The following is a 71,435-nucleotide window of genomic DNA, read 5'->3' as shown; positions in this document are numbered from 1 at the left end:
AAGAGGACATCTGACACAGGGTCTTGTTACATAGCACTGGCACTGGCCTTCAATTCTGACCCTCCTCCCAAGTGCTAGAATTCTAAGCATGCACCACCATGTCTGGCTCATGAAGAAGATTCTCTAGGGTGCGTGTTTTGTGCTCTTTCCTTTTTTTTATTCTTTTCTCTTTTTGTTGTTATTGTTATTATTTGCTGTTTGTTAGTTTGTTCATTTTGTTTTATTCTCATCTTTTTATTTGCTTATTTGTTTTCTTACGAAAGTTGTTGCGTTGGAAGCATGAGAAGGTGGGGAGGATCTGGGAGGAGATGAAAGAGGGAACTATAATCAGAATATTTTGTATGAAAATAACTATTTTCAATTAAAAATATTTTTAGAGAGTGCAATGCAGATCTTTTATAATCTTTTTATTGCTCTTGTTTTGAAAGAGTTACTATCTTTTGTGTATGTGTGTGTGTGTGTGTGTGTGTGTGTGTGTGTGTTTGAGACAGGGTTTCTCTGTAACTTTTAGAGCCCGCCCTGGAACTCTCAGAACAGGCTGGCCTTGATCGTACAGAGTTCTGCCCACCTCTGCCTCCCAAGTGCTGGTATTAAAGACGTGCGCCACCACTGCCCTAGGAAAGAGTCACTGTCTTATAGCCTAGGCTGGCCTGAAATGTGCCATGTAGACAGAGCTGACCTCTGACTTCCAAATGCTGGATTACAGGCATTCACTGCCATGCCTAACGTGACTTACTTTTATAATTTCAAAAAAGTCAGCAACCTCATAAAATCTGAGTTATAAATTTTACAGAAATATATTACAGAGAATATAGCGTGTGGGTGTGGTGGCTCCTGCTGTAACCCAGGACTCCAGAGGCTGAGGCCAGGGGGCCACAAGTACTGGTCTACCTAGGAAGTTCAAAGCCAGCCCAAAATACAGACTGGGACCTTGACTCAATAAAACTAAACTAAAATCATGCAAAAAATAAAAAGAAATCCTGAAATAAAAATATGCTATGGTACTGGATAAGGAAAAGAAGAAGCTGTGTGTATTCACAGTAAGACACAGTGAGAGGTAATTTGAAAAGGAAAAAAACACAACAATGGCTTTAGTAGCCAGAGAAAACACTGTAAATTCTCCATAAAGAAATTAACGTTGGTTCTACAGTGAAGTGAGGAGTCCTGAAGAAAAGGTGTGAACACGAGCTCACACAGGAGTCACAGCAGAATGTCTTCACTCATGGCTGCAGAACCACTGCACCTTCAAAAATGTCCTCAATGTGCTCAAAGCCCGGGCTGTGAGCAGGAGCTGCAGACCTCCAGCAGTCCACTCTCCATCTCAGTTACACAGGCGCTCACCATGGTTACACAGGCAGCCACAGAGACAGATGCTGAGGGAGCTCAGGGCCCACCATGCAGGGAGCCCACAGCAGCATCAGCCATGTTTCTGACAGGACACTCACCTTTGCTAGTTGTTCGGCAAAATGTATAGCAGTCTGTGTGTGGAGTGTGACTGGTCCTGTTTTTATTCTGGAAGTTCCATTGGCTAGTGCCATGAAAATAATCAGCTATTAAAAAAGAACAAAGAAGAAAAATCTCACAAATATGCTAAGAATTACAATTTCAAATTCTACAGCTAAGGAAAATGCTACTAGAAATCAAAATGGCTTTAAAAAGAAACTAACAGAATAATTTCCACGTTTCCAGGAGTTTTAGATGGTGACAAAGAGTGAGTGTCAGCCAGAGTCTGTGACTTGATACATGTTTAGCAAGACTGACTTTTAAAATTTTATGTTTCAGAATAAAATAGAGAGCTGGACATCGTTATACTTATTAGACCCAATATTTCTACAAGCTGGCATACATGATAAATCTTTCTACTCTTCTAAAATTACATTTTAAAAGGTAAATGGAGACTGTAGAATCCTGGGGATATGGACTTAGGCAAGAAGGAAATGACTGAATATAAGGAAAACTGTGCCAAGGAAACGGTCAAAAAATCCTGAGGAAACCTCCTCTTCTTTCTCCCTTCTCCTCTTTGTTCTGGGGATCAATCACAAGACTGCAGGCACGCCGGGCAGGATCTACCACCAGCCAGCCGAGAGCACACTCCTAACAGGAGACAGACTGGAGACTCGAGAGGAAGGTACGATAGATCGGAACACACAGACAGTGAGCCATAGAAACAGCTCTGCCCGGCCTGGGCGTGGACATCTGTGATCCCAATGCTCTGGAGGCTGAGGTAGGACGGGAATGTGAGGTTAGAGAGAGACCTTGTCTCATAAGAAGAGTAGAGGTACACACTCAAGAGCACTTCCCAGTGTGAGTCTGCTCCTGAGTTTGAGGAGGGGACATAACCTAGCCGAGGTATTAACAGGCCCAGGAAAACAACGAATGAGCACATAAAAAAGGTTTGCGCAGTGGCGGATGGGGGGGGTGTCACTATTCGATTGGTACTTAACATGAGACTGAAGGAAAGACAGGTAAGAAATCACGAGCCTCAAGCACTTTAAAAATGACAAGAAGACAGCAACTAACTAGCAAAATGGCTAGAAGGAGAAAGAGCACTCCAGAACTAAGCAAAGACACACCGAGAACAAGGCAAGTGTGCTAAAGCCAGGCTGAGAAAGGCAGGGATTGAAATTTCAGGAACATAAACTCTAAAGAAAACTTTTTCAATGATTGGAATAGGACTTTCTATAATTAAATAGCATGTGAAAAAGCTATACTTAAGCCAAGTATGGTGACACTTATCTGTAATCCCAGCACTCAAGAGGCAAAGTGCATACTGAGAATTCCAAATAAGCTTGGGCTAGAAAGCAAGATCCTGTCTCAAAATAAAAGAAAAACAAAACGTTCCAGTATAGACATACCTAGATTGGATATACCTTGCATTGAGACCAAGAAAAAGAGACAGAAGTGTCTGGATTTTGATGCCACAATTAAAGAAATTTGTATTCAACATATTATGCTCAAAGCTAGCAGGGAGGATGTTTTGATGCTCAAAGTGTTACTATCATTACCTGGTCTTGCAGATACTCGTCCACAGTGCCACCATGTCTAAGATTTGCTAGTAGCATTTCAGCAGCTTCAATTCCAACCTTGTCTGCATTCACACCTAAAACACCAGGTGTAATAATGAAGAAAATAACAAATTACTCCAAGTCATCAAGTTTAACTGAACTAAATAAGGCGATACACACTTGCAAGCCTTCACAGGATTGCTCCAGGGTCAAGGCCAGCCTGGGCTACAGAGTGAAATTCTACCCCAGAGTTTAAATGGTACATCCCAGTTGGCACTGAGGTAACTTTTTTAAGGCTCTGAGTGTTAATTAACCAATACACTTTTAAGGAAGCGTCTATGTTATCTAATCTTCTGAAACTTGAGAAATGCCAATGTGTCAATGAACAAGTGGATGAAACAAAGGTTGTTTGGTACCTGCTTAAAAATACTAATTATGGAATTATTGTGGATTGTAGGCTGGTTTTTCTTTGCATTATGTCTAAAAGCCACTTATAAGTGAGTACATATTTTTGTTTTTCTGGGTCTGGGTTACTTCACTCAATATGAAATTTTCTAGATTCATCCATTTGCCTGCAAATTTGAAGATGCCATTATTTTTTTCTGCCATGTAGTACTCCATTGTATAAATGTACCACACCTTCTTTATCCATTCTTTGGTTGAGGGGTATTGAGGTTGTTTCCAGGTTCTGGCAATGGCAAACAATTCTGCTATGTGCTGTGGTACAATGGTTTGTACTCTGTCAATTGTATTTTAATAAAATGCTGATTGGCCAGTAGCTAGACAGGAAGTATAGGCGAGACAACCAGGCAGGAAGTAGAGACAGAGTGACAAGAACAAGAGAATTCTGGGAAGAGGAAAGCTTGGTCTGCAGTTATGACCCAGGCACAGAAGAAGCAAGATGTGACTGCCTCGCTGAAAAAGGTACTGAGCCACATGACTAACATAGACAAAAATAATGGGCTAATATAAGTTATAAGAATTAGTTAATAAGAAGCCTGAGATTCTGGGCCAATCAGTTTATAACTAATATAGACCTCTGTGTGATTTTGGGGGGGGGGGCCTTAACAACGGCAGGAACCGGGCAGGACAGAAACCTCCAGACAACAGCTATGAACATAGTTGAGCACATGTCCTTGTGGTATGATTGAGCATCCTTTGGGTATATACTCAAAAGTGGCACTGCTGGGTCTTAAGGTAGGTTGTTTCCTAATTTTCTGAGAAATCTCCATACTTGTATCCAATGGGGCTGTACCAGTTTGCATTCCCACAAGTCATGAAGGAGTGTTCCCTTTACCCCACAACCTCTCCAGCATAAGTTGTCATCAGTGTTTTTGATCTTGGTCATTTTTACAGGTGTAAGATGGAATCTCAGAGTTGTTTTGATTTGCATTTCTCTGGTGGCTAAGGAAATTGAGCATTTCCTTAAGTGTCTTTCAGCCATTTTAGATTCATCTGTTGAGAATCCTGTTTAGATCTGTATCCCATTTTTTTTTTTTACTGAATTATTTGTTCTTTTGATGGCCAATTTCTTGAGTTCTTTGTATTTTGAAGATCATGCCTCTGTCTAATGTGTCTTAGTGAAGAACTTTTCCCATTCTGTGGGCTGCCATTTTGTCTTATTGACTGTTTCCTTTGCTTTACAGAAGCTTCTCAGTTTCAGGAGGGCCCATTTATTAATTGTTGCTCTCAGTGTCTGTGCTACTAGGGTTATATTTAGGAAGTGGTCTTCTTTGTCAATGCATTCAAGCATACTTCCCACTTTCTCTTCTATGAGAAAGTGGTTGGTTTTACATTGAGGTCTTTGATCCATTTGTACTTGAGTTTTGTGCATGGTGACAGATATGGGTCTATTTTCATTCTTCTATATGTTGATATCCTATTATGCCAGCACCATTTGTTGAATATGCTTTCTTTTTTCCATTTTATATTTTTTGCTTTTTTGTCAAAAATCAGGTGTTCTCATTAAAAGTGGCTTTTAGACATATAACAAAAAAAAAAAAAAACCAGCCTACAACTCACAATCCCAGAGATTTTGGACAACAAAGAGAACCCTAAGAGAGACTTACATAGATCTAATCTACAAGCGAAGTAGAAAAAGATAAGATCTCCTGAGTAAATTGGGAGCATGGGGACCATGGAAGAGGGTAGAAGAAGAAGGGGGATGAAGAGAGAGGAGCAGAGAAAAATATATAGCTCAATAAAAACAAATTTTAAAAAAGTGAACATTTTGAAAACAAATTCTTTGGGCTGCTGTTAAAAATGTGTTCTTCTCTACTGCTGTTCTTTGAAATGTTCTGTAGATGTCAGTCCAGCCCAATTATTTATATATAGTTGCTTCACTGCTTACTTTTGTTTTGATGACCTGTCTATCGGTAATAATCATGTATTGAAATCACCTGAAGTATTGTTGAGTTCTATCTATTATATCATATTTAGTAATGTTTGTTTCATAAAATTCTGTGACAAGAATATGTGTTTAGACCCTCTTGTTGGGTTTTTTACTTTATCAATATGTAATGACCTTCATTGTCACTTTCACTAATTAACTTTAAAATATATTTTGTGGAATATCAAAAAAATAGTAATTATGGAGCCAGTGAGATGGTTCAGTAGTAGAGGCTACTACTTGTGGGTTTTCAAGTTCCAAAACCCACATGGTGAAAATGGAGAACTGGCCCCTGAAAGACTCCTCGGGTCTCCGATGTGCTCCATGGTATGCACCACTTATGAACACTACTCAGGGCTGGCTAGGGATGTGGCTCGATGCATGTGTGAGGCCCTAGCTTACCCAGAATTGTGAAAAACAAGTACAAAACCAAAATAACAGATTGGAGAAGGATACATAGTCAAGAGCAGTGGATGCTCTTCCAGAGAACCCAGGTTTAATTCCCAGCACCCATATGATAGCTCACAATGGTAATTCTAATTCCAGGGGTTCCAACACCCTCTTCCGACCTCCCTGGGTATCAGACACGAAAGTGGTGCTCAGACATAGATGTAGGCAAAACATTCATACACATACACACATATATAAAATTATTTTCTAAAATAATTATAAGGCCAGTTTTTTTTGTTTTTGTTTTTGCAAGGAACTTTGCAATCATTTATTTCTTCCTTCTTGTGTTGCGGTAATACAGCCTTCCATAAAGACTAGGAAACAAAGGTGTAGAAAGGTATCTAAGGCCAGTTTATAACAAAGCTATAACCCAGAGCTATTCCTCAGCTTCCAATCTGAAACTCGTGATTTGCACAAGTTACAATTAGTCACAGAAAATCTCATCGGAATTGAAGGATTTTCAGTATCATCTAATAAAAGAACAGGTGACATTCTCAGAGCATTTAAAGTTTAGTCTTTCACTGTTGAGCCCAGAAGTTAGCGAGGCTTGAGTCTGAGGGCAGTGTGGGCTTCAGGGCAAGATATCACTGCACACAACACCAAGATCTGAACAGGTTCTAACTCATCATGAGCATGTCTCTGGCTCTTCTGGTTCCTATTTTCCTACACATTCTAAGTCTTTGGTACAAAGATGAATACAAAATAAGTCTATCAGAAGTAATAAAAGTCAAATTCTATATTCTTTAAAAGAAATCTGTGGCTCCAGATAAAAATTTCTTAAAAACTCAGAATAAGACAATTTTGTTTGTATTTTGTATCTTTACATTTACTGGATCATATATATAATCAAGTACACACACACACACACACACACCTGGAGAAAACTGTCAAGAAAAAAACTGAATCATCTTTGCAAGATTCCTCCTAAAAATGTCCACAGGAAAACCCTGAATATAAGACAACCAGACAAATGCAAACTATGAGGAATTCTGTTGAGAAAAATGTTCTGAACATTTCCAAATGTCAGTATCGTGAGAATTAAAAAGAGAATTCTGTACTAAAGACAAACTAAGCTGGGCACAGTGGCACATGCCCGCAATCCCAGCACTTGGAAAGCTACAGCAGGAGAATTGCCAGGCTGGGCTACACAGTGATTAACAGGCCAATGAGGGCTGACCTTGTCTGAAGAAAACCAAATAAAGCAATAAAGTAGAATAAAAGAGACAATAATCATGATACGTCAATACTACATGAACATAAATAAATAAATTCAACATTGTTCCTAGGCAATTTGCTTAAGTTAATGCGTGGGTATGTCTGTAACAAATTCCTCAGGTGTAAGGCTAGCACTGTGAATCTGGGGGTATTGAGAAATGCATGCTGCAGTTCATGACTGAGGCATGGCACCCACAATGAACGCTGAAACAGTTCAGAAATGTACGTAAGACGTAGCTGAATATTCACAACTGGTGCACCTAGGAGACTACTTGAGGTCTGACATTTTCTCAAAATATAAAGTTGGGAGAAACGAAGAATTTGCTAACTCTGATAGTTGGCGCTATCTTTAAAATACCACTCATCATTCTCAACAGTCTACCCTGAAGAGAGAAAGACTGTGTTGGTGACAGTGGGAATTACAGACCCCTCTCCTTCATTGTACCTCGTTTGCCAAGTGATGATCCAGCAAACAAGCAGCCGGTGGATGTCTCAGCAACAATGCTACATAGGAGGAAAAGAAGATAATCACCCACACAGTAATACTCCAACTTTCACATAAATGTAACACAAGAGGCTAGTTACTGTTAAACAGGCAAAATTAAATCTGGTCACCTCACTCAGTAGTGAAACTCCTCCCAGACAGTGGCGTTGGGCAAAGTCTCTGCAGATTCTAATGTACTCACATGTAAAGAAATCCGTCCCCCTCCCCTACACGTATTCTGTCATTAACTAAGTCGTTACCAGCACAGTGTTAGAAAGCACTCTATGGTCATCTGAAATGAAAAGGTCTTCATGCAGACTTGAGCTTTGTTCCAGGGTTTTATTACACAGTACTTGCAAAGACAGCAAGCGCTTACTTTAAACTTTGTGCTTTTCTGAATAAGGTGAGTTAAAATGTAAGTATCCACAAAACACTGTGCTTTACATTCAAAAACATCAATTAAAGAATTTTTGTAACTTAAAGACGACATTACCACACTAAGTATTTGTAAATTAGTTTCATACTTAAGGCATCTTTAAAAAACTGGGAATATTTCTGTTAGCATTAGTTTCAAAGATTACTTTCTGATTAGCTTAAATATTTAAATTCAGGGGGCTGGAGAGATAGTTCAGCGGCTAAGAAAACTGCTCTTGCAGAGGACCCAAGTTCAGTACCCAGCATCACATAGGGCAGCTCACAAGTGCTAAGAACTCAGTGTCCCCTTCTGTACTCCACAGATGCCTACATCCACATGCACATACCCACATGAAGGCACACATACATGTAACTAAAATATTAAATCTAAAAACAACAACAACAACAACAATTTAAGTTCACTATAATTGTCCCTCAGTATTCACGGGGAGTTCAGGATCTACACGATACTGAAATCCAAGGATGTCCTATTCCTTTATTTAAACGATATTGTTACAGCTTACACCTGTAATCCAGCACTTGGGAGGGGAGACACCAGGACTGCTGACCATCTGAGGACAGCCTGGACTACAAAGAGAGATCTGATTCAACAAACCAAATATCAGGCTGAGCATGTGGCACACACCTGTCCTCCCCAAAGGGAGGGAGGAGGATCATGAGTTTAAGGAGATCCTTCGACATACACAAAGTTCAAAGTCAGACTACACTACGTGAGCCCTTGTTTCAAAAAACAAAAGAGAACTGAGGTAACATTGGCATCAAACTTGTAGGCACATCTTCCCAAATACTGAATCATCTTTAGATTACTTAGACTCATACTGCAAAGTACACACTTTGTACAGTCATCACACTGTACTGTTTAAGGAATGACAAGGGGAAAAAATGCCTGTACACTTAGAACAGAAACTTGTTTTTCCCAAGTACTTTTATCTGGAGTTGCTTCAATTATGATCACGAGACCCACAGATAAACGTATACAAAGTACAAAATACCTCTTAGGAAACAAAATCACAATGTCTATTTTCTTGGTGTTTTGCTTACATTTGCTTTAAGGCAGTAGCTTGATAAAGCGCCCAGGCTGCCTTCAAACACGCTGTGCGGCCTAGGTCTAAGGCTGCCCTCAAACTTGTGACTCTCAGCCCCTGTCTTGTGAGTTTGGGAAGTACAGCCAAGCTTCAGTCAAATAACCACACTAATTCACTAAACTGTCGTTTTCGGTAGAAATACCCTTACAAATACATTGTAGAACCATAAACTGAGCAACGGTCCTCCAACTCTTTGATGGGTAATGACGTCAGGAAATGTCTAAGTCCATGATCTCACATGATTCCACTCCCATTGCCAAAGGCTTGGTCCCTGGGCTCCTGCAGAGGCTGGATGTTGACATAGAGATCCCTGATCTCCTTTCTGATGCAGCGCACGGCTGCCGCCGCCATGTCTTTTGCTACCTATTTTGGAAAATCAGAAAAGGAAAATGAATTCATCACTGGTTATTTGGACAATTTGTTTTTAAACTTTTTTTTTTCTCTCTTGGTTTGTTTTTTGAGATAGGGTGTGACTGTGTTGTGTAGCTCTGGCTGTCACAATTGTCTTCAATCCTACAAAATTATAGTCAGCTTTTCCATGCACGATTTAAAAACTTCCAGAGAGAGGTCTGACTTAAGAAAAATGTAAAAGAAAAGACATCCAAATTAAGTTCTGGAACTGGAGTGATGGTTCAGCAGTTAAGAGCTGTTCTGCAGAAGCTATGAGTTCAGTTCTCAGCACCCACACGGTTGCTATCAACCAAACCTTAACTCCAGTTTCAGAGGATTTCACATCCTCTTCTGATCTCTGCAGGCACACGGCACACACGCGGTACACATTCACACATGAAGAAAAAACTCATACACATAAGAATAAAATAAATTAGGGGCTGGAACAATGTCTCAGCAGTTAAGAACACTGTCTGTTCTTCAGAAGGACCCACTTTTGATACCAAGCACCCACAAGCAACTTACCACCATCTGTCAATCCAGCCCCAAAGGGATCCAATGCCCTGTTCTGGCCTCATAAGGCACTGCATATACATGAAACATATATAACATGCAAAATACTCACACACAAAAATAATAAAAGTTCAAAAGTTGGGCAGTGGTGGACGCCTTTAATCCCAGAACTTGGGAAGCAGAGGCAGGGGATCTCTGTGAGTTTGAGGCTAGTTTAGTGTACAGAGTGAGATCCAGGACAGCCAGGACTATACAACACAGTGAAACCCTATTTTGAAAAACCAAACAAACAAATTACAACACACACATACACAAAACAACAACAAATCTTAAAAACAAAAAACTATAGCACAAATTCTAATTGGTCTTAATAGTGTGTGCCACCACTGCCTGGCCTCTATTGCTTAGTTCTGCACTCTGAATTTCAGGCAAGTTTTATTTGTTATAGCATAAAAAAATATCACCACAAAAAATAAAACAAAACAAAAAAAATTCTGCCAGGCAGGATGGGGCACACCTTTAATAACACTATTTGAAAGACAGAAACAAGTAGAACTCTCTAAGTTTGAGCAAGCCTGATGTTCATGGTGAGTTCCAAGCCAGTCAGAGTTACATGGTGAACCCTATCTGAAACAAAACAGAACAAACAAAATAAATATGTTTTTTGGGCCACCTTGGTTGAGACGGCTCAGTGGGTAAAGGCACCTGCTGCCGAGCCTGTGACATGAGTCTGAGCTCCAGGGATCACGTGGGGAGGGAGTGAAATGGCTCCCGCAGGCTGGCCTGTCTCCACAAACACACCGTGGCATGCACTACCACCCTACTTCCACACGTGTGCCATGGAATGCAGCCCAATCCCTACCCACACAAAAGAAATAAAAATAATTAAAAATAAAACTTCTCAGGGTGGGCATGTAGCTCAGGGGGTAGTGTGTTGCCCAGCTCACATGAATCTTGGGATTTCCTGGGCCTGTAAGTTCAAGGCCATCATCAGCTACATCAGAACTACATGAGTTCCCGTTTTGAAAAAACAAACTAACAACATTTTAGAGGTAGAGACAGGAAGAGTGCTGAAAGTTCAAGACCATCTGGTCTACCCACTAAGTTCCAGGAAGCCTGGGCTATTCAAAAGATCCTACTTTAAACAAGAACAAAAACCTCAGAAGAAAAAAAAAATCAAGCAAAACCTCAAAGTGTCTGAGACTCTTATTTTGAAAGAAACAAAGAGTATTCTCAAAAACTTGAATGTTGTAGCACTATCAAGGTGTTCACACACTTCTAAGAGCACTAAGACAACTTACTTTTAGTGGCAAAACTCCAGCAACAAAAGCTCTCCCATAAATCTTGGTCACAGAGCCACGATCAGTCAGATTTATCGGGTCCAACTGTTTAACTGGTGACATTCGGACAACCACTTCACCGCCCCCTTTTGGGTAATAGCCCCTAGGAAAAGTAGAACAAATACCTCTCCATAACTGAGTTCATGGCCAAGTAGAGCCTGACAACACAGTGCAGCCACAGGAACGATACCAAAAGATGCGTAAGTTGTGGAAATACATGAAAAGGCCTGACTCCTATGCAGTCTCGGGTGTCCACTCCGTAGTCTGAAGATACACACGACTAGTGCCTTAGCATGTGAACACAAGGACAAAGAGAAATCATCGTCCCAGCGACGTGAGACTATTTCAGGGGCTCAACGGGTACAGGGCAGTGACGACCACTGAAGACAGCTCAGAACATTTCCTCATTATTCAAAGTGCTGTTTGAGAGCACACGCTCTGTGACACCGGCTCTACTGGTTTGTTTTCCAGGCTTAAAACCTGGCATATGACAGGCACTCAGATTAATATCTGATCAATACATAACCACTCAACACTAACAAAATTTTACCTCAGTTCTATTCATTTATTGCAGATGCTGAGAACTGCTATGCTCCAAGTAGATAGGAGATGACATAGTTTACAATCTACTAAGATTATAAGTATGGCTGCAAAGAGGTACCAACCGATGAAGAATAAGTGTGAATGCATCCAAAGACGGTTCAAATAGAAATTTTCTATTTTTAAATAAGATTTCTAGCTGAGTGTGGTGGCACATGCCTTTAATCCCAACACTCAGGAGGCAAAGGCAGGTGGATCTCTGTGAGTTGGAGGCCAGCCTGGTCTCAGCCAAAGATACACAGAGAAACACTGTCTCGAAAAAAAAAAAAAAACAAATAAAGATCTCTAATTTTTAAGTAAGCAGGGGATATAAATAACATGAATGTAAAGAGGCAAAGTGGTTTAAGACAGCAGGCAACCCACCGAGTTAGTCTGCGACAACTTGAAAGTAGGAAGGAGGGTGAAACTAGAGAGGAAAACTGGGGCGAGACCATAAAGCATTAAGCTCCAGGCTTGTTCACTTCACTCTTGTTACTGCAGAGCAGAGGACAGCCTCACAGAGACATCCCTAAAGGCCGGGCTTTCTTAGGATGACAGCTCTGACTACATAGGGGAGCAGCCTCTTCATGACTCCAGAGTGCCCAGTGCAGGTGTCCACACAGGGACTCCTCTGCCTCTTCAGGGGCACGGATAACACGCATGGATAACACAGGAGCGAATAACACACGTATGGATAACACCAGTGTGGATGGTACAGTCATGGATAACATAGGAGTGAAAAACACAGGTGTGGGTAGCATAGCGTGGCTAACACCGGTGTGGATAACACCAGTGTGGATAATACAGGCATGGACAGCAATAGCTAAGGAAATCTCCTCCGTGTAGAAATTCCCATGAAACTCTTTCTCTCAGTGAACAAACGAACACTGCGGGTATCTGATAAGGTCCCGTAGCTCTACAGTTTACCTTTAAGCCACAAAGTACAATTGCTTTCTGTAAGAAATTTATCATGAAGCTGGGCGCTGGTGGTGTACACTTTTAATCCCAGCACTCAGAAAGCAAAGGCAAGAGGATCTCTGTGAGTTTGAGGCTAGCCTAGTCTACAGAGTGAGTTTCTGGACAGCCAGAACTGTTAAACAGAGAAACCCTGTCTCAGAAGAAAAAGGAAAAAAAAAAATTTATCATGAAATACAACACACTAACAGTATCAGAGTAATAGTTCTCTAAACGTAACTTTCCCACTAATTTCGGAACTTGTAATAGATGAAAAAGATTAAGGGCCGAGGATAGAACTCACTGACAGGGCACTGGCCTGACACGCACAAGCCCTGTGTTGGATCCCCAGCACTGCTGCCGAAGGATGGGGTGGGACACTAAGGACTGAGTAACTCACCTCATTTTAACGTCACAATTAAACTTGAAACCGAATTTCTCAACGATTGGCTTGAAAACCTGAAAAAGTCAATTGTTACTTTAGCCACTGGTGTGCAGAGATTCACCAAGTTCAATTACTAAATAAAAAAGCCATGCAGTAAGCTGGTCAGTAGGTGCTACAGACACAGAGGGACAATTCTACTGCACGCACGAGAACTCCAGTGCACAGTTGTGCATTGAGCAGGACTGCGCAAGTCTACCTAAGGGCAGCTCCACACACTTGACCAGCCCTCCTGGTGGTAACAACAGTGCGCATAAAGGGACACAAGAGGGCACTGGTGAGCAGCCCTCCACTATACACTGCTTCTCAATACGCTGAATCTTTATCAGCATATTTACCCTCCATTTTTCTCATTTCATATTAGAAACATTTTTTCATAACATCCTAAGTTCTTCCCAAGCAATATTTAAATAACATAACAGTTGAGTAAAATTTATCAAACCATCCTCTAAAGCAGTGAATCTCAACCTTCCTAATACTGCACCCCTTTACTACAATTCCTTATTGTGTGGTGACCCTCAACCATAAGATTGCTACTTCATATCCATGTTTGCTACTGTTGTGAATTTTAATGTAACCATTTGATATGCAGGATATCTGATATTTGACCCCTCCCAAAGGGGTTGCAGCAACCCACAGGTTGAGAACCGCTGCTCTAAGCGTATCTTGCTTTGGATGCTATACAACGATAATCATAGTTTATACAAGGCTATACTCAAGGACCTTAACAGTCACCTTCCACAGTGGCTTACACTGAGCAGTTTCCTCTATGTGAATTACTAGGTAAAGAGGAAGTGACTTTCATTACACATCTCAGCACACCAAAAAGACGATGCCATCCATCAGAACGGCAGCGCTTCACACAAAGACGGTAATTAAGCCTGAAGCCCAGGAAAACACATGCAATCTACTTGAGAGTCGGGCTCCTTTCTCTAGGTCACCTCCATGTGTGTAGGAGGTATGGATGGCACTACATTTCTGTTTTGCTGTTTTCAAAGACAGGAGTGGTGATGCAGCCCAGGGCAGAGCACTTGCCTAACATGTGTAAAGCCCTGGGTCCCCCCCCCCACACACACACACGAACACTTCAAACCCTCAGATGGGGGAGTGGGGTAAGGGGGACTTGAACACAGAAGCCACCTAATGCTCAATGGCATGAAGAAGGAGCTTTTACAGGTAACAAAGAGGATAGACAGGGCTGAAACATATTTTGGCAGTGTCTGCACATCTTAGTAGTGAATTTGTTCGAAACTGCCAAAACATGGAAGCAACTCAAGGGGCCTTCAACTCATGAGCAGATAAACAAACTGGTTCGTACACAGAATAAAACCACTTGGCCTTTACTTCAGTTAACACTATGAGTCTCAGATTTATCATGTATATTTGGCTAGCATGCATGAAGTCATTTTCCAGCATAAACTGGCCATGGTGGGAACATGGTGGGGCTTGCAACTCTAGCCCTGCAGGTGTAGCAGAGCATTGGATACACAGCAGTTTAAGGTCAACTTGATATATAGTGATCCTGTTTGAAAAGAGGGGAAAAGCCCTAATTCTAACGATACTTAGACGGCACTGTGAAAAACGTAAAACTAAAAGGAAATGGAAAAGTGGTTGCCAGGAGTTGGGGACAGGACTCGCTACCTATAAAGGATACATATTTTTCTTTTTCAAATAAAACTATTCCACATCTTAGTTATGAAAATTGGTTCACATGTATCTATATGTACAAAATTCCTAAAACTACATTTAAAGGAACAAATTTAACTGTAAAGAATTATGCCACAATAAACCTTGAGAAAAAATTAACACAGATTGAATATCCTCACCTGAAAATGCTCATACCCAGAAGGGCTTGGAGCTTCTGACTTTCTCAGATTCTGTAGCATTTGCACATACACAATGATGGGATGCACACATGAAACTCACGTTTTACACGTGTGATACACAGACTCTGAAGGAATGAGTGAATGTCACCAGCACCTGGGCTGTGATCACTCCCATCACATGAACTTGTGCCCCAGGGGATGGGACCATGCACCACGCACTGGGGGGGCGGTTGGCTCTGGCCTTCCGCCTTGGTTCTGGGGTGAACTCGGGTCATCAGGCTTTCATAGCCAGTGCTGTTACCCAGTAAGCATCTCACCGGCTCAAATTCTGGCACACTTGGTATTTAAGTGCTACACTCAACCTGTGCCACTTTTCCCCCATAAGCATGCCAATACTAAAATAAAAACTGGTGATTTATATAATAACCGATACAATTTATATAATTATACATTTAGGTCCTTAAAGATTCAGTATGAATACTATCTTAATTTATAAAGCAAACCCTAAAGTGAACCTTAATCTGTCCCCTCTCCTGCAACAGAATTAGAAAACATGCCTGAAGAGGAATGTCCATGAAGACATTGCAGACATATTTAAGGAGAGAGTATGAGGCCGCCCCTTACCATCATGGTGTAATCGATCTGTGGGGCCATCTCAGCATTAGTTCCGCCTTTCAAACGAAGTTCCGATGGAGAGGCAGCAAACAGAACACAAGGCATTGAAACCTGCATCAAGAGGCACACACTCCTAAGGAAAAGGCAGAACACGCTTAACTGTACTGTCTCTTGATCTCTGGACAGCTGTTTGTTACTGCATACCAGTGGGACTTGTGGCTCAGACAATGAGGAAGTCAGAGCACTCCAGTGTCTAAAGGGTAGAATCCTGAATCTCAGGGAAATATTTCCAAGTAGAAAGATGATAAATAAACTGGGTCAAGGTAATAAATCAATAATAAAAGGTTTCAGCCTCTTGATTTTGAGGCTGTGGTTGAGTACCCAGCACCACCAAAAATATTAGAAAAAAAATGTGGCTGGCGAGTGTTGGGGCACACCTTTAATCCCAGTACCTGGGAGACAGAGGCAGGAGGATCTCTGTGAGTTCAAAGTCAGCCTGGTCTACAGAGCTAGTTCCAGGACAGCCAGAGCTATGCAGAGAAATCCTACCTTGAGAAACCAAAATGAATAAATGTAAGTAAATGAAAATAAAAATACAGATTTAAGTTTGAATGCAAAGTTAAACACATTACCTATGTTACTGGCTAAGGTCTATTACTTCATGTTATCATTATTAGTAATAAGTCAACAAAGAATAAAAGCTTCAAACCTTTTTCTAAAAGTATTCTTGCGAGCAGTTTAGGAAGATGCATTCAGAACAGCCAAGACTAGAAATAGCTTAACCTGCTTACACCTGGGTTGTCACCATGCATAAGACACTGATCAAATACCAAGTCACAGCATGTTCCTACCATCAGAGCTCATGTGGCAGGATGGCCTTTTCCAAGACTGGAAACAGAATGTTTCACAGAGTTTTCTCTTTACAGTCAACACGAATGTAAAGTGTTTTTTAAAAATGAAGTATTAGGTCTGATTCTTTTTAAATGAATGGTTACTGCTCTTCTTCAAAATGAAAATTATCGCAGTCCTAATAGATTGCAGTTTTAAAGGGAATTAGATAGAGCATCTGCAGTCAAAACAAACTCTTTAACATCATACAACAAAGAAACAAGTACACTAAACACAAAGTCTATTTCTGGGCCCTGACAGCTTCTCAAAGAGACCCTGCTGTCAATCTGTCCTCAGCGTTAATAACACTTCTAATGAATCTTACTCTAAAGGACATATTAAAGCCTCTACTACTGATAAGCAGTTTCGTCAATTCTCTAAACAATCATTAGCAAGTAATGTATGTAGCATTGGAAAAGAAAATACAGGCAATGCAATATATTCTCCTAAAAAGAGGAGTCTAGGAGCAAACAGCAAAGAGATATTCAGCTTACTTACAAACAGAAGTTTGTAACTGCTGAGTCCACTACTCATTTTCTCCTAAGCAACCCAACATTTAAAGTGTTTATGTTCTGCTAGACAAAATTAGATTCTGAAAACAGTAGCGGAAACCTCACTTTTAGAAGAGTAAGGAACCACAGAACCAGACACAGACAAATGGTGTAGGAGTTCCTTCTGTTTGTGTGTTGCTTTCATTGGTTGATGAATAAAGAAACTGCCTTGGCCTAGCTGATAGGGCAGGACTTAGCTAGGCAGAGAAGATAGAACTGAATGCTGGGAGGAAGAAAGCAGAGGAAAGACACCAGAGTCAGACATGCTGAATCTTTCCCGGTAAGCCACTGCCACATGGCAATATACAGATTAATAGAAATGGGTTAAATCAAGATGTGAGAGTTAGCCAATAAGAGGCTAGAGATAATGGGCCAAGCAGTAATTTAATTAATACAGTTCCTGTGTGGTTATTTCAGGGCTAAGCAAGCCAGGTGGCCGGGATGAACAAGCAGGCCCTCTCCCTTGTAACAGACAAAACTCACAGTACTACAACCACGACAAGGGATAAAATAAATTAAGTGTGGTCAAAAGTAAAATGGGCTTTCCTGCTAGGACTCTACTGCTGTTAATCTCTTTTGTGGAACTAGACTATCAAGTTTAAACTTAATTCTCTCACTTGCTATTACATTAGGAGACAAGGCATGGAGAAATGACTTAGCCAGTAAAGGCACATGCCACAAGCCTAACGACCTGAGTTCAATTCCTGTGTCTAAGATGGTAGAAAGACAGAACTGATTTCCACAGATTGCCCCCTGACCTCCACACACACTCTGCAGTGTTCACGCACAGATGAGCATATTCACACATAAACACATTACAAATAGATGAAATTTTTAAAAATTAGGAAGTAAAAGACTTAAATACTAATGCCAATTCTTACCCTAACTCCAAGACCATGGGTAAATCACTTAATACCAGTGGGCTCTGACTTCCTAATCCATAACATGGAAGGTGTGGAATAAATGCTTTCTCTTACGCTTCAAATTCTATGACTTTGAATTAAATTTTAGTTAATTTTGAGGGAGCTAACTGTGACTTTTTTTTCCTTGTTTGTACAGAATAGTCAATAACATGCTAATGATCAGGCACCAGAAATTCTTTCCTTGCCTTAGGAAAGTTCTCTCTTAACTGATCTCATTTTAGGCCCAATCACAGGCCTCTCAGCACAAAAGTCTACTTATACCATAGCTCAGATCTCATGTGCTACTAAACTTCTTCCTAAAATAATAATAATTCATTTGAAAAGTCATTTGAACTGACAGAAAGTTTATAGTTATCATGTCTTACTCTGTCAAATTCTTAATAACAGAAAACTATAGCTAAAAACAGAAAGCTACTTGAAAACGCTCTCAGGGCTGGGTGTGAACCTCGGGGCAGAGCACATGCCCAGCACGGCTCCACAGGGCTCCCAGAAGCCATGCAAACCCTGGCTCCTCTCCACATCCTGTCAGTGTCGCTCCGCTGTCACTGGGGGACGACATGGGGGATGTTTAGAAATCTGTTAAGACATCTGTCTCCCAAAAGGCTGCGCGGTTTGACCTGGGGCTTTGCTATTCTTGTTTTGTTTGCTTTCTGGTAGTGGGAATTGAACCCAAATCCTTTTACAGACTAATCAAGCACTCCACCACTGAACCAGGCCCCCGGCTCCACTTTCCAAGGGGAAAATGGGTAGTCAGGATATCTAGAATTTTTAAGACTTAAGCATTTTGCCCCTCCTGAAGTGCTAGAGACTGAACCCAGGATCTTGGACATGTAAGGCGAGCCTCCAAAACTTCCTAGAGTCACAGAGATGTTTAGTAAGACAGTAAGGGGAAACCAGGCACCTGGGAGGGTGAAACCGGAGAATCATGAGTTCAACATCAGTGTGGATGGCACAGAAGACCTTGTCGCAAAAAAGGAAAAAAAATCTGAAGATGGCAACAGCTACAACTGCCAGGTGTGGGGGCACAAGTTTTTAATCCCAGCACCCAGGAGGCAGAGGCAGGTAGATCTCTGAGTCCGAGGCCAGCCAGGTCTACAGGATCTTCAGAGTGAGTTGCAGGACAGCCAGTTACACAGAGAAACCCTGCCTCAATAAAAAAATTAAATAAATAGATGGATGGATGGATGGATGGATGAATGCTATAATTCAACAAGTACAGAGTGAGTTACAGGACAGCGGGCCATATAGAGAAACCCTGTCCCAATAAATAAGTAAATAGATGGATGGATGGATGGATGGATGAATGATAAATGAATAAATGCTATAACTCAACAAGTACCAAGTTACAGGACAGTCAGGGCCACGCAGAGAAACCCTGTCTCAATGAATGAATGAATGAATGAATGAATGAATGCTACAGCTCAATGAGCAGGCACCCAAAGATTCACATCTTTGAAAGGCCTATTATTTACATTTTAAGGGGGAGAAAACTGGATCTCTAAAGTGTTAAAGAGCATCCCCCAGGACGCATCAGAACCCGCATCGGAACTGAAGCCAGGATGGAGCATTAGGTGCGACATACCCTGCTGTCTTCGTATCCGCCGTGTGGACTCCACCTCTGATCTTCTCCGGTGTGAAGGTTATCTCTGTTGAGCCGATTTCTGCCCCCTCCAAGTGCCCATCACACAAATCGCGAACCATTTCCAGTCCAGATAAATGCTGAGGCCTTCAGGTCATAATACTGCATCAAAACGTGTGCAATCAGACTGCCTCTAATACCCCACTCTACGGAACCGCTACAAAAGCAATGGCCAGAAAGCAAGTGCCGTGTTTTCAATGGCAGAGCTTCAACTGGGGTTTTTTTAACGCACTTAGATTCACTGCTTCTAGGCAACTTCTTAAAGGTTTCAAGACTGGTTATTTAGGCTACAAACACACACTGAGGAACTGTTACAAATTCCAAGTGTGCACAAAAGGAAAAATAGAACTACCTACCTGCTACCAGCCGTGCTTGCCTTCTACTAAATAACTAACCCATGACACCTCTCATCCCCTAAATTCTATGTTGAGGCCTCAGCCCACACAAAATAGGATTGTTTAAATAAGACCCTTTAAAGCTACAATTAAATTAAAGACAAGCTATGCACCCTCACTATTGTGTGCGCTAACAATCTGACTGCTATTCTTATAAAAAGAGATGGATTGATTGGGGAATAGGGATGTGGCTCGGTGGAGGTGCATAGGATGGAGGAAGCGTTAGGTTTCATCCCCAGAACTATATAAACTGGGCATGGTGGCACACTGTTGTAATTCTAGCATTTGAGAAGTGGAGGCAGAAGAATCAAAAGTTCAAGGTTATTATTCCCATCTAGGGAGTTCGGGATTACCCTGGGCTAGATGAGAGAGAACCTAAGGGAAACACAAGTGACAAACTACCGTGTTTCAATGCGTCCCAAGGACAACTCGCAGTCCTTCTTAGGGACGGGAAAGACGGGCGAGGCTGCACTCTGGACGCTGCCCCGGGTATCCTCTGCCCCACAATCCGGGCTCCGATCCCGGTCTCCCAGCCCGGGGACCTAGACTCAGGGGCCCGAGTCCCCACGCGCCCGCAGTACCTGAGGCCCGGTGTGCTGCGGCCCGCACGGATCTTCTGCACGCGCAAAGGGAGGCCCAGGAGGCAGCTCAGGGCGGTGGAGACCCTGAGGATCTGGCCGCCCTGCAGAGCACAGGGAACAAGAGACATTGAATGGAGGTCCCCACCGCCACGCCTCGCCCTGGCCCCACACAGCCCCGCACTTACCCCTTCCATGATCCCGCCGTCCACCTCCACCCGCTGCCCCTCCATCGCTGGCGCGCGTGAGCCCTGCCCGCAGCGACCACGCCCCGGCTGCCACCAGGAAAGGACCAGGCACCGGCAAACCCGCAGCCCCGACACTGCGCTTCCGGTCCGAGCTTGCCGGAAGGAGAAAGAATCAGTGCCTCTGGGGAAAGCCTCCCTGCGGGAACGAATCCCGTTGTGAACCTGGCCCGCCGTCTGTACGCATGCGCGCTGCCCGGCGCTCCAAAGAGGCTGCGCAGAGAGTTGTAGGCCTATGTTCCCAAACTCGGGGAGCTGGGCTGACCACAAGGGGGTGACACAACCAAACCTTCAGGTTCCAGAAGACCTTTCCCTAACAGGTACTTTCTTCAGTTGTCCCTCAGGCTGGTGTTTTAACATTCCCCACAATCGTGTGTTGCTCTGCTTTCCCCAGCACCCTTGGGTACCTGAAAGACTTAGGAAATGAGTCTGAATCACCTGAATTGTGGGATGTAAACATCACTACCTCAGTACTGTTCTGACTCAATATTCTGGAAACACATAGATTACTTAAACCAATCTAGAACGTGCTCCAAGATACTAAACAGGGAAGTACTCTTAGTTGAGATTTGGAATATTAGCTATGGTTGTATGATTACTTAACTTGTTCATCATCAGAGCCCAGGCTTAGGCAACCCTAACAAAGTAGGTTCAGCCATCCCTTCTTAGTAGCTAATCAAAAAAATAATAATAAAAAAAGCAGAAAACGGAGATTTATTAAATATGGGTTCCATTGGGAAGAGGAAAAAATAGACCAGGTCTATGTTTAAGTAGGAGCAATAGAAATGAATAACTTAAGTAATCCCGGTCAAGGTGTAGCCAAGGCCAAAACTGATCCATCATTGACGCAGTGTCTCCTGCGAGGTGGTCTAGCAGATTTCAGAACTGTTAAATCTCTCCCTGGAAAACAAGCTCCCTCCCCATCCCACCCTGACCAGCATGCGACCCCAGCTTTTCATTTGTCCCAAAGCATGAGACTCTTAGAAAAACTTCATTGTCTCATAGTCTGCTAACCAGAGGGAGAGGCGTAAGCCCCTTGTCAGTATGAAAACCATGAACTAGAGGCCTGAGCGCCCAAAGGAAGAGATAACAGTGATGTATTTTAACAGGCAAAAAATAACGAGAAGTTGAGGCAAGACTGTGGCTTTGGGAACATAATATAAATGTTGTACTTTTTTTTTAAAAGCACTTTGTTATGTGTATGGGTGTATTGCCTACACATATATCTGTGCACCACATGCATGCCTGGTGCCCACAGAGGCCTGAAGAAGACATCAAATTCCCCAGGACTAGCGTTACAGAAGATTGAGTGCTGAGAATCTGACCTGGGTCCTATGGAAAAGTAGCCATCTCTTCAGCCCCCGTGGTACCTTGATTATCTTACATATTAGATTCCTAGTGCAGAAACATAACCTCATCTGAAGAAAGCTTTTTATTCACTTGTCACAGTACTGGGGACTGATGTTGAGGCTTCATGTGTGCCAAATAAACACTCTACCAAAGAGCTGTGTCTCCGCCCTCGCTTGTGCTTTCTAATTTCTAGCTCCTGCTATGAATTCTTGACTCTAATCTGTTTGCACTATTCTAGCTTCTTTTGGTGGTAGAAGGAAGTGAACAAGATAGAAGTATGGTATAGAAACTAGCCAAGAGAGCTGGAGAGATGGCTCAGAGGTTAAGAGCACTGGCTGTTCTTCCAGAGGTCCTGAGTTCAATTCCCAGCACCCACATGGTGACTCACAAACATCTATAATGAGATCTCGTGCCCTCCTCTGGCCTGCAGGCAAACATGAAGGCAGAACACTGTATACGTAATAAATAAATTAAAAAAAAAACAAAGAGAAGTAAACACTCAAAGTTGTAATTGACTTGATAAAAAAAAAAAGAAACTAGCCAAGAAACTATAGATAACATTGTAACCGACCTTCCAAAAGTCTACAGAGACATTTGGAACTTAGATTCTCCCAGGAATCTCATGCTGGAAAAAGGAGGCTAAAGCTAGCCAGGGAGAGAACTTGTCTGCAGGTAAGAGATTTCACACAGTTCTGACAACTCATCAGATCATCCGGCAGGAGAGACTGAATCTGAGACAATGTTGCATCGATGATGGGCAGGACCATATGTTGGTGGGACTGCTTAGCTATACACACCTCCAGCCTTCTACTTCAAACCTAAAGCACTTGGGGGTGTCTTGGTTAGGGTTTCTCTTGTTGTGAAGAGACATCATGACCACAGCAGCTCTTATGTAGCAAAATATTTAATTGAGGTAGCAGCTTCAGTTTAGAGGTTCAGTCTATGAGCATCATGGCAGGAGCCATGGTGGCATGCAGGTAGAAGTGGTGCTGGCTCCATCTTGATCAAAAGGCAACAGGAAGTGGGCTGTGACACTGAAAGTAGCTTAAGCATAGGAGAACCCAAAGCCCACCCCTACGGTGACACACTTGCAACAAGGCTACATCTCCTAATAGTGCCACTCCCTTTGGGGGCCATTTTCATTCAACCAACCACAAGGGGGTCTTTGGATTTTTCTCATTTCTTATCCAAATGTGAATACACTGACTATCTTTCTCTCTCCCTCCTTCCCTCCTTTTCCTCTCTCCATCCCCTCCCCCCTCCTCTCTTAGTCTCTTAGAATGGTTTATTGAAGATGTGTGGCTGAGCCTCACCTGTTAGGGTTTCCAGGGCATAAGCTCTGGCCCTAATAACTCTTACAATAATGATAAACTTGTATAATAATATGCTAATGACCACACTAAAAGCTTGGGGTTGGTGTTCCTGTCTTTGACCAGTCAGGATCCAGGTCCAGCTCTACATATGCATTCTAAGTGATTTCCAAAGAACAGATCTGCAGTCAGGCTTGGTAGTGCATGCCTTTAATCACAACACTCAACAGAGGCAGGGGGATCGCTGATCTTGAGGCCAGCCTGATCTACAGAGCAAGGTGTATGACAACCAGAGCTAACCAGAGAAACCAGGTCTCAGAAACCAAAAACCAAAACAAAACCCTAAACATGTGCACTTCAGAGACAAAAGTTATCCCCGAAGGGAAGTCTAAGACATAGTAAAAAATGATGAGCTGGGAAGCATTACATAAGATGACATAGGATAACAAAGCAACGTGAGTCAAGTTAAAGAATCTCCAGATCTCTAGCTGGAGTTAAAGCTTAAGTTCAGACAAGTTGATAGACTTAAGACTTTTGATACACCAGCTGGGTGTGGTGGTGTACCCCTTTAATCCCAGCACTCTGGAGGCAAAGACAGGTGGATCTCTGAGCTCAAGCCCATCCTGGTCTACAGAATGAGTTACAGGACAACCAGGGCTATATACAGTGAAACCCTGTCTTGAAAAAAAAAAAAAAAGAAAGAAGGAAAGACTGCTGATACAGAATAGAGGCCTCACTCTAAAGGGAATAAGACGCTGCTGACAAGTGTCATGTTGATCCTGTATCCTGGCTTTCTAAAGATCCCATCTGGGTGAATCAGTGGCCACTTACTAAAGAAAAGAGAGCAGCCACCCCAGTGTTCATCTGGGACAACTGGGAAAAGGACATGTAGCGGAATCTAACAGTCCATGGAATTTTCCCATTTTTGTGATTAAGAAAAGGTGAGGAAAATGACATTTGCTACAGGACTTTCTGTTGGCTTAGACCCAAATTTGAGCAGTCTTCTCTGGTGAATACCCCGTAACACCTTGACCACATGAGACCTTGTCTCAAATAAACAAACAAACAAACTAATAGTACATACATACAATTTGGTATCACTCTATTAGACTTAAACTTAAAAAAAAGCATTACCATTGACTAAAAACAGTCAAAATAGAAGCTACTTTATGTTAAAAAAAATGCTATACCATCAGGTACCTAGAAATCAAAGCTATATAAAATCGTATGTGAAAGCTCCTAGGATGACTCTAAAGACGATAACCACTAGTGTTTAAGGATGTGAAGAAACCAGAGGATCTTCATGAGCCACTGCTGATGTGCGTGCACAATTATACAGTCCCTTTGAACACAGCCCAGCACACTCTCCAGACTGAACGCTGCACTACCCGGGCCTTTGCCAGTTCTGTCCCTGTTAGAAGTGAAGTGTGTCTACACAGCTGGGAAAGCAGTGATGCACTTCTTTATCCCCAACACTGGGAGGCAGAAGCAGGTGAATCTGAGTTCCAGGTCAGCCTGGCCTACAGAGTAACTTCCAGGACAGCCAGGGCTACACAGAGAAATCCTGTCTTGGAAAACAAACAAACAAAACAAAACAAAAGAAAGGAAAAAGAAAATGTTTCTACACAAAAGTTTTTGTCTTTTGTGTCTGTCAAAAGCAGCATTATTTACAACAGTTCCAAAGCAGAAATAACACCAATGTCATTAAAAAAAAAAAAGACCAAAACAAACCAAAAACCCCACAAGATCCTTCAAGTTAGAGCTTTCAGGTTTTGTGTATATGAGAATTGGAAATTGTCAAACCAAAAACGCAGCATAGTTGAGAGGGCACTACTCAAGTCAACGAGAAAAATCACCTAGAAGTCTGGGAGTGCAGCTCAGTTGGTAGCGTTGGCCTAGTAGGCACAACAGGTCCTATTTTGGCCACAACGTTACATATTCAAGGAAAGGGGATGCCATGTGAAGCTCTATCCAAAAAAGGAGAAGAAGAAGAGGAAGAAGAAGAAGAAGAAGAAGAAGAAGAAGAAGAAGAAGAAGAAGAAAAGAAAAAAGAATAAGAAAACAAGGAAAAGGTTAAAAGCATAAAGGAAGCATTTGAAAAATCAATAACCAGGGTAGGTGTGGGTAGTACATGCCTTTCATCAACAAAGGCAGGTAGTCTCTGGGAGCTTGGTGTACATACCAGTTCCAGCACAGCTAGGGCTACATAGTGAGACTGTCTCAAAAACAAAAACAAAAAACCAAGAGAAATGCCAGGCTGCAGTGGCAGACGCCTTTAATCCTAGCACGTAGGAGGCAGAGGCAGGCAGATCTCTGTGAGTTCGAGGCCAGCCTGGTCTACTGAGCGAGTTCCCCGGGCAGGCTCAAAAGCTACACAGAGAAACCCTGTATTGAGAAAAAAAAAGCCAAGAGAAAAGAAGAGCCAATACATGTTAGACCTGCTCAACTTACAAATTAAGAAGTTTTAAATTAATACCACAATACTATAATTAAATATTTTTAAGTCTGTCAAATGAGAAACAATACTCCCACATACAGCTATTACACAAATTATTTTGTGTAATCACATTGCAAAGCAGTCTAGCATTATCTAAGTTAAAGTTGAAAATAAACATTATCTGTCTCAAAATTCCATTTTATTTTTGGTCATTTCAAATGCCATTTTACTGCTGGGACAGAGGTAGTTCTGGGAGGGGGCTGAGCTGGACTTAGTGGCTCACACCTGTAATCCTAGCTACTAACCAAACTGGGAAAGTAGAATCGTAAATTCAAGGCCACCAAGACGGCTTACAGAAATCCTGTCTCAAAATAAAAATAGTAGATAGACAGGCAGCTGGCTGTAGATAGCTGGGGGTGAGGCTCAGTGGTAGTAGTAGCATGCTTACTTAGCTTGAACAAGACCCTAGGTTTAGTCTCTGTCTCTCTCTCTCCCTTCCTTTCTCCCTTGCTTCCTCCTTCCCTCGCTCTCAGTCTACTAACCAAAAAACGTCATTGGCTGGTCAAGAATTGCATCACTTGACGCTTGTTAGAGATACCCTGTTCTGATCTGGTGAATAGGTTCCAAAACACCAGCACAAAGATAAGAACACAAACAGAAATGGTAACCGTATCTATTGAGATATGATGATAAAGGTAAGAAGTAACCTAGTTGTTTCCTGGAAATAAGAAAGAACTAAGGGAGACCTAAGAGAAGGTTACATAGTTATCAGTCAGGCATGACTTCATAGGAACAACTGTTGTCTCTCATTGTATAAGCGGGAGCATGTGGATGTGGGATTAAGTCTATTCAGTGTGCCTATAAAAAGTTTAATCCAAAAAGTTTTAAAAAATTAAGTTCTTTTGATTATTGCAGAGTTTTTTGTTGTTGTTGTTTTTGTTTTGTGGGGAGGGTGATTATGTTGAGACAGGATTTCTTTGTGTAACAGTCCTAGCTGTCCTGGAACTCACTCTGGAGAACAGGCTGGCCTCATAATCACAACGATCCACCTACCTCTGCCTCCCAAGCGCTGGGATTAAAGGCATGCGCCAGCACATCCTGCTATTGCCGAATTTCTGATAAAGGCAGTGATTTATACTTACCGCCCACGGTAGCTGTATGTGTTACACTGACTGGTAAAATGGTGTGTCCGTGTGCAGTTAAACAAGTTGTGAAAAGCCTGGAGTTGTTGTTTCGCAACCACTGATTTTCCAGTGCCAAGGAAGCATTGCCTCTGCTTCTTCCCGTTTTATTCCCTCTAATCCCTTAGACATTGGTATGGATTTTTAAGGAACAAGAACAGCTGGATGTCACTGACAATTATACAGTAAATGTATACATTTCTATATACACCACCTATGGGAGAAAGCTTTGCTTCCCTCTCATTGTCTCTTGCACTGTTTGATTTTTGAAGAATGGATCTCACCATGTAGTTGAGGCTGACTGGCCTTTGATTCACAGTACCATAGCTCTTCCTTGCCGCCCCAGGCGCACCCTCCTGGTGCTGGGTTTCTGATGTTCCCTTTACGGTTCCACTTATGCTCAATTTGACATTTCTTCAAAGGTTATAGATTTGCGACCCATTTCTCATGCTAGGCTGCTGCCTCTGACCACCACACTCTCTAACACTGAAAGACGATGTGACGGCACGTTTGTTTTAGACGTGAGAAGCCAATTTGACAACCTTAAGGACACCTCACAGGAGGAAGAGATGCTAGTCATGAAGAAGTGTTCCTGTGGGGACTTAGGAAAAGGTCATCTTTCCGAACCTTGCTACAAAATATAGGAATGTCCTATTTTTCTTCCTTCAGTGTGGTTACAACACAACACCAGGAAGGACATTTTGCTACTGACTCCTCAGGTCTTCACTCACTCAGGTCCTGGAACTCACTCTGTAGAACAGGCTGCCCTCATACTCACAAAGATCCGTCTACCTCTGTCTCCCAAGTGCTGGGATTAAAAGCGTGCGTCAGCACATCCTGCTATTGCAGAATTTCTGATAAAGGCGATGTTTTATACTTACCGCCCATGGTAGCTGTATGTGTTACACTAACTGGTAAAATGGTGTATCCGTGTACAGTTAAAAAAGTTGTGAAAAGTCTGGGATTGTTGTTTCGCAACCACTGATTTTCCAATGTTGAGTGAGTGCCCTTTCTTGTGTGCCTTTAATTTTTTTTTTTAAAAAAAAGAAATTATTTATGTATGTGTGTGTGCACACCTGGGTATGTCTGGGTCGAGCACCTGCACCAGGTGCTTGGAGATGGCCAGAAGAGGGCATCGGATCGCCTGGAACTGGAGTTGTAGGCTGCTGTGAGCCACCTGATGTGGGTGCTAGAGACTGAACCCGGGTTCTCTCCAAGAGCCATCTCTGCAGCCCCTAAACGTGATTTCTCTCTATTATCTGAACTAAAAAGGTGATTGTTGGTGCGTGTGTACTTTCACAGCAGCACCTGGCCGTTTGATCTTCCCTCCCCCGCCCCCCTCGCTAATGCTCCTCCGTAGAGCCTTGGGGCTGCCCCCGGCCCAGCCCCGCGCCCTGGTTGGCTGCTGGGTGGGAGGCTCGTTTCTTCGCTCCTATTGGCCGCTCAGGGGGGTGCGTCTCGCGTGTCGGGATTGGTCTCTTAGAGGAGGCGTCTCTCCCAGCTGGGCGGCCGGTGGCTATTTCCGGAGTAAGATGGCTGCAACGCGTGTGCTGGGGACCTGGAGCCGGAACGCTGTCAGACTGGTAAGCAGGATTGAGTGAGGGTGAGGTTAAAAAGAAGTGATTTAGCCATGATTTGTCACCTGAAGTGGTGCGTTGCTTTCTTCTTCGAGTGCCATGCGTCCTGTGAGTCAGTGATGGAAAGATGCATGCAAACAGAAGGGCAGCAAAGGTGGTGCGCCAGCGAGACTGGAAACAAACTCTCAGCTCTTACCTGGGCGCGTTCCTGTGGCGATTAGCGTTCCCCCCAGCGGTACCCACATCCCTGCCTTTCACCTGCTTAGTTTTGCTTGAGCATCTTGATGCCAGGCATTGTCACAGGCGCTGCAGACACAGAGCTACAATCTTTCGGGATTTATTGTGTACCCACCCCATGCCAGGCGCAGGCACTGTAAACCTGACCTCAGGCAATTTTCAGTGGGGAGGAAGAGAAGGGAAAAGGAAAACTTTGCCCTCTAGCTTGAGATTCACTTGGAGTTCTACTTCTCTCCCAGGTCCATATTACATGCTGTTCCAACTTTTTATTAATTTACCACCTCCGTTTGCCTTCAGTTCTCCCTCACGCACAAGCTTTTAGTAGTAACGGTGGATGTAACCCATTAACTATCCTGTTTCTTCCTAATTATATAACTTATTGGATGTCGACCTTTCCCATTTCCCTAGATGTTCCTGTAGTGATAGCCTCCTGATACCACAAACACTTCTCCCAGCCTGCCGTGTGTCCTGGGCACTGGGGATATAAATATAACACAGACACCATCCCTTTCCTCCTGAGATTGTAATCTAGTGGAGGAGAAGAGGAGAGAGGGGGGCTGGGAAAGACAGAAAGCCATGGCTTTAGAATACATCAGGGAAGTGCTATTATGGAACAAGTGCCCAGAGCTACTGTGGCTTTGGGTGACACCTGTGGGGGAGTGGGGCTCAGAGACGAACTCCTGGAGGGCAGTGAGTGAGGACAGTGTGAAGGGGGAGAAGGAGGTAGCCAGCGGACGAGGGCCCTAGTCACAGCACCTTACTAGACATTCTTGGCGGCGCTTCTTTTGAGAGCTCTCCATCCTTGGCTTCTCAGATACCAGCTTGCCAGTATTATTCTTCCCACATCTTTTGCTGCTTGGTTCCACTGTTCTCTTTCTCCAGCTTCTAAATACTGCTTTAAATACAGTCGTGTACTGCACAAAGACATTTCAGTCAACAGTGGCCCCATAAGATTATGGCAGATCTGAACACTTCCTATGACCTTTCCCATGTTTTGATGTGTGTAAATATGCAGACACAATGGTGTTACAGTTGCCTGCAATGTTTAGTACAGCAACATGCTATACAGGTTTGTAGCATAAGAACTGGCAGATAGCTTAGGTGGGTAATAAGCTAAGCCACTTGGTTTGTGTAAGCAGAAGGTGCCCATGTAGACTAAATCACCAAATGATAGAGTTCTCACAGTGGTGTGTGACTGCTTCCTTTCTAAATGCGCTGGCTTTGGCCCTCTGCACTTTTCCTGCTTCCTGCATCGTCTCTCCCACTGCTTTGGAGATATTTGCTAGCTGTGCTAATGGTTTCCTGATGTTCCCTCGTCTTTCAAATGAGTCTACGAAAGGCTCACAAATTCTGCTGTCCAAGAGATTTCCAATTGCACAATATGAGGTGTTTTTCAATCACAAGTAATACAAATCCACTGGATGAACAGGGCATCATCTATGCATACAAATGACAGGTGACATACGTGACTGTCATTATCAGGGTTGATGTTTCATCAGTTCATTTTGACCTTTCCCATCTGTCCGTAAGAAGCTGCAACAGCTCCCTCGGTGGTTGAGGCTGGAAGGAGGAAGGAATCCCACCAGGCTGATTTAACCAGCTAGAACACTGTTCCAAGACTACTGCTAGCACCAGGGAGCCTGGCAAGCTGGCCTTCAGCCACCTCACAGTGTGCCACAGTGCCTCAGGGATGCAGCCTCCGGGCTCCGGATTAGAACCCTCAAACCTGTTTCTCTTGATTCTAACTCTGAAGCAGTCTAGCCACTCTTCACTGCCTCATTCTTCATCGCAGGTGTCTTGGTCTTTCCTAACTGCCCTCTTGCCTCTGATCTGCCCCTTTTGTGATTCATTTCCCATAGGCTGACCATGATGACCTTATAAAGTAAGGTACACATTACATCATGCCATGTTCTTGCTTTAAAAAAAACTCTTTTGTAAAAATGCCCATAAGCCACATGACCTAGGAAATTTATGATCTGGCTTCTCCAACCTCTCAAGCTTCATTCTTTATTAAAAACCTGTTCATTCTACACTTTATTCCCCTCTTATCCACTCCCCTTTGATTTCTCTTTCCACATCCTTAATTGTTCTTCTTCTACTTTCATACCCCCCAGTTTGTTTTGTTTTGGTTTTTGAAGACAGGGTTTCTCTGACCTCCTAGAACTCAGTAGACCACGCTGACATTGAACTCAGACATCTGTCTGCCTCTGCCTTCCAAGTGCCACCCCTGCCCAGCTTCTGAGACATTCTGTATCTGCCTTTGTGAAGAGAGTCTGTGTCACTTAACATGATGATTTCATGATGATTTCTAAATCATCTAAATCATCATTTCTTTTTTTATTTTCTTTTTTTTTGGGGGGGGGAGTTTCAAGACAGGGTTTCTTTGGAGCCTTTTGGAGCCTGTCCTGGAACTTGCTCTATAGACCAGGCTGGCCTTGAACTCACTGATATCCTCCTACCTCTGCTTCCCGAATCCTGGGATCAAAGGCATGCACCACTACTGCCCAGCCCATTTTCTTGAAAATGATTTTTTTCATTCTACCATTTTTTTTTCTGAACATCAATGAAATAAGATTAGAGTAAAAGTAACTAACACTTTTTACGCACAAACACACATTGCTCATTCCAGCCCCAACTCTGACCGTGGCCACCTTGGGGAAGGTTTAACTTGGGTTTTGCACAGCAAGTATGAATAAGAAAGAGCAGAAGGACACTTCTAAGGCACAGGAAGTAAACACAGAAAGGGCAGCAAGAATTTGCTTAGCAGGGCTGCAGGAGCAGCTTGATGTGGCTTGATCACACTAAACTTCACGAGAATTCTGTGAAACACACTGTGCTCTCCTGATTCCAGACCTTTGCTCTTATATTTCCTCTGCCTTGAAGACTCTTGCCTCATCTGCAACACTTCTCTTCTCGTGGGTTACTCCTACTCAGTCTGCAGTCTTACTTCAGGCTAACTCTCTCCAGAGGCTCCCTTAGCACACCCTGCTGGAGCCGTGTTAACGGCCTGTGCGCTCCACTTGATCTTTCATTCTCCCAGTGTCTTAGTTAGGATTCCTATCGCTGTGAGGAGACACCATGACCACGGCTGCTCTTATACAGGAAACACTAATTGAGCAGGCTCGCTTACAATTCAGTCCATTTTCCTCAAGATGGGGAACATGGTGGCATGTAGGCAGATGTGGTGCTGCAGGGACAGCTGAGTCTTACATCTTGCAGGCACAGGAAATGGACTGACTCCCTGGGCAGTATCCTGACCATAGGACACCTCAAGCCCACCCCCACAGTGACACACTTCCTCCAGCAAGGCCATTCCCGCTCCAACAGAGCCACACAGCAACTGAAGCTCCCACTTCAGTCCCTATGAGATAATGGGGGCCAGTTACATTCAAACTCCACGACTAGGCATTGCATGTGGCAGGAATTGCGTGCGTTTCCTTCTCTGCGCAATCCTAGTACTCCGCACACTCTGAGAGCACAGACATATTTATCGAATGACTCAGTAAAAGAAGTTTTTGTTTTGTTTGTTTTTCAAAGCAGAGTTTCTCTGTGTAACAGCCCTGGCTGTCCTGGAACTCTATCTGTAGACCAGGCTGGCCTTGAACTCACAGAGACTCACCTGCCTCTGTCTCTGGAGCACCGAGATTTAAGGTGTGCGCCACCACTCTCAGTGCTTGTCTTTTGCTTTTTTATCTTATACAAACATTTTTAAAGGAGGAGGGCTTAGTACCTGTGATAAATTAATCATACATATGCAAGGAGTTTTGTATCTGATTTCCTGCTTTGCTAGGAGCCCTACATTTGCTTCCTAGTTTAGTCAACTATACTCTATGGAATTTAAAATTATTTATGTGTTGTGTCTGTGGCGGAGAACACAAGCATCATGATGTCCGTGTGGAAATCAGAGGGCAGCTTGCAGGAGTTGGGTTTCTCATTCTACTATTTGGGTCCTGGGGATGGAAATCAAGTCCTCAGGGTTGGGCGCAGGAGCCTTTACTCACTGAGCCAATCACTGCCCCGGTGGTTCATGGTTTCAGTGGTTTTTGTCTTACTGGCCAAAATACTAAGTATTTTGAACTATTTGTTTTACGTCTTTATTATATTAATCAGCTAAAATTTTTGGCTTCCCTTCTTTTTTTCTAGTTGTAGACATTAAATTATTGATACAATGAATCACTAGGTATAAATTGGAATTACCTCAGGCCTGTTAGGCCAGATAATCTCAGTGGAATTGTGTCTTTTAGGTATTGTTCATGACTCAGTAAAAGAAGTTTTTCTTTGCTTTTTTGTCTTCTGCAAAAGTTTGTAAGGGAGGAGAGCTTAGCGCCTGTGTTGAATTATTCCCAGGCATGCGGTCTTGCTGTGTCCTGTTCCTACTTCTCTAGGAATCATACATTGATGCCTCAAACAGAAACTTCCACCAGTTTGTCCTTTAAAATCTGAGGCTTTTCTGGGCATGGCATCACATGCTTTTAGTCCCAGAACTGTGAGTGAGGACAGCCTGGTCTGCACAGGGAGTTCCAGCCTCCCAGGGCTATGTAGTATCTCAAGAAAAAAAAAAAAGGAGTGGTAGTTGGTACTTTCATTCAGGGGGGCACCTAAGGTCAGTCTCTTTCTACCACTTTGCACTGTTTGTAGGAAAAACAATCCCTACTTTCCCGTTCTTAACTGGTATGATTTCATGTGGGGAGGGAGAATGCCTTCTCAGGTCTGAAAAATCATTCATTTTTTCTCCTTTCTATTGTCTTTTAATCTCTTCACTTTCACTCATTTTTAATCTCTCCCCTCTTTCTTCAAAGCCATGCAGTGGCTGATAATCACATAATGCCCATTGCGCCTCCCTTGCCTTTTCTCAGTCCTGTTGGTCAGCTGCAGGAGCCCATGCTTCATGTGTTAGCCCGCCTCAGCCTTCCTTTCCAGACTTTACCCGTAGTAACCTATCATATGAGCTAGGTAGACTGTTTGCTAGTCCTGTCTGTATCGGGACCCCCATCGCCTAAAGCATAACATTCCCACCCCTTTGTGACAGTCCCAGATCCCAGCAACCATCCTGCTAGTTACTGCTTTCCTCTCCAAATCTGATCAAGCCAAATCTTGCTGCCCTTTTTGTGCTTACATCACTTCCTGTGCCTTCGAAGTGTCCTTTTGCTTTTTATTATTCATACTTGCTGTGCAAAACCCAAGTTAAACCTTCCCCGAGGTCAAGCTACCCCCCCCACTTTTGTTTTTTTGTCTTTTTGCGGTCGGGGGGGGCTTAATATCTTCTTACAAATAATAAAAGCACACATGATCCTGCTTGGGAGAAAGAAAGAATTGTTTCTCCTAGGTTATAGCTTGGAAAGGGCTCTTTCTCCTAGCGACAAGATGTGGTAGGAAGAGCCTAGACTTTCACATCAGGTTTTCTTGTCTTCCGATCACTTCACTTCCTGTGAGGGTGACTATGTGAGCTGGAGGGAAAGCAATGTATATGAAATCTTCAAATACCTGGTACATAGCAAGAAAGCACTCAGTACATTTTAAATGGTTAGTTCCTGACCCCTAAATCTCTTAGTAGTTCCTTCGTGAGAGCTGTGTTGAAGGAGAAAGGAAAGACAAACAAAAGGGCTTCTGGAGAAGAGAGTCCAGCCCATATCTGCTCTGCTGTGAGCTGTCAACTCAGGATTTTAGTTAGGCGTTATGGTTCCTAATATTGCTCTTAATAAGGATTAAATATAGGCATTAGAGACTGGTGAGATGGCTCAGCAGGGAAAGAGCCTCTGAGGACCTGAGTTTGATCACTGGAACCTGTGTCAAAGGCCGACTGTGATTGTGCACATCTGTAATCCTGGCACTCCTGTGGCCAAGTGGGAGACAGAGATGGGGAATGTTGCAGAAGCTTGCTGGTCGGCTAGTCTGGAATGTGCAGCTAGGCAGAAATAGCAGAGAGACCCTGCTACAAACCAAGGTGGAAGGAGAGAAGTACTGACTCCTGAAAGTTGTCTTCTGACATCCACTTCTGTGCACTCATGTTACACACTCACCGTAGACATACACACGTATAATAAAATAACAATTTAAATATAGGTTGGATAAAAGTGAGTTATCAAGTGGGAATGGGAAGCAGGCAGAAGCCCCAGAGCAAGATAGCCCTGGGTTCAGTGAGAGACCCTGCTAAAGGCTGCCATCGAGAAATATGTGAACATGCAAACACATGCACACATGCATGTGCACACACATACAAGAGATGATTTAGGATGAACTCTTTACGGTAAAGACAGGATATGTAATTTAAGAAAAGAACCATCAATTTTTCTTTGCCTTCTGAAATCAAAAATAACTGCCACTTAAGAATTTAAATATAGGGGCCGGAGAGATGACTCAGCAGTTGAGACCACTTCCTGCTCTCAGAGAGGACCTGAGTTTGGTTCCCAGCACTCACATGGTGGCTCTCAACCATCCTTTACTTCAGTTCCAAAGCATCCAATCCCCTCTTCTGTCCTCTGTGATACCCATACCAACATGCAGGCAAAACACTAATACACATAAAATAAAACAAATAATTTTTAAAATTATGAACTTAAATATATTCTATAGTCAGACTTTTGATTTTTATATTGCTTACCTTTAGAAAAAGAATAAAATCCTTACTTATAAATACATATTAAAATATGATTTGTAAGTATGGTGGCATGTGCCTATAGTCCCAGATGTCTGGGAGGCTGAGGCAGGAAGATCACTTGAGGCCCTCGGTTCAAGACTAATGTGGGTAGCATAGGGAAACCTGCTGCCAGCCCCCAAATAACTAATGTACAAAACTAATGTGATGTTCTCCAAGCAAAAGTTACTTCTGTATAAATGGAAGTTTTAAATACATACCAGTATTCTCAAAAACAAAGGCTAGAAATTATTGTTGTTTAAAAAGGTAGTAAGGTAGTTATTGGATATTAATAACATTGAAAGGTTAACGTTAAGAATAAATTTAAGTTAAGGACATTTAGGTTTTGATATATCAGGTTGGGTGTACTTAGGCCTAACATACCTTGAATCATACTAAGGCAAACAGTTAACAGAGTTATCTATCAATTAGTATAAGAAAACCAGCGGGGGAGCTGGAGAACAGTTATGCGGTTGGAGCACGGGCTGATCTTCCAGAGGACTGGGTTTCAGTTCCCAGCACCCACAGGGCAGCTCACAACTGTTTGTAACTCCAGAGGCTTCAATTCCCTCTTTTGGCTTCTCTGAGTAACTGGCTACACATAGTAACATACTATACACATAGGCAAACACTCATACACATAAAATAAAAGGGAGTATCTTTTTAGAAGAAAGCAAGCAAGCTATCTGGGCTGCTTAGAGGTAAAGTGTGCCAAGAAGCCATGGGTTCAGCCCCCAGTACTGAGAGGAATAACCGAACTTTTGGACATAATATTTGTTTTTCATTGGTCTTAAATGCTAACAAGCACTGTGGGGCTTTTTGTTATTATTTGTTTCTTCAGTCCTAGGGTGAACTCAGGGCAGTATGCATGCTAGCTGAGTGCTTTGCCGCTGAGCTCCCTCTGCAGCCCCAGATTTCCTTCTTTGCATGATTTCAGGAATTCCAACAGCTTAGACCTATCTGCTCCCTGAACTGGGACAGTGTTTTAAACACACAAATATATATGTCTCAGTGGGTGTAGCATGACTTAAGCCCATGTTTTCTCTATGATAGAGTTTGAGTTCTTTTGATTAATGGGACCGCAGCAATTTGGAAAATCATTAGGTTCATCAGTTTGAGTGTTCCTGCTGCTGAGTATTCTGCATTTGACTATCTAATTCATTATCGATATGAGTGTCAGCCTGCAACAGAACTGAATGAATTTCAGTATGTTTATACTTTTCTTTTGGGGATGTGCGTGTGAACCCACGACTTTCTACATATGGGACACACACTCTACCAATGAGGTTTACTCCCAGCCTCTGAGGATTTGTAATGCTTTTTTTCCCCTCTTTGGTAGGTTTGTGTTCGCTATTTTCAAACATGTAATAACGTACATGTTTTGAAGCCAAAATGTGTGTGTTCCTTCGGTTATCCTGTGCTCAAATACAGTCAGCCACATCGCTCCCTGAGAACGGCAGCTGGTGAGTAGGCTCCCCAAAGAGCATGTCAAATAACCGACTCTTAGTTCTTGAAGACTTACCAAAGTAAAAAGTTAGCCCTGTATTTCTAGCATGGCTCTCCCCACCGCTGTCCGGTCCCTCTTTTCTTTCCCCTCCACTCATAGTTTCCCTGAATGCTGGTGTTTTTGTACAGCTGGGGCTGGGTTATACCCGGCCATCCGTTCTATATTCTCTGATTTTCTAGGTGCAGTCATTGGCACTGATGTGACCTGCTCAGTTCAGGTGAACTGCTGACTTAATAGAAGCATCTTTATATCCTTGTGTACGGTCACTCTGTGAGGTGAAACTCAATCCGCTGTTACGACGGCATGATGTAATCACCCTGACTGCCCCTGCTAGAGAGTTCCCTGGCTTTTGTCTACTTACCTTTCTCCCAGCTGCCCAGCCTCTGTAGATAACTAGAGGCCTCAAGTATTAGATTTGGCAAGGGCATTAGAGCCTTTTTTTTTTCCTGCTGGCCTATTTAGAACCCTGACAAAGAACCCTAGATTTCATTGTACACTTAAGCTTTTGGCAGATACAGGGGCCCTGGCAACGGAAAGCGGGGAAATTCTAGGCAGATTCTGCCTGATTTTCCATGCTTTTATATGCCATCCTCAATAGTCTCAGAAAATGTAAACTTTACATTCACCTGTTTTTAAAACGATGTGTATCTGTTTATACATATACACACATATATGTACACATATGTACACTATATGTGTTTTTTATTCCTAGCACCACATATACAGTATGTAATTTATTTTGATAATTGTATAGGTGGAGTGTGTGTGTGTGTGTGTGTTTGTGTGTGTGTGTGTGTGTGTGTGTGAGAGAGAGAGAGAGAGAGAGAGAATTGTGTATGTACGTGGTGTGTGTATATATCTGCGGTGTGTGTGTGGTTTGTGGTGCTGGGAATAAAAGCCAGGGCTTCATACATAGAGACAAGCCTTCTTCCACCTCACTCACTCTGCTCAAGCCAGGATTTCCACCTTCTAACCCTGATGACTGTTGCTTCACAGAGAAAGTAGAGGCAGGAGGAACAGCAACTCCCTGCTTCATCCTCGAAACTCTCCTCCTGAACTTCAGGTCTCTTTGTTTATCAACTGCAGGTCAAGCAGGCTACTGTGTGGTGTTTGTTTGTTTGTTTGTTTGTTTGTTTTGAGGCAGGGTTTCTCTGTGTCACCCTGGCTATCCAGGGACTCCCCTGTAGACCAGGCTGGCCTTGAACTCACAAAGTTCTACCTGCCTCTGCCTCCTGAGTGCTGGGGTTAAAAACATGCCCCACTGCCACCTGGCTTCGTGTTTATCTATTATTAGCTGTGCAACACTGAGAAAGTTGCTCATCTGTTTCATCACCTGGAAAATGAAAGTAACCATAGTATTCATTCATTCGCACTGCTGTGAGCATTTGTTCAGGAAGTGTGATCGCCTGTGTGCAAGGCACTGCCCTAGGAGTGTATCAGTAGGGTGTATGTTTCAGCACCTACTGTCTCTGTCACTCAGCATCTTTTTAAGTTGTTTTTTTTTTTTTAACTCGGCTTAATGGAGAGAGGAAAAAAGGTCTTGGATAATTTGGCAGAACATAATTTGAACATATTAGAAATGTTTAGGTGTGGTGGTGCATGCCTGTAATTCCAGCTCTCAGGAGGCCGAGGTAGGTGGATCCAGCCTGGTCTACAGCTTGAGTTCCAAGACAGCCAGGGCTACACAGTGAGGCCCTGTCTCAAAAGAACAAACAATAACAAACAAACAATACCGAAAGAGAGGGCAAGAGAAAATAAAAAATTTCCAAGACTGCTAGATAAGCAGTGGCCTGGTTGTAGTCATAAGTATCGAGGACAGTTATTGGAACAAGAGATCTCCTTGAGAGCAGGTCTTTTTTGTACATCAGTATTGTTTCAATTGGTCAGGAACTTCATAGGAGAGACATTGTAACTCTGACAGAGAGCATTGGGAAGCTGAAAAACATGAGTTCTGTTGCAGTAGATCTGTGTCTTGGAGTAATTCCGTAACACTTTAGTGGTTATGCTTTTTAAATTATAAAATGCTGGGCTTTTAGTTTTTTGGGTTTTTTTTATTGTTGTTTGCTTGGTTTGGTTTGATTGTCTATAAGATGGAACAATTTCTGCCTCTACTTGAGAACATATTCTAATTTTAGAAATAAAAGTAGCTATTGATGATACATATTTAATGAGATCATTTCCCATTTATTTTTGAAGTGCTACAGGGGCAGGTTGTTCAGTTCAAACTCTCTGACATTGGAGAAGGGATTCGAGAAGTAACTATTAAAGAATGGTAAGTTAGTCTCAAAGTAATTTTAAGTCAATGTAAAATTAATTGAATATGCAAAAAATAAGACTCAAATTGGGAAACTTCTTCACGGATATGCTGGTAGCAGAAGTTATTCCTCAAGTCTCTTTCTTTGATGTGATTTATTAATGATTGTTATTTTATTTTGTGTGTGTGTGTGTGTGTGTGTGTGTGTTTTGCCTGTGTGTATACCTGTGTGTCATGTAGGTGCCTTGTGTTCTCAGAGGCCGGAAGAGGCTATAGAATCTGTGGAACTGGAGTTACAGATGGTTATAAGCCACCATGTGGGTGCCAGGAATTGAACCCAATACTCTAATGACTGAGTCATCTCTCCAGTCCATTTCTTTCTCTTTAAAAAAAAAAAATCCTTTAACTGTCTATTCTTTGCTTCAACTACAAAAGAGATTACTTTCTAAGAGATGATAAGTTGATATAAAACTAGGGCAGAGCAATAATCAAAGCCAAAGCAATAACCCTGCAAACTGGGCACCTCTCAGTCACACCCACCCCACATGAATTTGGAAGAATCTAATGTATGAACTCGCAATTTTGTAAAATCTTAAAGCAATCCTGTCACTTAACTCTCTACCATACTGAACATGGCTTTAGGAAGCAGGCTTGGTTCGTGTAACCTGACATACTTTGCCTGTGGGTTTACAAGATACTTTACCTGAAAGGCACAAATCAAAAAATCTGAAACCCTACAACAATTAGGACTGGCGAGATGACTCAGTGGTTAAGGGCATGCTTTGTTCATCCAGCAGTCCTGAGTTCAACTCCTGGCACCTAGATTTGGCAGCTCACAACTGCCTGTGACTTCACCTCTGGTGGGATCCTGTGCCTCTGTACATGCCTTATACTTACATACTTACATGCCCCCCTCCAATTAAAACAAAAACTTTAAAATTATGTAGTATAGGTACACATATAGTTGCTTGGAACAAAAGGAAGAAATCCTCTACTGCCTTTTACATTCTCCATCCTTTTGTGTCTTTAATCTTTTGGAAAAAAATTACCTCTTGGCACTGAACTAAGTTTTAAGGTTTTTAGAAGTAGCAGTTACGATGATTAAAGAGATTTCGTCCCCACCAAAGTTCTTTATTTTTCCCCTCAAGATAAGGTTCTGCTCTGTATCCCAAGCTGGCCTCAAGCTTGCCATCCTTCTGCCTCTGCCTCCTGTGTTCTCAATGCTGGGGTACTGTTTACTGTTCCACTCTGCGTGGCTCATGTAGTCTTTAAAGAACTGGACTGAGGCCAGTGAATGTCATGTCCTCTACTTAGCATTCTTCGCTTTGTAAACAGAGGATTTTAGTAACCAGCCTTCCTTATAATTGTCTTTCCTGGCACTGTGTAATTGTGAGGCGAGCCATGGACTCAGGAGAGCCTGGTTTTGAAATTCGTGATGCACCTGTTCTCTGCTGAGCTGCTGTCTCTTATGGTGTAGAATCAGGTAACAGTTGTGGCTCTCCCAACTCACAGTGGCTGTTAGCACAATTAAAATGTAACACGTAGGAGATGCCTTACCTTTCTGAAGAACTGTGTACTTTTTGACATATTGATACTTTGCTTCAAGACCAAGTTTCCTCTTAGAAAAAAAATAACTTCTTAATTTCTGGGTCTTTTTTTATTTCTTTTTAAAAAAGATTTATTTATTCATTACGTATACAACATTCTGTCTCAATGTCTGCCTGCATGCCAAAAGAAGGCACCAGATCTCATTATAGATGGCTGTGAGCCACCATGTGGTTGCTGGGAATTGAACTCAGGTTCTCTGGAAGAGCAGCCAACATTCTTAACCCCTGAGCCATCTCTCCAGCCCTAACTTCTTAATTTCTATCTTATTAATTTTGTAGATCCACGTGCATAGGAAGGGGGTTAAGGCTGTTAGAAGAGCAAATTATTTTTTTCCTAATGAAAATCTTAAGACCAGGCCTGGTTTTCTCAGCTACATTGAGGCTGGAGGATCTCAAGTTTGAGGTAAGCCTGCACTATAGAGAGAGACTCCATCCCCCTCATTCCAAAGTTAATAGTTTAGTTTTTTAGTTTTTATTTTTGAGATGGGGGTTGTCTTGATAGGTTGCCTAGGCTGGTCTTGAATTTGTAATCCTCCTGCCTCTGTCTCTTGAGTGATGGGATCACCAGTGTGCATACCATGCCCGGCTCTTAAACGTTCTTAAATAACAAAAATGTCACCTTTCCCGTGAATTCTTTAAGAATTATTAAGCGCTTTCTTGACTAGTGTTTGTTCTCCAACTTAAGATTTAAAAATGACTCAAGACAAAATTGTTTTATGCTTGGAAAAAATGCTTAAAATAGGATTTTATGTGTAGGGTAGTGTGCCTTATACTAGTAATTCCAGCAACTGGGAGGCTGAGGCAGGAGTTTGACACGTAGTTTGATACGAACTCCAGCTACATAGTGGGACCCTGGAGAGGGAGAGAGAGAGAGAGAGAGAGAGAGAGAGAGAGAGAGAGAGAGAGAATATTATATCCATACAGTTGAATCACTTAAACAAATCCATTCTACTAATGCGTGCTTTTTTTTACTATAGTGTTTAAACCATTTATATTTTGTATAATTACTGATAAGGTAAGATTTTTGTCTGCTACTTTGTTGATGATTTATGTGTTTGTGTTTATGTATTTTTTCTATCACTACCTTCTTTTGTGTCAATTAGGCATTTCTGGTGCACTGTTTACTGTTTGAATTCTCCTTTTCAATTATCTGCCATGACCTTCATTGCCACTTATTTCTTCTTGTGGATTTGAGTTACTGTTCAATGTTTTTCATTTCAGCCAGAAGGCTTCTTAATATTTCTTGAAGGGTAAATGTGTTAATCTAGTTTTAGTTCTGGAAGTTACTAATTTTTATAAAAGATTTGTTTTTATTATTTTTAAGTGTGTGTGTGTGTGTGTGCGTGCGCGTACACGCACTTACAGGTTCCCTCAAGGTAGAGCCTTCAGAGATCCCTGGAGCTGGAGTTACAGGTGGTTGGTTATGAACCACCTGATACAGGTGCTAGGAACCAAACTTCCTAACCACCGAATCATCTCTCCAACTCCTCAATTTTCTAAGAATAGTTTTGCTAGACGTAAGATATTTTATGTTTTAGACAGGGTCTTCCTATCTAGCCCTAACTGGAATAGAACCCACAGAGATCTGCATACCTATGCCTCTTGGGTGCTAAGATTACTACACCAGCTCAAGATAAAGATAAGATTAAAAAAGTTTTTAGATTTACTTAATTTGATGTATGAGTGTTTTGCCTTGCATTTATGTGTGTGCACCACATGCCTGGTACCCATAGATATCAGAAGATGTGTCCGATCCCCTGGAACTGTGGTTACCTGTTGTCAGTCACAATGTGGGTGCTGGGAACCAAACCTGGACCCGCCGCAAGAGCACTGTGTGCTCTTAACCACTGAGCTGAATCTCCAGCCCCCAATGTAGTATTAAAGACAGCCTTTTCTTTTCTCTCACTCATTGACCATGTCATTGCTCCACCTTCCAGAATTCTTATTTCTGATTAGAAAGCAGCTGTTAATCTAAAAAGCCTTCCCTGTAGAGATGAGTGGCTGTCATCCTGCCTTCAGATTCTTTTAATCATTTTATTTTGATATGTGTGACTGTTATCGCCTTTGAATTTATCGTTGGAATCAATTTAACTTCTTGCATTTGTATATCAGTCTTTGAGCCAGTATTTATGTTTCACATTATTTCTTATAGTTTTTGAGATTATAATTATATTCATTCCCTCTTTCCTTTCCTCCCTCCAAACTCGTCCATAGATCCTTTGTTCTCTTTCAAATTCATAGCTTCTTTTTTCATTATTGCACACACATACACATATGGATATTCATACATACATATATATTTATAAATATGTAAATATAACCTGCTCAGTCTGTAAGATGTGACACGTATGCTGGTCATTTGACACTGGGTAACCAACTGATGTGGCCCCGCTGGGGGTGACTGTTTCTCCTTCTCTCAGCATTCCTTAGTTGCCTGTAGTTCTTTGTGTGGGGTTGAGGGGACAGGATCTTATAGCAAATTCCCTGATCCTCTGACTTTACAATCTCTCTGCCCTCTTTTCCATAAGGCTTAGGTGTAACATAAATAATAAAAACCCAGAGAAAGAAATTGGGGTTCAACCCAAATACCAGAGAAGCAAAGCAGCCAAGCCACTAGAGAAGTCTTACCTCTACTAAGGCTGGACAACCACAGACTAGGCCTCTCTCTCCTTCAATTTTTATTCCCTCCAGTGCTGGGATTAAAGCTGTGTGACTCCCTAGAACTGGGTTTAAAACTGTGAGCCACCACCACCACCTGGATTTCTTTCTGCATTGTAGCCCAGGGTGGCCTTGAACTCACAGAGATTATCTGACTCTGTCTCCCAAACCCTGGGATTAAAGGTGTGTGTCACCGTTGACTCTGGTCTTCAGACAAGATTTATTTATCCAAATACAAATCACTAAACTTTGGTTTGAGAGTGTTTTATAGATGTATCCATTGGGACTAGGCTCCACAACTCTGTATTTGATTGCTTGTGGTTTTCTTTTTTTTTCCTTTTTTTTAATTTTTCTCTGCTCCCCTCCCTGCCTCTCCCCTTCCCCCTTCAATCCTCCCACAAGGTCCCCATGCTCTCCATTTACTCAGGAGATCTTGTCTTTTTCTACTTTCTACTTTCTACTTCCCATGTAGATCTATGTAAGTCTATCTTAAGTGTCCGCATTGTTGTCTAAGTTCTCTGGATTGTGGTTTGTAGGCTGGCTTTCTTTGCTTTATGTTTAAAAACCACCTATGAATAAAATAAAATAAAATAAAATAAACCCACCTATGAGTGAGTACATGTGATCATTGTTTTTCTGTGTCTGGATTACCTCACTCAAAATATTGTTTTCTAGCTCCATCCATTTTCCTGCAAAATTTATGCTGTCGTTATTATTTATTTATTTATTTTGCTGTGTAGTACTCCATTGTGTAAATGTACCAAATTTTTCTTATCCATTCTTTGATCAAGGGGCATTTAGGTTGTTTCCAGGTTCTGGCTATGAAAATCAAAGCTGCTATGAACATAGTTGAGCACATGTCCTTGTGGCATGATTGAGCATCCTTTCGATATATACCCAAAAGTAGTATTACTGGGTCTTGAGGAAGGTTGTTTCCTTATTTTCTGAGAAATTGCCACACTGACATCCAAAAGGACTGTACCAGCTTGTATTCCCACCAGCAATGCAGAAGTGTTCCCTTTACCCCACAACCTCTCCAGCATAAGTTGTCATCAGTGTTTTTGATCTTGGCCATTCTTACAGGTGTAAGATGGAATCTCAGAGTTGTTTTGATTTGCATTTCTCTGATGTCTAAGGATGTTGAACATTTCCTTAAGTGTCTTTCAGCCATTTTAGATTCCTCTGTTGAGAGTTCTCTGTTTAGGTCTGTACTTCATTTTTTTTTTTTTTGGATCTTTTGGTGTCCAATTTTTTGAGTTCTTTGTATATTTTGGAGATCAGACCTCTGTCTGATGTGTGGTTAGTGAAGATCTTTTCCCATTCTGTAGGCTGTCATTTTGTCTTGTTGACCGTGTCCTTTGCTTTACAGAAGCTTTTCTGTTTCAGGAGGTCCCATTTATTGATTGTTTCTCTCAGTGTCTGTGCTGCTGGGGTTCTATTTAGGAAGTGGTTCCCTGTGCCAATGTGTTCAAGTGTACTTCCCACTTTCTCTTCTATAAGGTTCAGTGTGGCTGGCTTTATGTTGAGGTCTGATCCATTTGGACTTAAGTTTTGTGCATAGTGATAGATATGGGTCTATTTTCATTCTACCTGTTGATATCCAGTTATGCCAGCACCACTTGTTAAATATGCTTTCTTTTTTCCATTTGATATTTTTTGCTTCTTTATCAAAGATCAGGTGTTCGAAGATGTGTGGATTGATATCCAGGTCTTCTATTCGGTACCATTGGTCTTCCTGTCTGTTCTTATGCCAACACCAGGCTGTTTTCAGTACTGTAGCTCTGTAGTAGAGTTTGAAGTCAAGAATTGCGATGCCTCCAGAAGTTCTTTTGTTGTACAGGATTGTTTTGACTATCCTGGGTTTTTTGCTTTTCCATATGAAGTTGAGTACTGTTCTCTCAAGGTCTTTGAAGAATTTTGCTGCGATTTTGATAGGCATTGCGTTGAATCTGTTGCTTGTGGTTTTCTATAATGGTCTCTGAGAAGTTTTTTTGATGGGGGTGAGGACTAAATTACCTGCGCACATAAAGGCAAATGTTTAGAATGTAGCTAGCGATCCTGCTGGTTTAGTAAAGTGTTGGTTATAGGTTGTCCTTCAAGATCCATAACTTACTGCCCTGAGTAGTCTAGGTTTCCAGTATGAGCCGTGATTTCCCTCTTGTCGAGTGAGCCTTCAGTCTGATTAGAGAGCTGTTGGTTACCATGAAGGCATGTATGCCACTACTGCACACTTAGGGTTATCATGCCATGCTAGTCCTGTCGCAGTTCATAGGTATTATAGGTGGGTAGGACTTTGGTTACCTCCCTCCTTTGGAAGTGTACATGGCTTTCTGGACAATGAAAGCTACTCCTCAGGGAGGAGGCATTCAGGTCAAGTCCAACTCAGGGGCCTGTGGGCCCTGTATCTGTGCACCGTGTCTTAAGCAATAGGGACTTACCTGCCACCTCTAGGGGGCAAGCAGGGGCAGTAACAATAATCTGTAATGGTCAGGCATCTCTTAGACAGCTGTGCCAAACAACTCAAAAGAGGGCTTCTCATGCTGGGTGTTGGGCTTTTGCTAGGTGGCTCTTGAAGGGAGCATTGTCAGCCCAAATGGGAAATGCCATTTAAAGTATTTATACACAGACTTGTCTATATTATAGATTTGGGGGTTTTTGTTTGTTTGTTTGTTTTAAGATGGGCAGTTAATAGTATAATTCCTTGAGGCCTTTTCAGACACCCTTATTTTTATTTTACCCTCCTCTCTCTTTCTTTTGTATTTTTCTCCCTCCCACCTCCCTGATTAGTGTCCCCAATTTTTCCAGTTTTTCTTATTAGATCACTTGTACCCTGCTGTTCCCCTCTGTTCCTGATTTTATTATTATTATTTTTTTTTTGCTCCCCAACTCTCCCACCCTAGCAATGGTCCCTTTTTCACTCTGCTGGTGTAGTTACTCCATGATATGTACTCAGAACTGAAGATTTGGACTTTGAACCTCAGATCAAAGAGAACATATGATGTTTGTCTTTCTCTGTCTGGTTTACCTTAGCAAATATAATATTTTCTGTTTCCATCCACTTACCTGCAAAGTTCATGATTTCACTTCCCTTTACAGCTGACTAGCGTTCCATAGTGTATATGCAGCACGTTTTCATTGTCCTCTCGCCAGATGAAGGACATGTGAGCTGTTTCCATTTCCTAGCTATGTGAGTGGAGCAGCGATCAGCCATGAACATGCTGAGCACGTGTCTGTGAAGTAGGTAGGATGTTGGCCTCTTTGGGCATCTGCCAAGGAGTAGTATGTTTGCATCGTAGGGTAGATTGAACATTCTCCACAGATTTGAGATTTCCAAAGTGGCTGAATCCCACCAACAGTGAATGAGGGGTCCCTCTCCCCCCACACTCCCTCCAGCATTCCTTGTTAATTGTTTTGTTGATTTTTGCCGTTCTGTCTTGGGTAAGATGAATTCACAAAGTTTTGATTTGAATTTTCCTAATTGTTAGGGACATTGAATGTTGTTTTTTGTTTTGTTTTGTTTTGAGGTTTTTTTTAAATTCTTTTTCTTTTAAGAACTCTCTCCCACCCCATTTAATGAGTCCTTTTGACTCTTTGCTTTCGTTTTGTTTTTGAGTTCTTTATTTAATTGCGATATTAATCTTGTGTCAAATTTATAGCTGACAAAGATCCTCCCCCATTCTGTGGGCTTCCTCTTCACTCAGGTGGTTGTTTCTGTGGCTCTGGAGAAGCTCTTTAGTTCTATGACGTCCCACTTGTCAGTTGTTGGAGTCTAATTTAGAGTCCTTTCCTGCACCTCTGTCATGTAGGGCACGGCCATGTTTTCTTCTGGCAATGTCAGGTTAACATTTAGGCCATTATTTCAGACAGGGTCTCACCAGGTGTCTAAGGCTGACCTCAAATTCATGAGCCTTCTGCCTCAGCCATCTGTGTGTTAGATCACAAGTTTATGCTACCACGCTCAACACTTTTTTGGTTTTTTGAGACAGGGTTTCTCTGTGTAACAGTCCTGGCTGTCCTGGAACTCGCTTTGTAGACCAAGCTGCTCTCAGACTCACAGAGATCTGCCTGCCTCTGCCTCCTGAGTGCTGGGACTAAAGTCATGTGCCTCCGCCACCCAGCTCACTTCTGACCACTTCTCTTCCTTTGCTCTTGAGACTCCAGCATGTACATTTGTATACTTTATGACATTGTCTCGGAGTCTCTAAGCTTTGTCCATTTTTCCTTCTTATTCCTCAGACTGGAAAAAAAAAATTAGCTGATCCTCAGATTTCTTGGTTCTTCGTTTTACTCAAATGGATCAGCCATACAACCCTTCTAGTAAATTTTTATTTTAGTCAGTCTTGAACTGCAAAATTTGGTGTGTTTTGTCATGTGTGTATTTCTGCCATTTTATTACTGTTTCCTACCTGCCAGGACATCGTTTTCCCATACTTCCTTCAATTTTGGAACATTATTTAGTTCTGTGTTTCTTAGGTTACAGCTGTGCTAGGCAGAAGAAGATGGCACTGGGGCAAGTTCAGATCACAGTGGGGTCCTTGAAGGCGTCGTCGTTGTTGTTGTTTATGTTCAAACACTGCTCGTCCTTTAAGTCCTGATACACAGCCAATACGGGCTGAGTAGCTTTTATCTGAACTGTTTGCTGCCAAAGCTACTTCACAGATTACAGAACACTTGCTTAGGCTTCGTCATTTGAGCATCCAGAACCCAGGGTTTTGAGCCTCATTGTTTGGACAGAGAAAAGCTTCAAATTTTGTGTTTTCTAATTAGGGATGCTCATGATGTAATATTATACAACAAGAGGAAATACTATTTAAATGTAACATTTTAAGAACTTATTTTCAAAAAAAAAAAGTGGATCAAGCAGAAAACCTGGATGTGTAATTAAACCTGAAGTACAGGGTTTAGTTTGGGTTCTCTCTCTCTCTCTCTTTTTTTTTTTTTGTTTTTGAGACAGGGTTTCTCTGTAGCTTTGGAGCCTGTCCTGGAACTAGCTCTTGTAGACCAGGTTGGGCTTGAACTCACAGAGATTCGCCTGTCTCTGCCTTCCCGAGTGCTGGAATTAAAGGCGTGCACCTCCACCGCCCAGCTAGTTTGGGTTCTTAATTGTAACATTTGTTAAGAGTTTGTCAAAGAAACTCTAAATGTCATTTTCATCTTTTCTAAAGCATTTCTTCGTGCGCCATCTCAGCATCAATGCTGGGCTAGGTGGGCTTTTAATGTGACGGTGTGTCATTTCCATGAGTATGCAAGGACGACTTGTAATCATGACTATTGATGCCAGCGTGCCCTTGTCTCCTTCTTCCAGGTATGTAAAAGAAGGCGATACCGTGTCTCAGTTTGACAGCATCTGTGAAGTTCAGAGTGACAAGGCCTCCGTCACCATCACCAGCCGCTACGATGGCGTCATCAAGAGGCTCTATTACAACCTAGACGAGATCGCTTACGTGGGGAAGCCACTGATTGACATCGAAACAGAAGCTTTAAAGGGTAAATGTGTTCTGCTGCACTTGTCTCTGCTGTCCTTTGGTTGCTGAATCCCCATAAAGTAGCCTTGCCGGGCATGGTGGCACACACTATAATATCAGAACTTGTGTAGCTGATGCAGGAGGATTGTGAGTTTGAAGCCAGCTTGGGCTACATAAAGCTGCATAAAGTAGCCCTTCCCTGGCATGGTGGCACACACTATAATATTAGAACTTGTGTAGCTGATGCAGGAGGATTGCGAGTTTGAAGCCAGCTTGGGCTACATAGTGATTTTGAAGCTATCCTAGGCTACAAAGGAACTCTGTCTCAAAAAACAGGATAATTCTAACTAACAGAACCTGGGTTGGGGATTTAGAACAGAAAATTAGGGAAACTGGAAGGATTTTCTGTGATACCTAATTATCTTTGGATTAATACCACAGCAAAAGCCTGTACAGTAAGACGTCCTTTGTTGGAATGTCTGCCTTTTGGAAGCTTTATGTTCAGTGGAGCAAGAAACTCTCCCAGGGATGAAAAATTGGGGTCCAGAACATTGGTTAGTAAGAGGACAGATTGGAATCTAGAAAAGTTGAGCCTAACAGAGTAGGGTTGCCCATTCAGTGTCTCAGACCTGGAATCGTCACTGGCTTGACCTCTGTGTGGGTAGCCATGGTGGCCTCTGTGTGGGTAGCCATGGTGGCCTCTGTGTGGGTAGCCCATCCGAAGTGGCCCAGAGTTTTAGTTATAGATCACTAGTGTATGTGTGTGTGTATACTTGCTCATGTGTGTACCTGAGCATGTATGTGGAGGCCAAAGGTTGTTACCAGATGTCTTCCTCACCTTCCACCTTATTTCGAAGGACTATGTCTCTCGCTGACCCTGCTTACTGGGCAATGAGCTCCAGGGATGTTTCCCTCTACCGTTCTTCCCCGACAGTGCTGGGGTTACAGACATACGCTGCAATGCCTGACATTTACATGGGTGCTGAGGATCTGAACTCAGGGCCTTAGGCCCAACAAGCACTTTACTGACCTGACCGTCCGGCCAGCCCCGCCACTGGGTTCTCTGAAGAGATGCTTTTGGCTGACGTTATTCCCATCTTGCTTCCAGATTCAGAAGAAGATGTTGTTGAAACTCCCGCTGTGTCCCACGAAGAGCACACTCACCAAGAGATAAAGGGCCAGAAAACACTAGCGACACCTGCTGTTCGTCGTCTAGCAATGGAAAACAATGTAAGTTATAAACTGACGTTTGAAATTACATAGAAAAGGGCTGGAGAGATGGCTCAGAGGTTAAGAGCATTGCCTGCTCTTCCAAAGGTCCTGAGTTCAATTCCCGGCAACCACATGGTGGCTCACAACCATCTGTAATGGGGTCTGGTGCCCTCTTCTGGCCTGCAGATATACACACAGACAGAATATTATATACATAATAAATAAATATATAAAAAAAGAAATTACATAGAAAGTATACATTTATAAATCTCTGGGGGGGAAAAAGCCAGTTCCCTGAAATGATTCAAGCTGGAATTAATGAGCGTGGTTACTCTGGTAAAGTGACCATGGCACAAAAGCACTCGGGAGGGGACAGGAGAGATAGCCCGGCTGTTAGGGCATCTGCTGCTCTTCCAGAGGATGCAGGGTCTGCTCCCAGCACCCACGGTGGGCGGCTCACAACCACCACGTCCAGCCCCTGCTCTCGGGTATCTGATGCCTCTTCTGGCACCTGGGAACACTTCCAACATATGTGACGTAAGTTCCCACAAGCACACACACCAATAAAAATGAATCTTAAAAAAAAGTAGAGCACTGGGAAGAAATGACAGGACAAGATGAACTTAATACGTTGAATAGCATGTTTCTTTCATTCTTTCCCAGAGTGTGTAGCAATAACAGCTAGCATTCCTTGAGTCTTGTGTCTTGGGGCTGGAGGGCTAAGGTGGCTCAGGCAGTGAAGTGCTCACTGCACAAACCTGAGGACGTGCGTGTGATGCTCCGCTCTCACATAAGCAGACTGGTGTGGTGGTGCACACAGTAATCCCAGCACTCAGGATGGAGAGGCTGGAGGATCCCTGGGGCTCACTGGCTGTCAGTCTGCTCTAAATGGGCAAGCTTCAGGTTTAGTGAGAGCCCCTGTCTCAAAAAACAAGATGCACAGCTCTTGAGAAATGCCACCACAGGTTGACCCCTGGCCTTCACATGCACAGGCCTGGGAGTGTGTATATGTGTTCACATGAACATACAGAAGAGCACATCAGCTGGCCTTCGCATGCACAGGCCCAGGTGTATGTACCTGTATTCACATGAACACACAGAAGAGCACATCAAACAAGCAAACACATACATACAAGTATTTTAGTCCAGGTGAACTAGAAGCACAATTTAAGAATCCAGATATCCATCACTGATTTCTTAAAGAACCAAAACTCTGTAAAGGGGATGAAAGGCTAGCGTAGGGAAGAGGCTGAAAATGGAACAGGCTTGGGTTTGCTTACAAAATTCTGCCAGATGCTGTGCTGTAACAAGGAGATTTGTTGTCTTTTTCTATCCGTGTGTTAGTCAGCTTGCCATAGCTGCAGCAAAATGCCTGAGAGAAACCATCTAATAAAGAAGATGCTTAATTTGGCTCCAGTTTCCTAGATTTCGGGTGCTGAGCAATTGGCCCCGTGCTTTAGGCGTGAGCTAGTGCAGCACATCACGGCAGAGTGCGTGGGGAGGAGGCTTGCTCTCTACATAGCTTGGAATCTCCTTTGATGATGCACCAGTACTAACTGGGAATCTCCCAGTAGACTCCAACTCAGTCTCCACTGCATCCTAACACCAGCAAATTAGAACCACCTTTGTTGGCGGAGGCCACTCATTCATTCCCAGCTGTCCAGACCCCAAATAATCACTCAGAAATTATATTATTTGCAATACTGTTTGGCCAGTAGCTTAAGCGTATTGCTAGCTAGCTCCTGTATCCTAAACTAACCCATCTCTATTAATCTGTGCATCCCCACAAGGTTGTGGCCTACCGGCAAAGTTTCAGCGGACTCTAGCAGAGGTCTGTCTAGGTGTCTCCCTGACTCCACCTATTCTCTCTAAATATCTTTTCCAGCCTGGCTATATTCTGTTAAGCCATTGGCTGAAAGCAACTTCTTTATTAACCAATGGTATTCACAGTATATAGAGGGCAATCCTACATCACACCTTTTATTTTATTTTTTATTTTTATGTATGTTTGCATTTTTTTTAAAAGATGGGATCTCATGTGGTCCAGACTGACCTCAAAATTACTACATAGCCCAGGCTGTCCTCATATAATGTCTATTCTTCTACCTCAGTCTTCAAAGCGCTGGAATTACAGGCATTCACTACCATACCCTACTGAGCACAAGCCTTGAACACAGACCTTGGGGACAATACAGACCCAAACCATAGCCTACTCTGTAACTGTATGGCAGGTGAAATGCCAGGCAGCATGGCTCCCTGACACTAGTAAGTACTGACATGTCTCAGTTAACCTTCCAGATTAACTGTGAGGCACAGGTCGGAAGGGCCAGTGCGGTCACACAGCTGACTGCACTGGAGGCGGAGTTTACCAGAGTTCAATCATCTCAACCATTGGTTGCTTCAACAGTCATCACATTCATTATTTTAGTGCGTGTGTGCCAGGAACTGTACACATTATCCATGACTCCTACAATAGCCCTTCAGGGTGGTTGGATCTTGGTGTTTCACTGATGACAAAGGACAAAGAGGTGTGTTAACGTGCCCAAACCCAAAGTCAATAACAGAACTGGGCGTTTGAGGAGAGTCCTGTTTACCCAGCCTGAGTTCTTCCCACTCTGCCCAGCCATGCAGAGTTTCTGAGAAAAGTAGCTGTTACCATGGGAACAAAAACAAAAGTCTGTCTTATGCACATGTGTGATTGATTTGTAGAAATGTTACTATAGATCCAGACAGTTCTGCCCAATGAGGAACTATCCAAGGGCATACTCTCTGATGCGTTCTGCCTTGTGTGGTCATGGGTAAACACTCCACAACTCATCTACACCCTTTCCCCCTTTTTAGGGGTGAAGTTTTAAGTAGATGCTATGCTCCCCAGGCTCATCTGGAAGCCCAGTCTGGCTTGAAACTCACAGTCCTCCTGCTTCTGCTCCTAAAATGCTGAGATTGTGTTTGCATACCCAGCTTCTCTATATCTTTTCTTTCACAGCCGTAGTCTTTGTTAGTCTTTTGTTGTTGTTGTTGTTGTTGTTGTTGTTGTTGTTGTTGTTGTTGTTCTTCTTCTTCTTCTTCTTCTTCTTCTTCTTCTTCTTCTTCTTCTTCTTCTTCTTCTTCTTTCATACACTACCTCACAACCACAGTTTGCCCTCCTGCCACTCCTCCCAGATCCATTCCTCCCCTGTTTCCCTTCAGAAAAGAGCAGGCCTCCCTGGTATATCAACCAAACTCATCATAACAAAATACAATAAGACCTGAAGCACAAACTCTCATATTGAGGTTGGGCGAAGCATCCCAGTAGGAGGAAAGGGGTTCCAAGAGCAGGCGAAAGAGTTAGAGACACCCCCACTCCCACTGTTAAGGGTCCCACAAAAACACCTGCCTACACCACCATCTCATATATGCAGAGGACCTATCACAGACCTGTGCAGGCTCTGATTGCCGCTTCAGTCTCTGGGAGCCCCTATGAACCCTGCTTAGTTGATTCTGTGGGCTGTGTTCCCCAGTGTCCTCAACCCCCTTGGCTCCTACAAGTTTTCCTCTTCTTCCTTGGAATTCCCTGAGCTTCAAGGCGGGGTGGGGGCAATGGAGATCTCCAATTTGGACTCTGTTCCCACCCGATGTTTGGCTGTAATCTCTACGTCTGCTTCCATCAGTTGCCTGAGGAAGCCTCTCTGATGGCGATTGGGCTAGGCACCCAATAAAAAAAAAATATGTATTATACAAAATAGTGGTTTTAATTAATAAGCACTAAGAATTAAAGAAGAAGGTCTGGAGAGATGGCTTAGTGCTTAAGATACCTGGCTGCTCTTCTAGGGACCCAGATTCGATTCACAAAATCTACATGTCGGCTAACAACTAGCTCTAACTCTGGTCCTAGGGGATCTGAAGCTCTCTTCTGGACTCCTTGGGTACCAGGCACACAAGTGATGCACCTATTATATGCAGGCAAGACACACACAACAAATAAAGAAATAAAAACTCATTTAAAAAAAAGAATTATGAGCAAGCAGAGCGTGATGCACACCTCTAATCCCATCACTCACCACGGGCAGAGGCCGTGAGTTCCAGACTGGCCAGGACTACAGTGAGACCCTGGTAAGAAAGAAAAAGAAAGGAGGGAAGGAAGACTAATGGGAGAGACTCAGAGATTTAAATGGGCAAATGAACAACAGTGTACATAAAAGTAAAGAAGCTTATCTCTCAAAATGATGAAAATGTTGCTTCCTCAAACTACATTCTTGGGCGAAAGTTTTTACCTTTAATTGATTACATTCCATTTTTAAACTTTGATGCTCAGTCTATTTTTAGCCCTAAAATGTGTTGTATTTTAGATTAAGCTGAGTGAAGTTGTTGGCTCCGGAAAAGATGGAAGAATACTTAAAGAAGATATTCTCAACTTTCTGGAAAAGCAGACGGGAGCCATATTGCCTCCCTCACCAAAAGCTGAAATAACACCACCTCCACCACAAGCCAAAGACAGGCCCTTTCCCACACCAGTATCAAAGCCTCCGGTGTTCACAGGCAAAGACAGGACAGAGCCCGTAACAGGTAATGGTGACAGCAGTGACAGGAAGCAGCGCTGATCTGTTTCCGGACAGCCACCTCGGGGGATGTGTGTTCGTTCGGAATGTTTCTAATGACTCTTTGAGCCAGGGTCTCACTGTGTAGCCCTGGAACTTAATATGTAGACCAGGCTGGCTTCTGACTCACAGAGATCAGCCTGTCTCTGCTGAAGGAGACCCCTGCATAGCAGTGGCTTCTGCCCTGACCCTGAGTTAGGTACAAACCACACACAAACACCTGTTTTCACAGAGATCCTTTATTAACCAGGGAAGAAAAGTTAAAGTGGCTGCTCTCTGACCCAGACGGAAAACAGCAGCGAATGACCTCGCAGGTGTAATTTTTGATAGGAGGACAGTATTAGACTGGGCTAGGATGGGGTGGTATGTCTTGATTGGGTCTGTTAATTAGGAGAGCCAACGGGGGCTTGATTGCTGGACTTCAATACTTTAATAGCTGAACCTTGGTGATCAGACTCAGGTGGAGGAAGCAAGCAAGTAAGGGAACAGACTTTGGTGGCCAACTTTAGGAATGCAATGTTTTTTAGCAAGACAGAGGGAACTGGGGGGAAGGGCAAGGCCTGCCAGAGCCATATCCTAGTGGGCTGGTGTCCCTTCATCTGCCTCCCAAGTGCTGGGATTAAAGGTGTGCACCACCACTGCCCGGCTGTCAATTCTTACTAACAGAAAGTGCAAATCCATCGTGAAATTATAATGATGCAATCCCGGTTTTCTAATTTGTATAGAAAAACAACATATTATTAGATTTATATAAAAGGACTGGGTTTCTTCTAGGCTTCCAAAAAGCAATGGTCAAGACCATGTCTGCAGCTCTGAAGATTCCCCACTTTGGCTATTGTGATGAGGTTGACCTTACTGAGCTGGTTAAGCTTCGGGAAGAGTTGAAACCTGTTGCTTTGGCTCGGGGAATCAAACTCTCCTTCATGCCCTTCTTCTTAAAGGTGAGTTTCAACCCTTCCAAGCGAGGCCCCAGAGGACACTGCCGCTTGTTTCATAACGACAGAGTAGGTTAATAGGTTTGCTATACTTCAGACCGTGTCGTCAGACTTAGATAAATGATGCAAGGAGAGCAGGAGAATTCTGGGGAGGAGGAAGTTGATTCCTCCCACTCCTTCCCAGATCACTGAAGCAGCAGGATGTGAGCTGCCCCACTGAAAAAGGTACTGAGCTACATGGCTAACATAGATCAGAAAAATGGGTTAATCAAGATGTGAGAGTTAGCCAGTAAGAAGCCTGACCTAACAGGCCAGTCAGCATTATTATAACTTATAGAGATCTCGTGTGTGATTTTACTTTGGGACTAAACAACTGGGGGGACAGGGCAGGACAAGAACCCCAACAAGCAGGCCCGGCCTCTTCATGTTACAATTGTCCAAACCAACCATCTCTTTGCTTCATAAGAATTTATACAATTGAAATCTACATTGTGTTTTTATCTTATTACTTCCTTTTTCAAAGATTAATTTTATTTTATGTTCAAGTCACATCTATCTTTTACCACTGGGCTTTTACTTCTTCTTACTTTCCCTCTTATTCTGTGTCTCACTGTGTGCCTAGGTGGCTGGCCCCATCTTTTCTTGCTCCTCTTGCTCCTACATCTTCTCCCAGATTTTCCTCCTGTTTATTCTCTCTCTGCCTGCCAGCCTCGCCCATCCTTTCTCCCTCCTGCCTTGCTATTATAGAGCTGTTCAGGTGTTTTAGACAGGCAGCGTAACACAGCTTCACAGAATGAAACAAATGCAATATAAAAGAATGCAACACATCTTTTCATCACTAAACAAATGTTCCACAGCATAAACAAATGTAACACATCTTAAACTAATATTCCACGAGAGTTTCCTAAGTCCTTAGCGTGGCATACAAGTTTCTGCTAGCTACCCCTCCTGTCTCCTCAAAACCACTCCCTGTTTTAATCACATGCACATAAAACTATACACATAGTTGCTGGATTATACAGTTTTACCTGAAACATTGACCAGGTGTCTCCCCCTACCATTTCATTTTGTTTTATTTGTCATTTTTGAAACCGCATTTCAGTAGATAGCCCCGGCTGGCCTGGAATTTACAGTCCTGTCCCAGCCGTCCAAGTGCTGGGATTACAGGCATGAGCCGTCTCACCTGACCTCCTTTTTCAAATATCCATGCATTGTCAATATCCAATCAATTCAGATGCAGACTCCAGACACCTCAGTGGCTCTCTAGCATACGGGCAGAAGAGAAATGTTGTAAAGAGATAGAAAGTGTAAAGAAAAGTAGGGGAGAGATTAAAGGGGACAGACAGGGATTTGTGCCCACAGAGTGGGCTCCAGTACATATTTGAGGCAGCTCCGCCCTTGACCTGGCCAAGGACACCTGTGGCACACTGGCCTTTGAGGGTCACTTTGCAGTCATTGTGTATTCTTTCTACACAGAGAGGTGGCTTACCTGCCTTTTTGTGTTTGAATTCCTAGCTATCAGCTTGCTTCTCATAAAAATCTAAATCTACATGTAAGTGAGGAAATCACTTGGGATTGAGACATCTTCCTTGGTACTTTGGCAGCCTGCGTGGCTGTTTGGGAAATTCCTTTCATGTTGGCAAATGACTTGGCCACTTCACCATCTGTTTTTAATGATGCCGGCGACCTAGTTTCACCTTCACTGGAGACACGGGTGGGAGTGGTAAACCCAGGTGTGTGTGGCCATCTGTGGCCTTGAATTAAGAGTTCTCTTCCTGCTTCCCTTCTGCCCCCTATTGCTTCCAGTCCTCTCTGCCTGTGTGAGGTGAGAGTGCTCATGTTGCATTACCTTTCTCTTCAACAGGCCGCTTCTCTGGGATTGCTACAGTTTCCTATCCTCAATGCCTCCGTGGACGAAAACTGCCAGAACATAACCTACAAGGTTGGCCATGCACTGTGAAAATCCCCGCTGTACTAGAAGATGGTGCTCGTGTGCTTGTAGGTTAGAGCCCTCTAGGATACTCAACGACCCTTTTCCGGACAGGACCGGAAGGCATCGCATAAGCCCCTAAGCTAAAGTGCAGTTAGCTTGTTTGTTTTCCCTGTTCAGGGGTGACTTAGTTCAGCTGCATAGCCTGTCCTTCTGATTCTCCATTTAAAACAGAGGAATTGTATAAATGTGAGGTGTGGATTGGCTCACCCACTCTACTTAGCACCTCCAAAGAGGCTCCTCTCTCAGGATTAAATTTCTGGAACTTAGGTAGTGTTTCCATTGCTGTGGAGAGACACCGTGACCGCAGAAACTCTTATAAAGGAAACCATTTAACTCAGGTGGCAGCTTATATTTTCAGAGGTGTAGTCCATTATCATCATGAGGAGCGTGGTGGCTATGGTGGCTGGGAGTATGGTGGCATACAGGAAGGCATGGTGCTAGAGAATTCTACATCTTGGCTCACAGGCAGCAGGAAGTGGTCTGTGACACTGGTCAGTATCTTGAGCCCGCCTCCACTGTGACACCCTTCCTCCAACAAGACCACACCCACTCTAACAGGGCCACACCTCCTAATAGTGCCACTCATTTTGGGGGCCGCTTTCTTTCAAACCACCTCAAGAGCAATTTTTTTAAAGTACATTAGGTAGGAGTATATTTCTGCATAAGGCCTGTGCTCATGAGTGCAGGTGCCTGCAGAGGTCAGGGGCATCGGTTCACTTGGAGCTGGAGTTACAGACTGTTGTGAGCCTTCTGTGGGTACTAAGAAGTTAATTTGGGTCCTCTGGAAGAGCAGCGAGTGCTCTTAACCACTAACCCAGCTCTCCAGCCCAAAAGACATTAAGTAATAGTATATTTTTTTAAAGTAATACATTTGAATCCAGTTTGAGCAAAGTCTTCTGTTTGGAGTGAAAGCTTCTTAAGACAGAATCCCTTTATTTATTTATTTATTTATTTATTTATTTATTTATAATGCCTGGAGGTTCAGCCGTGGGTTATATTCGGTGCATATAACCAAATGCTTATATTTTTTTGTTGTGAGCCTAGCTTTTAACGACTGAGCCATCCCTCCAAATTATAGACAGAATTCTTGCAATGTTGATTTCTATATTCATTCCTCATTAGCAATACTCAGCTAGCAGTGAGCTTAGGGCTGCAAGGAGGTGGCTGAGTGGTAGAGTGCTTACCCAGCATCAGCAAAACACAAAACAAAAGGTACACTTCGCTAATGCAAGCAATCTGATCAAAGCTATTGTGGCATGCCTAATAATCTTTCCTAATATAGCTTATTTAAAAAAACTTAGAGAAAATAATGCTTGCCTTCAGTTCTATGGCCTCAGTTACTCCCTGCTCACACTGATATTCTTCCATGAATTAATTCATTTAAGTAATACAGATTTCTTTAATTTGCTTTTCTCTTTTCCATTTACTATATTGTGGATGTCATCACACATCAATAGATGTGATATTGTCATTTATTCAATCAGTGACCTACGGCAAATATTTTAGTTGTTAAAGAACCATCTGATGATGACTCCTGGTTAATTCCTTCATTCTTTTGTATATTTCCTTAGCACGGTTTTTTGTAAATATCATATGTCTCTTTATGGAGAGAACTTAAACCTGCCAAGTTGTTCTCTGACCTCTGTATGCATGTCATAATGTTTGTATGTACATACACACACACGTATGCACAGAAATGTAATTTTAAAATTTAAAAAGAGGCTATTGTTTCTAGCTTTCAAGCTCGGTTAAATTACTCTTTTTTTAAAGTTTACATTTATTTTGTTGTGGGGAGGAAACTGGTACCACTGTACATGAGCGGAGGTCAGGAAACAACTTGCAAAAATTTCTCTCCCCTTTCACCCGGGTTCAGGAGTTTGAACTCAGGTTGGCAGCACGTGCCTTTACCCAGAATACCGTCTCATCCCCGCAAACTATTTCTTCTCAATGACTTCTACTCTAGTGAATATGGTGACTGTTTTGTCTTCTTGGCCTTTTGGATTTTTGAGATGTGGTCTTGCCATATAGCACAAGCTGACTTTGGATTTTTTAAAATTTATTTATTTATTAATTATGTATACAGCATTCCTCTCGTGTATGCCTGCAGTCCAGAAGAGGGCACCAGACCTCATTACAGATGGTTGTGAGCCACCATATAGTTGCTGGGAATTGAACTCAGGACCTTTGGAAGAGCAGGCAATGCTTTTAACCTCTGAGCCATCTCTCCAGCCCCTGACTTTGGATTTTTGAGATGTGGTCTTGCTATATGGCAGAAGCTGGCTTCAAACCGTCCGTCTTTCTTCGTCAGCCTCCTGATGCCGGGATTGCAGCGCACTGCATGCCTCACTTGGTGATACAGTCAGCATCTTTGTAGTAGAAGAGAGCGGAGTGTGTTCTTGTCATAAGCTTATGTAGTAAAAGTTCTACTGGGTCACTTTTACTTCGTAGGCGTCGCACAATATCGGGATAGCAATGGATACTGAGCTGGGGTTGATCGTCCCCAATGTGAAGAATGTTCAGGTCCGCTCTGTATTTGAGATTGCCTTGGAACTGAACCGCCTCCAGAAACTGGGCTCTTCGGGCCAGCTCAGCACCGCTGACCTTACCGGAGGGACATTTACTCTTTCCAACATTGGATCGGTAAGTCATGGTGTTCAAATCCATGTGTAGCTTGCACTTCTGATCATATACTCAAATAAAATACCATCCATCATCTACCAGGCATTCCCTGAAAGCTAAATTTTCCCATTCTTCTCAGATTGGTGGGACCTATGCCAAGCCAGTGATATTGCCACCTGAAGTAGCCATCGGGGCCCTGGGAGCTATTAAGGTATGTATAGTGAGTAACTGTGAGACAGTGTGAGCAAGTTGGAAGACTGACCCTGAAGACTCAGCACTGAGAGTTTCCCTCTGCTGTTTAGTGTGAGTTTGTGAAGTTTGGCTCAGTATGCCTCTTTCTTCCCTGTTTGAGTTAGATCAGAGCTCACTGTACAGTTCCAGCTGGCTCAAATTCTGGGCCCTCCTGCCCCACTTGTCACCTACTGGGATTACAGGTGTGTGCCACCACACCTGGCAAAATGCTGATTTCTTGATCTTGAAGGCAACTGTATTTTGAACAAGAATCTAGGTGACTCCAAAAATTGATCTGTGGCCATGGTTCAGGACTTTTAGAATAGGGTTGTAGGGTTGTGACATTCACTCTCTCTGTATGTGTGCATGAGTGCTCCATACATGTAGGAGTGCCACACACTCACACACACTCACACACACACACTTGTGTGAAGCTCAGGGGACAACTTCAGGAATCAGGTCTCTCCTACTCTGTGGGTTCTGAAGTTCAAATTCAGGTGGTAGACCTTGGCAGCAAGCGGATTTATTGGCAAGCCATCTTGCTGGGCCTATTAAATCTAATAATAAGTTACATTTTGTACATTTCTTATTTATTAAGAGCAAAGGTTTTTGTTTTGTTTTTGTGTGATGTGTGTGTGATGTGTATGCATGTGTGTGTCTTGTGTGCTCAGAGGCTAAGGTGTGTGGGTGTCCCTCTTTATCACTCTTTGCTGAACCTGGAGCTTGAGTTTTTCAGCTAGGCTGGCAGTCAGCAAACCTCGGCAGCCCTTTTGTCCCCACCTGTTGTGTGCTACCTTACAGGTGGGTAGGAACTCACCCGAGTCACTACCTAGTGCTGGGATCTCAAGTGTGGTCCACATGCTGAGCCGGCTCTGTGGCCTGGATAGCTGATTTCTAACGTGCATTTGTTTTGTTATTCTTTGCTTCTTGGTACCAAGGATGGAACTTTGTGCATGCTAGGTAAGCACACTGTCAGTGAGCTACTCCCAGAGCCCTAATGTTTGTTTTCTCAGAATAGCCTGTTATGGCTTGGGATTTCTGTTTTTACGATGGAGAAACCCTGCCTTTCATGACATGCTCTCTGTCAGCGACTGAAAGGGCCTTGGAGTTGGCATAGAATATACCCAGACATCAAATTCTCAATGCAAAGGAGATTTTATTACCCTGGAGGGACAACAGCCCCTGGGTCTGACAAAGGCAGACAGCGGGTATTTCTGCAGGAGTGGTTTTTAAGTAGAAAAGAAGTCCATGTTAGGGGAATTGCTAAGTCCTGGGTGGACATGCTAGCCGGTATAGCCAAATAATGAATTCTAGTTGCCAGATCTCAGTGTTTTGGTAGCTGGAACTTGGTGATCAGTGTCAGGAGTGAGTCGGTGGCCAAATAAGGGACTAGAAGTTGGTGGCTGGCTTAAGGGATGTAATCTAACAGTTTAGCAGGGGAGAGGGAAAGAGAGAAGACAAAACCTTCTGGTGTCATGTTTGCAGTGCCTGTTAGAGAACCCTGTAGCACAAATACTAAAAACCCAGAGACAGATATTAGGGTTCATCCTGAAGATCAGAAAAGCAAAGCAGCCAGCCACTAGAGAGCTCTTACCTCTATGAAATCTTCAGGCTGAAAAGACTAGTTCCTTTAATCCCTAGGACTGGGATTAAAGGTGTGCACCACCACTGCCTGACCACTATGGCTAACTAGTGTGGCTGCTGGGAATAAAGGTATATGCCACCATTGCCTGCCCTGTATGGCTGACTAGTGTGACAGTTTTGCATTCTGATCTTCAGCTTAATAAGTAAGCTTTACTTATTAAAATACAAATGAAATCTTCCTACAGAGCCCTTCAGTGACCATGTCTCCTACCTTTGCCCTGACCCTGTTGTCTGAGGTTTCTGTCCTGCCCTGTTCCCTCAATCGTTAAGTCCCAAAGAAATCACACAGAGGTCTACATTAGTTATAAACTGATTGGCCTAGTATCTCAGGCTTCTTATTAACTCTTACAACTTATATTAGCCCATTGTTCTTATCTGTGTTAGCCACATGGCTCAGTACCTTTTCCAGAGAGGCAGTCACATCTTGCTTCTTCTTTAGCTGGGCCAGGACTGCCAAAGGAACTTCCTTCTTCCCAGAATTCTCCTGTTCTCATTGACTCGCCTCTACTTCCTGTCTGGTTGTCCCGCCTCTACTTCCTGCCTGGCTACTGACCAATCAACATTTTATTTAAAATATAATTGACAGAATACAGACAGTTGTCCCACACCATGACCCCACAGAAGTTGTCAGACTGATTTTCTGTTCCCATCAAGCCCCAGCTCCTTGACCAGTGTTCATGTGCCTTTCTTCCTTGACCAGTGTCCATGTGCCTTCCTTCCTTGCTGCCTTCAGTGAAGAGTATTTTCCTTATCTCAGTTGTCTTTTTTTAAGAGTCTGTAAGATGACTTAGCACGTGGTGATTAATACATTAACCATTTGACATCTGGATGAAATTTAATGTAAATATTATATATGGGGCAGAAGATACTTTGAAGAAGTTAAGGCTTCAGACATGACCCCCCAAGAGTAGGGGAAATAGGAGCAGCATTTTCAGAAGCCCTGGTGGATGCCCACTCATTGGCAGAGAGTTTCTGGACCTTATGCCATTCTTGGCAGATCTTCCTTCCACTCTGAGAAAGGAAAAGTTTACCCTTGTTTATTTTTGTTTTTTCCATTATTTCTAGGCTCTTCCCCGATTTGACCAGAAAGGAGAAGTTTATAAAGCACAAATGATGAATGTGAGCTGGTCAGCTGATCACAGAATCATTGACGGAGCCACAATGTCACGCTTCTCTAATCTGTGGAAATCCTACCTGGAAAACCCAGCATTTATGCTGCTAGATCTGAAATAATGTTACATACAACAGCCTTGAACTTACGCATTTCCAAAGAGTGTGTGAAGCTGTTATATGCCTCACGTATTCCTGTTACAGTTGCATTAGAAGTGATCTGAGTTACCTGCTTAAGGCTCTAAAGCACAGTATCTATGACTGTCATGTTAGGCTCTTTGCTGAAAATGAATGATGGCGTCATGATTCTCCTGGGGTATCACACTGTGTAGGTCAGAAGGTGACTTCTCAATATGGTGCTGAGATCTTTGTGTCAGTGAGTTGAAACAGGCAACAAAGCAAAATTAATGTTACTAAAAGGCAAGTAGCAATATATGTGTGGTATTTGCCATGTTTCTTTTTTAATTTTTTAACTGACTTTTAGTGAAACTTTAAAATTACACTTCACTGGGGAAAGGAGCCAGTGTTTTCCATTTCCCTACAATCATGGTAACTGTTCTGCAAAATAAGTGCAATTCTGCTTATCTTTCCAGAGGAGGAGGTGTATCCTCTGCCCTTGTGTACAAAGTATCACCTGTAAATGTCTGATAGCTGACATTAGCATTATTTAAAGGGGGGAAGTTACAATGTGGTCTGAACTATAGTTTACAGCCCCTAAGGCTGTCCCAGGTAACTGTTTGCAGTGGGTAGACTTCTAGAGCTGCAGCGATGCTTTGCCATTTTGCTGGGAAATACTTGACTTTTCACACTCACTTTGTGACATAAAATGCCATAAATGCAGCAGCTGTTGGCTTGGATTTTTTTTTTTTATGCTTAGGAATTTGTTGACTTTTAATTTTATTGATCGTCAGCTAAAAGAAAGGGACGCGGGATCTGTTCTCTCCTCCTGATCCTCTGTAGGAGCGAGATCAAGTAAAGGGTCAAACGGGAAACTGTGGACATAAAATTAGTTTATACAGAAACACAGCTAATGGTCATCTTGATAAACGTCCATCTTAATCAGATAGCATGAGGATCAAGCTAATTCAAGGCTGGGCACGCCTTTATTTCTAGCACTTGAGAAGCAGAGACAAGTGGATCTCTGTGAGTTTGAGACTAGCCTGGTCTACATAGTGAGTTCCCGGACAGCCAGGAGAGACCCTGTTTTGTTTTGTTTGTTTGTTTTGTTTTTTTAATCAAATTTAAAATTTTGAAATTTAGTTTTTTTCTAATATTATTGAATTGAATATATTATAACAAAATTACTTGTTTAATTGAAATTTCATGATAGGAGATAAAAGGTCATTTTTAATGCCTCCTTGATTTTTTTTCCAAAATTGAAATACTTTATAAATCAAGTAAATGCTGTTTATTTGAAAAGTCACATTATGAAATCATTGTTTTTACATAAAGAAAATTAACAGAAAAAAAATCAATTCAGAGCCAGGCTTTGTGTCATAGGCCTGTAGTCCCTGCTGTTGGGAGGCTGAGGCAGGAGGCTCCTGAGCTCACGGCCATGCGAGGCTGCTTAGCGAGACTCCTCTGGAGAAAAGGAAAAACCACAGATAGTATGGGGAGTAACAAACTCTATCTAGAATCTTAGCACTGTCAACCTTATAATGTATGTATCTGTATACATAGGGATTCTTTTATAAAAATGAGATAATGTATCTACTATTTTATAATTTGATTTTTTAAAAATTTATCATATCATGGACACCTTTATTTGTCAATAAACAGTTCTACATTATCATACTTTGTGTAGTTTCACTGTGCAAGTTATTTTTTATTATTTATTTAATGTTGGGGGCATGCATATGTGGAGGGCAGAGAACAGCTTGTAGGAATCCGTTCTCCTCTGCTGCAGTTTTGGTGCTTGGGTGGCTGTTTTTCCGTTGATTGACTTTTGTGTTTTGTGTGTATATCATTGCATCTGTTTATTATACATTCATATACTTAACATTGAGCTGAGATTCCTAACACAACCATAATCCAGGCATTTGCTGGCCTGAGGTAGGATTGTGTGTTCCAGGTTAGCTGGGCTACATAGTAAGACCCAGTCCCCACTACCCCCAATTAAATACCTACTATAGTTTTAGTGTGGAGCCAACCATTGTTCATATAATGCACGCCTCCTTGTCTCTGCCATGATTACACTTAGAGTCTAATGATGTTGACAGATATTAAATAGCCAGAAAAGTGTATACAATTACACCACCATGATGGAAAAACAACAAGCAAGTAGGTGCTATGAGGCATGTAAAAGAAGCTGTCCGTGTTGGGGAAGAGTCTGAAGATGGTCATCCCATCGTTAAACTCACTCCCCATCCCGGCAGTGCTGTGGGGAAGACAAGCTTGCAGCACCCTCACCTAAAGATCCAGTGTGATTGACTCAAGATGTTTCCTACATTACCCGAATAAACTTGGAGCAGTCCCACCCCAACACCCCGCTGTTAATACCTTGTCTTGTTTGTCTTCCTTTAAGAACGGCGAAAAATTCATTTCCTTTGTGTGCAGGGCCTCGGGGAGAGCACATGTCCTTGTACGAAATCGGGGAGCCCAGAGCATGGGTTCAGCAGCACGGTTGAGCAATGAGGTTGAGCCATAGCGGCAGAGCCAGGCTAGGGCTAGGGTGGACACCCTGGGGCAGGGTCTGGGTGAACAGAGCCCTTGCTGCACTCCTAGAGTTGACATTAAAGCACTGAAACCAGAAAGGTCAAGTTCTTCATCAACTCGGAAGTAATTGAGGTCACGTGGGGCATACACATGCAGTGGGAGGGGCCCACGAGAAAGGCAAGGCTCACTGTGCAGAGGGCTCACTCTGCGGAACACTCTGACCTTTGCTGTAGAAGAAAGTGTGACAGGCACCAGCCAGGATGGGTGTGAATGTTCGAATGTTCATCACAGAGCCCCCAAAGCAACTTACATCAGAACTCATGTAAACTGTGCTTGTGTCAAAAAAGCACGGGGACCGTTTGTCTGGGAAGCCTGCTGGCCTGTTTTGGCTCTTTGCTTTGTATATTCCAAGGTCACTTTATAGATTTCCTTGCTGACTGCTAAGTGTCCTCTGTCAGAAGGTGATGGCGTTCGGCACTGCCCCTACACTGCCAGGAACACAGACAGACCTTTCCTGGATGTTGGGTTGGAGAGGCACAGCCTCCTGGGCTATGAAGGTTTGTAGGCAGCCTGGGTGTGTCACACATGTGTGGTGGCAGGAGCATTGGCAGCTACTGCTGGGAGGCAGTGAGAAGATTGGCTTTTCAGAGCATAGTCTCCTGGAATGTCCTGTGCCTGGAGACCATTCCTGTGCCATCTCCACAGGCTAGGGCAGTCTTCTAAACCTAGTTGAGGCCCCTGAGGGAGATGTGTCACCTCCGTGCTAGTATTTTCTCATACATAATATCAGTTAGTTCGTTCTGTGCACGGGCATTGTCGGGCCTCTCTGCAAAGGTACCTGGACCAAACCAGCAGCTGCAGCGGAGTCACTTAGGTCCTCTGTAATGATCATGCGCACAGGAGACCTTGGCGGGTGAGAGCCAGAGGCCTCGCGGCAGGCAAGAGACAAATAAGACATGCAAGCAAAGCTTAGGTGAGGAGTTCATTGGGGAAAGGGGGAGGAAAGAGAGAGAGAGGCAGAGACCTGCTTGCCTCTTCAGAAGAACATCAAGAAGAAAGCCGGAATGGGCGGAGTCTGTCTCTTAAAGGGACCTTCTGCGCTTGCATTCAGACTATGCCATGGCCAGTGGTGTAGCAGTCATAGGACCCTGGGCTGGCCAGGGTGGAAAAACCTGGTGCAAGTGAGCACAAAACACACAACAAACCCGCTTAGGAGTTTATGAGAGAAGACGTGTACAGGTCGGGCAAAGTCCGTGTGCAAAAAGACAGGGCTGAAGGTGGCGGGTCCAGCTTTTAAAGGCTGCCTAGCGCATGCGCACAGAGGGATGACAGGGTACATTACACGCAGATGATGGAGCTCACGCATGCACAAGGGCTTATGTAGGTGATGCAACCATGCTGCTCGTGGGTCACGCAGGGTCTTTTAAGGCTAGGTATTTTTGCCTGAAGGCTTGTCCGCACATGCGTGGCCCTGGAACCCAGAAGTGCCAGCCATGCTGGTTGGCTAAAATCATAACACAGGGTACTTACTGCCTGTGTGCATCCTGCCAAGTGACAGGGGCCAGCATAATGCCTGGATCTTAACATCCTTGGTATGTGTTGTTTCCCTTTGGCTAAAGCCACACTGAGCTGTCTCCAAATTGTCTCCAAGCATTTAATGAAGAAACATCTGGCAAAGGCCTGGAAATGCACAGCTGATTTCCATGGCAAAGACAGCTGTGCCACATCAGTTAGTAGGAACACTTTCTGTGTTGTCTTGTGGACACACATGGACACACAAATTGGTTCCTGTGTTGTCCTATGGACACACATAGAAACACAAATTAGAAGAGATAGGAGCCTGTTCCATAGAATAAATTCTGAGTGGACCCTGAGACAGAACAATCTTCTAGACTGAGTACTAGATCCCAAGTTACCAGAGATCCACTTCAACCAACTCACAATTGATACCCTATAATATTCCTAAAATCCTGGCGTGCCCCCTCAACGGCCTGCCCAAGATCCCCAGGCGGCGGCTCGCAGAGCAGCCGTGAGCCTGGCAGAGACTGCAGCCAGAGCGGTGCAGATTCCCAAGAGCGGCTCATGCTGGGCAGGCTGGTCCTGCCATGCAGATAAAAGGCTTACAAGACATAGTAAATAGACATAAAGCTGAACATTTATTACTTAAAGAAGAGAGAGAGACAGAGAGACAGAGAGGAGACACGTGTGCACACGCCAAGAGAGAGAACAGAAAAAGATTTAAGATGGTGACGAGAGGTCAGAGGTCGCTGGGAGTAGGTGTGTCTTGTCCCTTAAAGGGACCAGAGATCAAAGGAATAACACCCTATAAAAATGCTATGTACCCATTCACATATGTTTATTGTATATAAAGTACTTCTAAATAAAATATGTAAAAACTGAGCTGTTGTGGGATATTATTGATGTGTCATTGTGATTGGTTTAATAAAGAGTTGAATGGCCAACAGCTATGCAGGAGAGAATAGGCAGGATTTCCAGGGAGAAAGAGGAACTTTGGGAAGGGAGATGGAGGGATGCCAGCGAGACACTGAGAAAGTCAGACATAAAGAATGGCAGAGAGGTAAAAAGCCACGTGGCAGAACATAGATTAATAGAAATTGGTTAACTTAAGTTCTAAGAGCTAGTTGGGACAAGCCTAAGCTAAAGGCCAAGCTTTCATAATTAATAATGTCTCCATGTCATTATTTGGGGGCTGGCAGTCCAAGAAAGTTCGACAAAAAAAGCTTACTACAGCGAACTGGAGAGAAGAAGTGTCTACCCTGATAGTGAGCGTTCTGCCCAGTGGGTGACAATACTGCTAGATGAGCTCCATGGGCCACTCTGATGGCACAGGCCTTTGATCCGAACAGGTGGGAGAAAGAGTATCTCTGTGAATTTGAAGCCAACCCGGTCTACATAGTTTGTTTTAGGACAGCCAGGGTCACGTAAAGAGATCCTGTCTCAAAAAAATTAAAATTAAAATCCTTCATGCCCATGACTTAGAAGAGCTGTGTTTCTTTCTTTTTTTTCTTTTGTTTTATTTTTTAATTGTTCTTTTAGATTGAGTACTTTTTGTTTGTTTTTGAGACAGGATTTCTCTGTGTAATCCTGGCTGTTCTGAAACTCACTCTGTAGACCAGGCTGGCCTCACACTGAGAGATCCACCTGCCTCTGTCTCCCAAATACTGGGATTAAAGGTTTGTGCCACCACTGCCCAACAAAAGCTATATTTCTAGTCAGTTCTTAAAAAAAAGAATCTTTTGCTTGTGTGTGTGTGTGTGTGTGCGCGCGCGCGCACATGTATGCCACAGTGAGTGTGTGGAGGGCAGAGGACAGCCCAAGCGAGCTCCTCTCCACCAGCAGCCTTTGCCTGCTGAGCCATCTCATGGCACATCTAGTCAGTTCTTACTGCATTATGTTTCCGTGTGTCTCCCCAAAAGCACGTGTTGGTGCTGACTTCCGTCAACCTATGCCCATCTGTATCTGAGAGACGCGGGGTTCGAGGACCTCAAAGAAGGGAGCAGACCACAGTCTAAGACTACAGACAGCTTTAGTTTCGGTGAGCTCTCATCCATAAATGTAACAAAGAAAGCAATGATCTAAGGAAGGTCGTTTGAGTGGATCAAAAAAATATTTAAATAAACACCAATAAGCACATACTCAATATTAACAGAACAGCTCTTTCCCAGAATAGTCTCGGGGCAGACCAGTTTAAACATAGTTGCCTGGCACATTCCATAGATTATATCTGCGGAAGCACAAAAGCAAAGCAGAGGCCGTGTGCAGAATCAGGGAACACCGGGTACAGCACTCAGCACGTCCTTTCACCAGTCTGGATTCTCTAGTTGTATTTCGACATCCAACAAGAATAAACCTGTCTTATAAACTGAAGGCAAGTATTTGTTGCAGGAGGCACGGAATGACGTCTCAGGACAACCCAGAGAAGGAGATGCCCCGAGGTAACAGGCTCTGCCTTTCTCCTGGAGCCCCTGTCACAGCTCCCAAGGCACTGTTCACCACGTGTCACTCTTTTGACCATGATCTGACATGTTGGTGATTTAATCCCCAATGTGAAGTGTTGGAGGGAGGCTCTGGTGGGTGAGATGCCCAGGTCCTGAGGATGCTACCCTTGTGAATGGATTAACATGGATTGTAGCAGGGCTTGAGGCTGTGAGAGCTGTCTCTAGCTTCCTCTCCTATGCGACACCTTCCACCATGCTGTGATGGAGCTGAAAGGGCCTCACCAGCTGAGGCCTGAGTCTCCTGAACTGGAGAGCAAATCTTTGTTCTCTAAAAGTTACCCTGCCCTGGGCTGGAGAGACGGCTCAGAGGTTGAGAGCACTGGTTGCTCTTCCAGAGGTCCTGAGTTCTGTTCCCAGCAACCACATGGTGGCTCACAACCATCTGTAGTGAGATCTGGTGCCCTCTTCTGGTGTACAGGTGTACATGCTGTTAGAGCACTTTAAAAAAAAAAGTTACCCAGTCTCAAGTATTTTCTTATAGCATCCCCAAACAGAAAATGATGGTTTTATTCCTTTCCTACACATGCTTTTTTAAAAACTAAAATTGGACTATTGCATTTTTCCTTAAGTCTAGTCTACCTCATAAATCCTACCTTACAAACCATCTGATCTAATATTAGGACCTACTGTGTCCCAAGGCCTCAGAAATTCTCCATCCAAGCTCTTGGTAGATTTTTTCCCCCACCTTTATTCTTTTTCCCCTAAATCCTACGGGGGGGGGCAGGCTGGAGAGATGACTCAGTGGTTAAGAGCACTGACTGCTCCTCCTCTGGAGTACCCAGGTTCAAATCCCAGCACCCACAACGCAGCTCACAACTCTCTGTAACTCCAAGATCTGACACCCTCACACAGACATACATGCAGGCAAAACATCAATGCACATAAGTTTTAGTATATATTTATACAAATAAAATATTAGTTAAAAAAAGGGGGGGGGACTATGAGTTCGAGGCCAGCCTGGTCTACAGAATGAGTTCCAGGGCAGGCTCCAAAGCTACACAGAGAAACCCTGTCTTGAAAAACCAAAAAAAAAAAAAAGAAAAACAAAACAAAACAGGAAAACCAACTAAAGCATGACATGAACACACACAGCTCTGCCAGGAAGAGGGCGTCTATATCAGGCTTTTACGGAGTGCCCTGAGGAATGCCATAATTCAAAGCATGGGCAACAGCTGTCCTTGGTGGTAACAAGAGACCGGAGAAAGGGAATGAGAGCGAGTGGACATCAAGAATTCAGGTTCTAACAACAACCGAAAAGAAAGTCCTCAGAGAAAAGGAAGAA

The 71,435-nt window shown here is 43.1% G+C and overlaps 2 protein-coding genes and 1 long non-coding RNA gene across 5 annotated transcripts in view; 2 read left to right on the top strand and 1 right to left on the bottom strand.

The window, feature by feature from the left end:
• Positions 1 to 21,071, bottom strand: part of Rtca (RNA 3'-terminal phosphate cyclase) — a 23,670-nt gene extending 2,599 nt beyond the window's left edge. The window contains exons 1-10 of one of the 2 annotated variants that reach the window (XM_048456875.3): positions 20,885 to 21,071; positions 20,700 to 20,800; positions 19,667 to 19,810; positions 15,732 to 15,855; positions 13,240 to 13,298; positions 11,268 to 11,409; positions 9,302 to 9,426; positions 7,505 to 7,563; positions 3,006 to 3,100; positions 1,446 to 1,550 (exon numbers count right to left, since the gene is read on the bottom strand). In XM_048456875.3, coding sequence (XP_048312832.2) covers positions 1,446 to 1,550; positions 3,006 to 3,100; positions 7,505 to 7,563; positions 9,302 to 9,426; positions 11,268 to 11,409; positions 13,240 to 13,298; positions 15,732 to 15,855; positions 19,667 to 19,810; positions 20,700 to 20,800; positions 20,885 to 20,929 — 999 coding nt within the window. In that variant the 5' untranslated portion in view covers positions 20,930 to 21,071. Of the gene's footprint in view, positions 1 to 1,445; positions 1,551 to 3,005; positions 3,101 to 7,504; positions 7,564 to 9,301; positions 9,427 to 11,267; positions 11,410 to 13,239; positions 13,299 to 15,731; positions 15,856 to 19,666; positions 19,826 to 20,699; positions 20,801 to 20,884 lie in introns of those variants that run through there. The other variant, XM_085677787.2, reaches the window with a different exon arrangement.
• LOC125414735 (uncharacterized) lies at positions 17,387 to 20,236 on the top strand. Its single transcript, XR_007236356.2, has 2 exons — positions 17,387 to 17,441; positions 19,565 to 20,236. It is a non-coding gene; the product is annotated as an uncharacterized LOC125414735 (long non-coding RNA).
• Positions 21,072 to 28,669: 7,598 nt separating the features above from the next.
• On the top strand, positions 28,670 to 65,273 carry Dbt (dihydrolipoamide branched chain transacylase E2). 2 transcript variants are annotated; one of them, XM_048456779.3, is made up of 11 exons: positions 28,670 to 28,802; positions 37,007 to 37,130; positions 39,371 to 39,446; positions 48,999 to 49,180; positions 50,267 to 50,388; positions 54,699 to 54,915; positions 55,722 to 55,888; positions 57,747 to 57,824; positions 60,324 to 60,515; positions 60,634 to 60,705; positions 63,435 to 65,273. In XM_048456779.3, exons 1-11 carry the CDS (start codon positions 28,752 to 28,754, stop codon positions 63,600 to 63,602), a joined length of 1,449 nt encoding a protein of 482 aa, XP_048312736.3. In that variant the 5' UTR covers positions 28,670 to 28,751; the 3' UTR covers positions 63,603 to 65,273. The 2 variants fall into 2 exon arrangements, with proteins under 2 accessions (XP_048312736.3, XP_087753744.1); XM_087897618.1 differs by lacking the exon at positions 39,371 to 39,446 and having other exon boundaries at positions 28,688 to 28,802.
• Positions 65,274 to 71,435: the final 6,162 nt, after the last annotated feature.

Source organism: Myodes glareolus, chromosome 17 (genome assembly GCF_982192425.1).
Source record: "Myodes glareolus chromosome 17, mMyoGla1.1, whole genome shotgun sequence".
In the NCBI taxonomy this organism is placed as follows: Eukaryota; Metazoa; Chordata; class Mammalia; order Rodentia; family Cricetidae; genus Myodes; species Myodes glareolus.
The sequence above is the reverse complement of the archived record's forward strand: the minus strand, read 5'-3'. Positions and strand labels throughout refer to the sequence as shown.

Bases quoted from the DNA above. Each gene is read 5' to 3' on its own strand.
- Dbt (XM_048456779.3), top strand. From the start codon at position 28,752: ATGGCTGCAACGCGTGTGCTGGGGACCTGGAGCCGGAACGCTGTCAGA. The intron at 28,803-37,006 runs GTAAGCAGGATT...CCTCTTTGGTAG, and splicing joins GCCGGAACGCTGTCAGACTG to GTTTGTGTTCGCTATTTTCA. The intron at 50,389-54,698 runs GTAAGTTATAAA...GTTGTATTTTAG, and splicing joins GTCTAGCAATGGAAAACAAT to ATTAAGCTGAGTGAAGTTGT.